The sequence below is a fragment of the Alexandromys fortis genome, unplaced genomic scaffold (genome assembly GCF_014885135.2).
Source record: "Alexandromys fortis isolate MF-2015 unplaced genomic scaffold, M_Fortis_MF-2015_v1.1 scaffold_29, whole genome shotgun sequence".
NCBI classification, from domain to species: Eukaryota; Metazoa; Chordata; class Mammalia; order Rodentia; family Cricetidae; genus Alexandromys; species Alexandromys fortis.
Window position 1 is genome coordinate 12,142,242 of NW_026067891.1, and position 72,089 is coordinate 12,214,330.

Here is a 72,089-nt window from a genome sequence, read left to right on the forward strand (position 1 = left end):
GACATACTCCCTCTTCTGCTCCATGTATCTGTGTGTATGTGTACACATGCACATATTTATTCCCATCACCTCAGAGCACAATCTGTCATCTTCAGAGAGGAAAAAAAGACGTGACTGAGAAGGAGGCAAGTTCAGGTGCCCTGGTTCCTAACCACTCCCTTAATTTGAGCAGAGCTTTGACTCCACCAGCATCCTTCAACATTCCTTCAGGAAGGCATGGTAAGGCAGCGGACTCCAGGGTCCCAGCCCCAAGGCTCCCATAATAACAAGCCTGGGATTTGGCCCAAGGATCTGCATCTTCTCCATGTCCAGACAGGGTGTCCCCAGAACTTGTTTTCAGCTGGCAAATCTGGAGTTCTTCTGAGCACAAAGATGGGGCGGGAGGAACCTGCCCAGGAAAGGCACTGCTGGAGTCGCTGCCTTGCCGGCTGCCTTGCCCGCTGTCTGGCCCGCTGCCTCCCAGTATCTGTGTCACAAACAAGAGGACAGGCTGACTGGCATGTGGAGGCAGAGGGATCAACTTACTGTCAACTTACAATCAGGCATGATGCAGCTGCAGCCAGGCCTCTCTGAGGTGTGGAGGCCACTGTGAGTTGTCTACAGGTCTGGAGGCAGCTGCAGATCCTGATGGAAAGTCTTCTGTATGCAGTCCTCTCTTTTATCCCAGAGGCAGGGCCCTGGTGCCAGCATCTGTCCACACACCCACTCCAGAACTCCCCTGTTCTACTCATCTGTTGATGGTGGACAACTGCTGCCTCCAGGAAGCCTGTTAGATGCAATCCTCTGACCATGGTCTCCCATGAACAACACGGCATCAATACCAATAGATATGTGTGTAAAGAAACGTGGTCCAAGGCAGTACGACAGCTCAGCAGTTAGCGCTCTTACAAAGGACCTGAACTCAGTTTCCAGAACGCACATCAGGCAGCTCACAATCCTATAACTCCAGGCCCAAGAGATCCAACACCTTCTTCTGTGCTCCGCAGGGACTAACACACATGTAAAAACAGACACGAGGCAGAGACAGGCAGATCTCTGTGAGTTCGAGGCCAGCCTGGTCTACAGAACAAGTTCCAGGACAGCCAAGGTTACACAGAGAAAACCTGTTTCAGAAAACCCAAACACACACACACACACACACACACACACACGTGCAAGCACCCATACACACACACTAAATTAAATTAAAAATTTAAAAAAAAACGAGATCTTTGATTACTGTTTCCTGGTTTATAACAAACCTCATTGCAGAAGGCCATCCAGGACAATGGTACCCAGCTCCTCAAAGGGGACGTTTAGCAATGTCTGAAGACGGTCTTGTGACACAGGGGCATGGGAGAGTGTTCTGTGGTCATCCTGGAAGCCAAAGCTGCTGGGAGAAGTATGACGGTGCCTAGCACAGCCCACACTGGAGAATTCTCCACCTCAATATCATGCTGAGGCCAAGAACTCTGCCCACAGGGACAGTGTGAAGCACCTGCTAGGAAAACTCACCAAAGAAAAATGCACAAAACTCTTTACAGCGTGCCCACTCCAAAAGACCTCAAAGATGTTTGCACCAAAAACAGAGCCTTCTCTTGAACATGTCTGATAAGGCCCAACAAGCCAATCACGCAGACCCAAATGTCCAGATGCATAGCCTACCCTGCTGGGACCCAGAAGCCAGGGGACTGAAGGACAGAGGTCAGACTCAAAGAGCCAAATGCATGGATGCTCACATCCCTTGAAGAAAACTGTTGTATGTGTGTGTGTATGAAACCAAGCACACTTGCATCCAGAGCACTTTTTATTTTTTTTAATACATATGGTATGGGAGGTCCTTCTGTCTATGTGTTGTTTTTATTGGTTAATGAATAAAGAAACTGCCTTGGCCTGTTGATAAGACAGAGCTTAGGTAGACGGGGAAAAACTGGACTGAATGCTGGGAGAAGGAAGGCAGAATCAGAGAGATGCCATGGATCCTCAGCTGGAGGTAGACGTGCTGGAACTTTGCTGGTAGGCCACAACCTTGTGGTGAGATACAGATTACCAGAAATGGGTTAAATTAAGATGTAAGAGTTAGCCAATTAGAAGCTAGAGCTAATGGGCCAAGCAGTGATTTAATTAATACAGTTTCTGTGTGATTATTTTGGTTCTGGGTGGCCAGGACGAACAAGTGGTTCCTTGCAACATTTTTTTTTTGGTCTGTATGTATGTCTGAGCACCCACTGTGTACCTCATGCACATGGACACCAGGAGAGGGCACTGTGTCCCCTGGGACTGGAGCTGCTTTGAGTTACCATGTAGATTCTGGGAACTGAACTGGGGTTCTCTATATGAGCAGTATACATTTTTTAAAAAAAGATTATTATTTTTGGTTGTGAGCCCAGCCTTTAATGGTTGAACCATCCCTCCAGGCCTATTTTTTTATGTAAACAGTTTCCTGCCTGCATGCCTGAAGAGGGAACTCAATTTCATTATAGATGGCTGTGAGCCACCTTGTGATTGCTGGGACTTCTGGAAGAGCAGCCACCTCTCCAGCCCCAAGGTATGTGTGCATTCTTTTTTTTTCCTTTTGTATGTGTGCATTCTTAATGAACTTTAAAACAAATTAATAAAAAATAAAGGAAAGGAGAATAATCCAGGAAAGACACTGCCATCCACCTGTGGTCATACATGTAAACACACATGTGTGCAGGTGTAACCACCTACATACAGCACACACACATGTGCAGGTGCACCTGCTTACATAAAGCACACACACATACATGTGCAGGTGCACCTGCCTACATACAACACACACACACGTGTGCAGGTGTACCCACCTACACACGTGTGCAGGTGTACCCACCTACACTGATAAGTACATACAGCACACAAACACATACCCCAAAATATTATTTTATTGGAGAGTGACTTAATCCAGGACACACGGATGTGGAGCGTACAGAAAGTAGGGCCACTGTTGGTAGTTTTAAGTTGGTATTTAATCACCAACTATAAACCTATCTCAATGCAGCAGAACTCTGTAAGGGGAGGAAAAGAAACCAAACCCCATGGCTAATAATGACTACATTGAGATGAAGAGAAATCAGCTCAGGTTGTGTTCTGTTGGTAGCAGACTTACCTGAGGAGGAACTCCCACAACTTCATCAGCAGATTTTCCCGATGGGGGTGGGGGTGCGGGTGGGGGTGGGGTGCGGGTGTAGGTGGATGTGGGTGTGGGTGCAGGTGTGGGTGGGATGCGGGTGGGGTGGGGATGCAGGTGTGGGTTGGGGTGTGGGTGTAGGTGGATGTGGGTGCAGGTTTGAGTGGGGATGGGGATGCAGGTGTGGGTTTGGGTGGGGGTTGGGGTAGGGGTACAGATATGGGTAGGGAGTGGGGGTGTAGGGGTGGGGTGGGAGTGTAGGGGTGGGGATGGAGGTTTGGGTGGGGATTGGGGTCTAGGGGTGGGTAAGGGTGGAAAGAGGTGGGATGGGGGTTTGGGTGTGGGATTGGTTTGGATGGGATGGTCTTTGCTGTTGTTGCTATCCAGCACCACTAGGGAGGGTGGTGGGTACTGCTGGCTCTTCCGCCAAAATGTATTAGATTTTGTGTTCAGATTGTCTTTCTCCTTTCTCAACAAAACAAAACAAAAACAAATACATCCCTCAACTTGAGCTGTTGCTACATCTCAGTAGACCAAGCACTTGCTTGCCTTGCTAACACAAGGATTTAAGTTTGATTCCCAGAACCCATTTCTTTTCTGGAAGAAAGGAAGGACATATGGGGCTCTTTGCTCCAAGAGCACTAAGATTTTTGTTTTTGAGAAAGGATCTCATGTGATCTTTAAGAGTTTTCAGAGTGTCCTGTCATCTGCATCAACCACCAGAGACTGCTCCATCATCCAATCTACCACCAGAGAGTGCTCCGTCATCCACATCCACCACTAGAGAGTGCTCCGTCATCCACATCCACCACCAGAGAGTGCTCCATCATCCACATCCACCCAACCACCAACATCTGTGTGAGCAGCCACTATGCCAACCCCATGATGGAAATGGATGGAGTTTATCCTGTGATGAGCCATCAGTCACTGATTGCTTGCCATGAAATCTATACACTACTCCCCATCACCCAGTACTAAGGCCTGAACCAGTGCCCTGTATGCTAGGCACGACCTTGCCTCCGAGCTACAGCCCTTTACTGACTTTTGCTTTTACAGAGTCTCACCGAGTTTCCCGGGAGGTCCTGAACTTGACACGACTTTCTGAGTGCTGGGGTGCAGGCTTGAATAACCAGGCAGGGTTATACAACATCACTGTGTTGATGGGACCTCCCATGGCTCCCCGCCACTCCAGAATTTGACCTAGGCTCTACCTTCATAGACAAGGTAGCTTTAGAGAATTTGGTTGTACAGTTCTTCATGTACAGTTATGGGTTACAACAAACAGAGTAAGACCACCCTGAAGTATCTTACTGCCTGAAATCACACCTGTCCCCAAACAGGATTCAACATTAAGCTCTCAGCTTCCAAGGAACTTCCCTGCTTTTGATAGACAAAATTCTGCCTTGCTGTGTGGTAAGCGACAAGCCCCGCTTGGGTGGGCTTGCTGAGAGAGCTCCTGAGGGAGGAAGGGTAGCTGTGTGTAGTGAGTCTACATTTGGGCAGAATGGGTCCACATCCAGCTTCAGCTCACAGGGAACATTCTAGAATGTCAGCCTGTTTGCCTGGGTACACACAGGCCCACAGCCCTTGGCAGAGGGTAGAAGGGAGCACGAGGCATCTTCTTCTGCATCCAGGACCATGAACACACAACACACAAACATTATCTGAATTCTTTAAACAGAGACCCAAAATAATTTTAATGCAAATGACAAACATGGGTTAGTCTGTCTCTGTCACATGCCCCACCCATGAATTACAGTACTTTATAAAAATGTTGTAAGATGCGCAAACTAAAGTTCCTTTAAATACAGTGATGGGTTTGGTCCTAATCCATGCTTCTTGGATATCCCGGCTGACTTTGTCATTGTTCTTTGGTAACTAGTGATGAGCACCAATTTAGAGCTGATCCCACATAGGAGAAGGGTGGATCTGTTCTCCCTCGCGCCCTTTTCTCTCATGCCACAGGGGATGGCACCGAATGCTGGCCACAGTGGCAAGCAGACAACCCCCATCCCATTCCCATCGTATCGGATGGTTTGCTTCTGCAGCCCTGGGCTCTCTGAGGTGGAAATTCATGTTTCATGCCTGTGGTTTGGTCCGTTTGTTTCCATCGTGACTACCAGGACATTATTACAGAAAAGTCCCCAAGGAATGTGTAGAGGACACTTTAGACAGGCCTCAGTGAGCCTGGGGAAGTTCTCCATCAAGGGTGGTCACCTGCCCTATCTCTGCCCCGTGCCACCTTGGCACTCTCCCCAAGGGAAGGACGGAAAGGAGGATAGGAGAGCCGGAGGGAGGGAAGCCAGTCTTGTACTGAGGAGGTGTCCATGGTGGCTCTGAAGCCACTCAGCCCCAACAACCCCAGCTCCACTGGAACTGCGGTACTGATAAACGACCCCTCACAGAAGCTCACATGTAAATGTGTTTAAACAACGCAAATCTACACACCCTGTCCCAGAGTCACCTCTCCGACTTGATGCTAACAATGGTGAAGGGTACCAAAGGGAGAAGGTTGCCATCTTAGAGTCCTTGGATCTCTGGTATGATCATCTCATGCCACATTTATCAGGACATTCTTACTGACTGGAGGGCAGCTGGGTTCTCCTCCTTGGGTGCCCATCTTGAGAGCCATGGCTCTGGGAATCCTTTCCTGCTGTCTCAGTGTGGGACATGTGGGATCCTCTACTAAAGTACCCTCTGGGGGAAACCTGTTGAAGCTGAGTGGAACTCTGTCTAGAGCAGTGTAGATGCCACAGGGCACTTCAAGGCAGGCACACGGAGAGTGGGCTTCCTCTCGCCCCGGGAGGTTTTGACTGGTGGCGTCGCTGCTGCTCCGTCACAGGTGGCAGTGTTTCTGAGTGGTTCTGGCATGTTCTTCACTAGCCCGAGTTTCACGAGGAATGGTTTGAAAGGTAACCTTTGCACCTGACATGTGGCAAGACCCATTCATGTTGAATGATAGGTAGATGAATGGATGGAAGACAGATCTTCTGAGTCTCCAGAAACAGGGGCCAATGGAAGCACCCACGTTAGAAAGAAGGGCAGGAAGGACAGGGCAGGGAGGAGGCTGCCCAGTCCTCCTCACGGATGGAGGCTTATGGCCTGGGAATATGGCACAAGCAGCCCAGATATCAGAAGCTGTGAGAGCAAGAGCTAGTGGGGCCAAGATGTGGCTGGCAGTGGGGCCATCTTAGTGTGATGAGACTGTTAACATTTACAGGGTGACTCTACTCCCCTGTCTCTAGGACTCTTACCCCCAGTTTCAGTGCATCTAAGGATATTGCAGGGAGATCATCGGAAATTCAGACATACAGGTTCACCCCGTTGATGGATTCTGAGGGTCTTCGAAGTGGACCTGTGGCTCTGCATGTAACAGATGCCTTAAGGAATTACCTACGGAGACTCAACATGACAACTATCCTTAAGGCAGACAGGCGACTGTCAGGAAGTCTGCATGATGACCTAACTCACCACAGGGGGACTGGGGCTCTGGGTCCCGGACAGACCGAAACCAGGGCTAGCCTTTGCCCTCTGCTTACATGAACTAGGGGTTAATATCTGAGGATATGTACTCCTCACTCGGGCCCCTCATCATCCCACCTGTGGCTGCCAGAGTGGCATGGGCAGGGGGAAGGGGCCGGGGGAGAGGGGCAGGGTAGAAACCTACAGAGAGCTTGTGCCCGAAAACAGGCTTTTTCCACCTTTGGCCACACCCCACCCCAGGTCCACCGGGGAGAAGCATCCTGTGGATTCCACATTGCTGGATCTTGCTGGGCCTTGCTGAGACTCTCGGTGGGCTTGCATTCTGAATGCCAGCCTTCGTGGTCTGGTCTCAGACTCCAAGAAGGCAGAAACTCCTCTTTCTCTCTCTCTTCTTTTTTATAAAAGCTTTTAAAGGAAACAATATGTTTGCTAGAAAAACCACAAAAATGATTATATACAAAATGGTTATGTGAACGTGTATGCCATACTGTGGGGAGAGAGGCTGGGTTTCCGCAGCCTACTTGCGCTTCCTCAGGATCATGTACATGAGGCCACTGATGAAAGTGAAGGAGAAGGAGACCCAGGCTAGAATGAAAGAGTAGCCATAGCTGCCTTCCTGCACCAGGCTATAGATGTAGTTCTGCTGGTGAAGGTCTTGGCGCCGGTCTGTATAAATGGAAGCCCCGATCATGGCACATAAACCTGTCAGGAACCAAGCCAGGGGTCAGATATATTGCAGACCATGGTGTAACTTGGAACTAGTCTAACACTTGGTAACGTATTCCCACCAGCTTAAGAGTCAGACCTCAAGTCCCTTCCCCAGCCTCCGAGAGCCCGTCTGGTCTGAGCCTGCACATTCTAGCCCTGACATTTCCGGGCTCTTCATCCGAGGCTTCTACCCGGCACACTGCTCCTTCCGCTGTGTACCCAGACAACACACTGTAGATTGTGGTTGTCGTGCTCATAAAACCCACGCTCAGGCTTCATGCTTCGGGGACACCTTCCCTTCCCCCCAACTAAATCCAAACTTCTCCATAGTAAGTGTGTGGCTCGCTTCTCCCTTCTGGGTGTTCCCCGACTTCTCTCCTCCAGCCATTTTGATGGGGGCACAATGCAGGCACAGCATAAGTTAGAGAAGAAGAGCGCGCGCGCTCCTTTCTGCAGGACGGAATCTGCATGTCCCTGCTCCTAATGGTCTGCTTGTTCTGAGTTAACCTTAACTCTAGATGTCATCCAGATCGGCTACTGAGAAGAAATGCAAGGCTTGGCGGCCTCGGTGCCTGCAGGAGAGCTGATGAAGAGGGAAAGGGGAGGCTTGGAAACAGGAGCTACCCAGCAAGAAGGAGCCCGGGGAGAGGACCAGAAGGCCCGCTTTGCTCTGGCTCCCAAGACTGCCAGCTACTGGACTAACATATGGTTTAAAGATTCGGTTCTCAACTTTTGTTTCTGCGGCGGGCAGTAGAGACTGCTTCCAGTTTCACTTACAGGACATGAGCTGGATGATGGCGGTCAGGATGAACCTCTCTCCCTGCTTGAGGCGGAAGAGCTGGAGCAGAAAGATGAGGAAGGAGAGGCTGCAGAGGATGGTGGAGAGGATCATGGTGGCCTGCACGGCCTGCATGATGGAGTAATCTGTGGGCAGAAGGCGAAGGCATATCTGAGGACCGAGGCATCACAGAAGGGTCCCAGGACCGCCTACAGTCCGCCCAACCTTTGGACACGGCAACACAATACTGCCGTCTATAAACTACACTGAGATCCGCACAGTCTTAAGAAAATTTACAGCATTGATTGGGCCCCCTCAACCCTAGCTGTGGGCTGCAGGTCGCAGATTGGATACACCTGGCCAGCGGAACGCTCCCGCTGCTGTGGAATCTTGCGCCCAGCTCCCTCTAGTGTCTAGCCAGGCACTTGACCAAAATACCAATTTGGCCAGAAGATGGAGCCAGAACTCTGACTTCTGCCTGCTCTGGGTCGAACTTGACCTGTTTGGCTCAAGAACAGAAGAAGTAGAGCCCTGGAGCTCAAACTGCAGCTTCCTTGCTTGCCTGAGGCTGGCTGGAGGGAGCGCCGCTGGCAGAGGCCAGACGAGAAATTTACAGCAGTGGAATTTAATGCATCCCAGCTGCATGCACATCAGGGGCCAGCAGAGAACGCCTGGCTCTGCTTCCTTATTCTTTCTGGGGGACAAACATATTCTCCAGCACAAACGCATTGCCTGACTCCACTCCTTAGGGCCAAGATCAGGTGCAAGAAAGCTGTGAGAGCAGGGTGTGTGTGGCAGGGCTACCTGGGTAGGAACTGAGGAACGGGCAGACGGACCTTGTGGGGTGTTAAGAATGTTTCCTACTTAGTTTTCAATGGTGGCTTGCTAGGAAGGAGAATATAAAATTGTCAAAACTCATTGAGCCCAGGAGCCCTTAAGAAATGTATATTCCCATGTTTGCTAATGACAGCTCTGTTCTAAAATCTATTACCAAACTTCACTGAGACAAAAAGAACAGGAACACCGGACACTGAGAACACTCATCTGGGGGCTTCTAGAGTCTCCTGGGGAATTTCAAAGTGGGCCAAGGTTGTGACCCTGTGTCTCTGAACATCACTTATTAAATTTTCCACGGAGCCACCGAGAATGGCTTGTTTGAGCTGCTGTTACTCTGGGGTGGGTGCGTAGAATCTGTATTTTTAGCAAGTGTCCCAGGTGCTTCATGCCTGGTGATGAGGCAAATGTAGAAACTGGTTTTGTGAGGAAAATGACTCTATACTTTTAGCATAGGCTTTCTTGGCATTGGATTGCAAAGTGTGCCACTGGTGGCTAGCTGTCAGTGAGGGCGAGGCTCAGCAAGGCACAGAGAGCAGAAACTCTGTGTGTGTGTGTGTGTGTGTGTGTGTGTGTGTGTGTCACCTTGCTGTGGCTTCTGCATTCCTGGAGGCCTCAGAAACCAGCTCACTCACAGGGTTAGCATCTCTCAGCACCTGCTAAGAGCCCTCCATGTGCACAGCTTCTGCATTCCTGGACTCAACAACCGTTTTTGAGGTATGTGGATTGGGGGCGAGCCCAGAAAGTTCCAGAAAGCAATATTTGAATTTGCCATGTACCAGACCAGATCCACACAGATGAAATGACATACAGCGATTGTATCCGATGTCATAACTCATCTAGAAACCAAAGCATAGAGGAGGGCAGGTATAGGTTACATGTAAATTTATTTCATTTTACATCCTTTGGGATCCTGGGGGAGGGGCAGAGGGCATCTCAGAGCCAGTCCTGCAGATTCAGACGCACAGCTACAACTGCATGTAGGGTGCTTATGTTTTTGTTTTAACACAAAGAGAACGGAGGACGGACGGGCTGGAGAGAGGTCAGCGGGTTACAGCGTCCGCCACCTGGCTAGACAACCTGAGTTATGGAAGGCAGAGAGAACTGACTCCCACGGATTGTCCTTTGATGTCCACGTGTGTGCCATGCCCTTTGATGCAGCCAGTGTGGTCAGACTTCACCGAGGGTCTCTGGCTTTTAGTCTAGCATCTTCTCCCGCTTTCATTCGACACCAGTTTACCACTGATGGTAGGACCGGAATGAATTAACATATGGAAATAAATTTATGTGTGGAAAAAGTCTGAGCTGGCAGGATTTTTTTTTTATTCAGCAAAGACTCAGGCAATACATAAGCCAAGCTTCTGGTCACATTTCTTCTTCTTCTTCTTTTTTTTGGGGGGAGGGGGGATTTTGTTCCTTTCACAACTCTTAAGATGTCAGAACCATCCTTAGCTCCTGGGCCATACCAAACAGGCCTTGGGCTGAGTTTAGCTGGCAGGACACAGATCCCTGCAATAACATGGAAATAATCCCACACGGAGAGCAAGGAACATAAACAGCAGAGGCTGTCCTGACTGACCCTGGTTTCCACCACAGCGGACTCTTCCCAGGGCTCACGCCAGCATGACGTACAGGGACAGAAGGCAAACACAGCGCCCTAGTCTGCTGAGGTGGTCCTGCCTGGGTCTGCCTGGGGCTGCTAGGGGGGCACCAAAGCTCCGCTCACCTTTGAACCCATCGCTGCCACTCAGGTCGTTGATCTCTGTGCAGTTTGTATTGTTGATGCACACTCTCCAGATGTCTGCTGAGAAGTCTTCTCCAACCCACCAGGCCTGCAAAGGCAACAGGAGCTGCTGGTTAGGACGCAGACCCCGAGTGCTGCTGGCTTGAGGAGTAACTGTGGGCCCTGCGCAGAGGGCAGGGCACAGCGAGTCTCCTGGGGACTTCATTCAAATGCACACTCCTAGTCCAAGAGGCCTCAGGTCAGCTCTAGGTCTGTACTGAGTACCCTGGGATGCCAGGCTGTAAGTCCTCAGAAGGACCTGAGGTGGCCCATGTTCTCATGACGTGTGGGGGGAAACACTGAGTTAGCAGCCATCGGAGTACATGGAGACCAGTTCTACCAGAACGGCAGGGGCAATGTGTAAAAGAAAAAATGACGCCAAGGGACAGCCTGCTGCAGTAGCAAGGGAATGGAACCAGGCTGGACGTCTGGATGCTGAAAATGTGGCACATGTACAAAATGGAACTGAAATAAAGCCATGACATTTGCAGGAAATGGGTGAACACACCAGGCTCAAGGAGATACCACACTCATGGTTTCTCTTAGATGAAGAACTAGATTCACAACTGTATATGTGTGTGTATTTATGTGTGTGCTTATAGGCCATGGGACTAGGACTGGGGGCAGAGCCTGGGGAAGACTTTAAAAAGGAGGGAAATAGAAAGTAATGGAATTCACATGATCAGACAGCCGAAGGGGCTCACTGGGGAAGAAGGAACTAGCTGGAGGAGGGGAGCCAATGAGAACAAAGGATGACGTCACACCTGTATGAAGGTGCCACAAGCAAACCCATTACTCTGTATGTTAACCCTAAAAATCAATTCAGAAAAGTATCCAAGGCCTGGCAAGAAGGCTCAGGGATGAAGAAAGGCTCTTGCTTCTGAGCCCGGTGACCTGATTTATTCCCAGGATCCACATGGTGGAAGGAGAGAATCAGCTCCAGAAAGTTGTCCTCTGACCTCCACACATGTGCCCCCGCAAGCAAGGAATGAAAAATAGAAATGCTTAAATTTTTTTAACATTCAAACAATAAACAAATTAAAATGAAATGAAAAGGGGGCGTCCTGCGATGAGTGGAGGAGACTCCGCCTTGGCCCCGTGCCTTTTTTCCCCTTGCACTTCTGTTCCTGCCCTTACCCTTGACGGCCCGCCTCCTACTTTCTGTCCCATTGGGCCCACAAACACCCCGTGTTGCCACTTCACATCGAGCCTCAAGGGCAAGCACAATTTCAAGTACATACCAAACACAGGCTGACTCACTGGCTGGCACACCTGTCCATCATCCGAGTGCCATGCTAATATGAACACCTGGGTGCGGGAGCGCATTCCAGCGCTCCCCCATGCCCCTCCTCTGTGCCCATCTAACCCTTTCACTAAGCCTGGGAAATCTCTGGGATTCTAAAGGACTAGCTGCAGGAAACACGCACACACGTGCACACGCACACACACACTCTAGAAGAACCTTCAGTTTTTGTTTTTCACACTGTAGGCCCTTTCCTTGGAGGCTCCAAACACTTCAAACAAACACATCTATGTGACCGCAGCCTGGGCCACTCAGCAGCTCAGCAAGACCCTCGAGGAGGCTGTACTTACATCCTCCGGCAGAGCCTAACGAGGAGCCTCTGGGATGGTTCAAGTCCTCGCTCCACCTCTTACTACAGTGTACATTCTGGCAAGGGCCAGAACTGACTGAAGGTTCAGTCCCATCTGGGAGCCTTGGAGCTATCAGAGGCAAGCCCCTGCCTCCTGGATAGGCCAAGATGATGCACACAAGAAGGCTGAATATTGCCAAGGAGATCGCTGGAGTGACTTAATGATGCCACTGTTGTGATTAACCAGGAGGTAAATATGCATGCAGCACTGGGGGCCATGTGCACAGTGCACACCAGCTCTCGGGAGTCAGGAATGTGGCTGTCCACTTGGTTAGACTAGGGGATGACTAGAGGCTAATCACACCTCTGGGAGTCTGTGAGGGATTTCCCAAGAGAGCTGAGGTGGGAGAGAGTAATGGGAGAAAACAGACACCCCCGCATGGGGGCAGTGCTATCTAACCAACGAGCTGGGGGCCTGGCTGGGAGGACATTGGAGGAAGGGCAGTGCAGTTCATGTATGTGTCTGTCTGGTGTGGTGTGTGTGTGCGTGCGTGCAGGTGCTTTTCTCCATGAGTGATGCTGTCTGTCACTGCCTCCATCCTCCACTGCCATGGGAATGCAGTGTCCTCAGCCATCCATCACGGGCTGATGACCTGTTCTCCACTTCTCCACACTTCAGTGCCAGCCTGGGGCTGCTGAGGCCTCCGGCCTTGTGGACTTAGCCACTCTGGGGCTCTGGACCTCTCCAGTGTGAACGCTGCTGTTGGACAACTCCGCTCATGTCAGCCCATCTAAAGCTCACATACACAGCGCTCGCACAGCAGACACACAGCATGTGCGCACGCACACACACCAAATAGAGATATATTACACATACCAGACAGATACACACACACACACACACACCAGACAGAGATAAACCGTAGTAGACACACACCACACATACACACACCAGATAGATACACATATACCACACATAAACACACACATACATATCATATAGATATACTCAATACAAATACACACACAGACATATCAGACACACACCTCACACACACACTCTTATAGATTCCCAACTGGTTGGCCTTCTGAGCAGTTTTCTTCCCCTTAACAGTCTCTGTAGTTTGAAATGACCAGATGAAGCCAGGCATTGGGGACAAGACCAGGTCTCCATTAGAAATATCACCTCCTGCCTGAGGCAAGGAGCTATCAAATACTCCCTTGCTAATACAGCTGCCAGATGGACCCTGAAGGAACAAGTTACATGTCAGGGGCCTGTGGAGAGTTTATAAAGTTACACTCAGGAAATTTGATGGGGAGTCTGTAAGTGGGCAAGTAACTCAGGGCCTGGCTAGGAACACAGTGCTTGGTTAGTAACACAGGACCTGGCTAATCAGAAGATGCAGGGGACACAGAGGAGGTGGCTGGGTTGGTCATCCAGGCTGATTTTTGCTTCCTGCAGGACAGCTATGAACATCTGGAGAAAACATCCCTTCGACTATGAGTGGATCACAACCTAGTGATGAAGGCCAGGGATGTTGCTAGACCACTGCAAGGTGCAAGATGTCCTTCGGCATGAATGATCATGCCATTAGCCACCGTGAATAGAGCAGCAGAGGTCACGGGTGTGCAAGCAGCCCTGTGGTAGGATATAGGCCTTTGAGAACACACCTTCTGGGTGTGTAGTACGGTTAGGGGAGTGGCAGTGCTAATTTTAGTTAAATTTTACCTTATTAAAAAAAAAACAACCAGGACACACAGCATTAGGTGTGGCTCTGCCACTGTCAAAGTTAGTTTGTTCTCCCTGCTTCTCCTCCCCGTGTTTTCCTCCATCCTCCTGCTCCACCCTACGCCTACGCCCACATCCATAGCCTCCTTTCTCTTGCACCTCGCATGTCCTGCCATGCTCCCTCTTTACCTCCTTACTTTTGAGTGGGTTGCTGTTTGTTCTAAAAAAAAAAATACTTGACTATTTCATACATGTATACACTGTGTTTGGGGCCCTATCACCCCATCACCGTCTCCTCCTCCTCCACTCGCACAGAACCCACTTTCCTCCAGCAAGTGCCATCACGCTGCTGTGTCTTTCCCTCTGAGTTCTCTGGTGGTGTCTGTGTGAGCACGGGTCATAGTTATTTGCTGGCACACAGGCAACTTGCCAGCAGCTACACCACTGAAGAGAACGCTGTCATTTGTTTTCTTGATGATAGTCACTCTGATAGGGGTGAGATGGAATCTTATAGGAGCCTTTAATTTGCATTGCCCTGATGGCTAAGGATGTTGAACACTTTAAAAAATATTTACTGGCTGGCTACATGTATTTCTTTATCTTTGAGAACTATTTGTTCAGTTTGTTGGTCCATTTATCAACTGGTTGTGTGTGTGAGTGTGCTTGTGTGCATGCATGTGCGTGTGCACGTGACTGCTTGTGTGAGTATAAGTGTGTGTATACTTATACACTCACTCTGTAGACCAGGTTGGCCTCTAACTCACAGAGATCACCTGCCTTTGCCTCCCAAGGCTGGGATTAAAGGTATGTGCCACCACTACCCAGCAGGTTTTGTAGTTTTTTATGTATTTAAGATATTAACTCCTTGTCTAAAGGAAAAGAGGCAAAACCTTAGAAAACATATTTTGTATCCTAATTTTAAAAGCAAAATAGTAGTGGGGAGATGGTTCAGTGGTTAAGGACATTTGCTGCTCTTGCAGAGGAGCCAGGTTCAATTCCCGGCACCCACACGGTGTCTCACAACCATCTGTAACTCCAGTTCCAGGGGTCCAAAGTCCTTTTTCTGACCCCTTTAGGGCACCAGGCACTCAAAAGTGGTTCATAGACAGGCACGTAGGCAGAACATCCAAATACACAAAATAAAATAAATAAATTTAAAGAATAAAATAAAAACATTGAGTAGGAAAAAAGAATTAGGAGGCTGGAGAGATGGCTCAGAGGTTAAGAGCACTGGCTGTTCTTCCAGAGGTCCTGAGTTCAATTCCCAGCAACCACATGGTGGCTCACAGCCATCTGTAATGAGACCTGGTGCCTTCCTTGCCAGAAGTACATTGTATGCTTAATAAATAAATAAATAAATAAAAATAAATAATAAATGAATAAATCTTTAAAAAAAAAGAAAGAAAAAAAGAATTATCTAGCTCTGAATGGCAATGGTGCTGAGGCTGAGAACCACAGAGAGCAGGACAGCTGGAAGACACGCATCACACCAGCTAGCCCAGGCTAGCCTCAGCCAAAGCTGAGCAGAGGATGCTCCCAAAGTTCCATCCGTGCCCAGGATGAGAGCACCCAGGCCTGGGCTGGACACCCACAGGTCACAACCACACCCTCCCCGCTCTCCACCCTGCTCTGTGGTCTCTGCTGCCCCATGACTGCAGGAACTCACATTGTTAACGGTGGAGGTGAACAGCAGCGCCGCACAGATGATGTGGAAGACGATGACGCAGGCCAGAATCACCAACATGTTCACAGGGCAGTGACGGCCAGGGGGCAGCCAGAGGATGGCAGAGAAAAATCCACACCTGTCAATGACAAGACAAAACTCAGATCAACAACTTTTAACAGGATCTCAGAAAATTTAGGACAGCTCTTCCTGTTTTCCTGCCTTGAAGCCCAGAGGCTCTGCACTGCTGAATCCAAGTGGAACAGGAGGGTGAAGACCCATTAAAACCTCAAATTCAGAGCTGGGACAGTAGCTCAACTTGTAGAGTGCTTGTTTAGCATGCATGAGGCCTGGGTTCGATTCCCCACCACTGCATAAACATGGAGGTATATGCCTATAATCCCAGCACTTTGAAATGGAGGAAGCAGCACAGTGAGTTAGAGGCCAAAGGCCAGGCTGAGTTCCATGAGAAACTGTCTCAAGAGCAACGCGAGCCAGACACATGGATCTTCAAGTCCCTGCCGCATCAACAATGCTGGTCTGACGACCTGAGCTCAATCCCGGGAAGAACTACTCCACAGAGTTGTCCCCTGACCACCACATGTGTGCTGTGCCATGCATGCCTACACACAGCACACAACAGACATGTACACATGTACATTTTGTTTTAGGTTTTGGGTTTTTTTTTTTGTTTTGTTTTTTGTTTTTGAGACAGGGTATCACTTTGCAGACCAGACTAGCCTGGAACTCATGGAGATTCACCTGCCTCTGCATCCCAAGCGCTGGATTAAAGGTATATGCCACTGAGTTCATCTTACATATACATTTGAACAGTGTTGACTCCTGACAGGTGTGATTTCATTTTCATCGCTGATCCCACGGGCAGACCTCCCAGAATCCCTTGCACTTAGGGTGGGCCAGTGGAGCTAGGTGATGTTGAAGCCTCACACCTTGGACTGAGATTATGATTGACAAGACTCTGGATGTTCCTGAGATTTCTGGGTAACTTTTAAAAACCGGAGTAGGACAATCTGAATAGTACAGAACACGAAGCACCTGCAGAGGAAATGAAAGCCGTGTGCCGCGCTCGGGAAAGACAGGCCTGCTCAAGGGAAAGCAAGACACTCGGCATGTGAGAACCTGTCGAAGTCAGGCTGCTTCATGCAAAAGAGGGAGAGTGGATACAGGTGACGTGTGAGGTGGAAAGAAAAAAAGCATTCAAAGGAATGATTTGAATATTCCAGAGTTAAAGGTCACATGTGGGAAAGACCATGAAACCTCTGAAGAGTTTTACAAACGTGACCATTGTGTTGGTCGACAAAAGTCATGTGAACATGTCACATTAATGGGGTTGGAAAAGTTCACCCCCAAATCAATACATGGCTCCTTTCATGTCAGTAATTTGCAACCTGATTCTATTATTAAAATCTGTAGCCGCGATGGTGGCTCATGCCTTTAATCCCAGCACTTGGGAGGCAGAGGCAGGCAGATCTCTGTGAGTTCGAGACCAGCCTGGTCTACAGAGCTAGTTCCAGGACAGGCTCCAAAGCCACAGAGAAACCCTGTCTTAAAAAACAAACAAAAAAACAAACAAATAAACAAAAAAACAAAAAACAAAAAAACCTGTAAAATTGACTTTTAATCTCTCTTTTTAATTCAATGCAGACTAGGCCTTGTTTATGCTGTGATTAAATCTTAGTTTTTAGTGAACTAATATACATGTAAGTGTGTAAAAAGTGTGTGTGCGTGCACACCTGCACACACAGATTTCTGAAATACTTGAAAGTTGCTTAAACTCAACTTTCTTTTTATCTAAGTGCTTTACAGTATATTTCTGAAAAATGAAGATATTTCCTTACATAGCCAAAGTGTAATAATTATAATTAAGAATTTAATACAAGGGCTGAAGAGCTAGTTCTGTGTAAATGTGCTTTCCAGGCAAGGGTGAGGACCTGAGTTCAGCTCTCCAGATCCTAGTCAGAAGCTGGACCAAGTAACACAAGCATCCATGCTCTTCCTGGGAGACGTGAGGCAGAGACAAGAGAAGTCCTGGGGAAGCTCAGGGACCAGCTCCTGGCTCACACAGCGGAAAAGCAACAAAGAGGCCCCAATGGCAAACAGGGTGGAAAGCGAGCACTGACCGCTGAGGTCCTCTGACCTCAGCATGCATGCTATGGCACATGCGGGTTCACTTTCACATACACAAATGCATGCACGTGCATGCACTCACCACCAAATCTACCATGACACAATGCCAGCATCTCATTTATCACCCACATAACACACCTCCAGATAGTCCACGCACATCTCTGTGATTTTTCTACTCCAAGATGATAGTCTCCATCTGTCCCTCACTCTCTTCACTCCAGAGTGGCCCCTCACTCATTTTCATGACAGTGACGGGATTTAAGAGCGAGCATTGGCCTTCTTCATGAGATGTCTGACATGCTGGTTGCTGTGGTCTGAGTATGAAGTGCTTGGCTGCCAGCTGGAAGGCATTTGGGAAGTGACTGGGTTTTAAGGGCTCTGACCAAAGGAGTGGATTCATCCCTGAGTGGATTCATAATATGTTAGTTAGCATTGGGATGTGGAATCTTTAGGAGGCGGGGCCTAGCTGGAGGAAGTAGATCTCAGAGGGTGTGCAGAGTCCTTAGTCCTCTCTTCTCTGTTTCCTGTCTCTGGGAGATCCTCTCCTTCCATAGATCCTTACTGCCACAATGTCCTGTCTCACCATAGGCCTAGAATCAACAAAGTCAGACAGAGCCCAAATGAAGCCGTTCTCCTTCAAGCTGTCATCTTGGTAATAGAAACAGAAAGCCTGACCAACATTCTCAGTGCTTCTCCATTTCTTCCCTTTCTTCTTGCTGTGCTAAGATAACAAAAGCAGTTGATGATGGCTCACAGTTCAGGGTTGTAAGCCATCACACAGGGAAGCCAGAGGCAGGAGCATCTGAGGGATGGGTGGCTGAGGGAAGCCACAGTGGTAGCAGTATCTGCGGTGAAGACGCAGAAAGGGATGGATGCTGTGCTCAGCTCACTTGATTCTTTTTGTGCAGTGGAGGATACATTCCAGGGAATGGTGCCACCCAGAGTGGATGCCTCTACCCACATCATCAGCTTAGTCATGATAACACCACAGGAGTGGCCAAAGTCTGTCTCCCCAGGGACTCTAGATCTCAGCAAGTTGCCAGCCAAGACTGTTATCACACCCACGATCCAATGCAGGCTGTTTTCTTAGCAAGAATGCTACACAATGGATGTGACTTTGGTACACCCCACCAGCAGCCCCAGAGTGTCAATCTGTCCCATGGGTGATGGGACCAGCTGGTAAGCTGATCATGGGTGCCACATTCACTTTCCTCTCCTTTGTAGTGGCAAAGCCATCTGGGGCTGGAGGTCCAGCTCCATGGTAGAGTACTGACCAAGATGTGCCAGATCCTGGAGTTTGAGCCCTAGCACTGTGTGTGTGTGTGGAGAGAGAGAGAGAGAGAGAGAGAGAGAGAGAGAGAGAGAGAGAGAGAGAGAGAGAGAGGCAGACAGAGACAGAGACTGACAGAAACCGAGACAGAGGAGAGATAGAAAAAGACAGGTATAGAAAGACAGAGAAAACAAGAATAAGGAAAGGGAAAGGAGAGAGAAGAAAAATGCAAGACTCCAACAGTTGTCTGTAGGCCAGGGAGCCTCGCAAACTGAGGATTTGAGTCCAGATCCACATAAAAGGTTGGGCGTGGTGAAGCACACCTGCTAACTGCCCCTCACACCCCATCCGATGGGGAGGGGATGGCCAGATCCTGAGGGCTTCTGGGCCAGCCAGACTAGCCAGAATGGTGGACTCCAAGTTGGTGAGAAACCCTGTGCTGGAAAAATAAGGCGGAAGAAGACAGCTGATATTGACCTCTGGCCAATAAATGTGTGCACATACACCACCGGTTAGTGGGTTCACATACATACATGCACAACACACACAATTATTTTCAGGGAAACATGCTTTATTGTGGTAAAGTATGAATAAAATGTAATTGGTCCCTTTGTCTAAACACTGTATCTCCATCACCGCCACCCAGTTCTGGCACAGCCTGTGACTCTATCATGAAACTGTACCTGTTACGCAGTCATCCCTCCCAACTCAGCCCTAAATCTCTGGATACTCTCCTGGACAGTGACAGTCGAAGGGACAGCTGCTGAGCTTCTGTGCCTGGCTTCCTCCACTCAGCTTTGTATTTTCCACATTATAACATGGTCACGGGGGTTTCCTGAGATGAAGGAAGGGCCCAGCTGTCATGAAGCTTTCGCCTCAATAGTCGGAGTGCCCGCAGGTATTTGTGAAATGGAATTGTTCAAGACTGCACTTTTCTGACTCCAGCTGTCCTGCCACCTCCCTCTGGCGGACACGCCTTACACAAACCCTTCACCCTTCTCTGCCAGCTCTCCTCGCTGGTATCTTATGACTCCCCCATTATTCCCGCGGGGACTGACCGAGGCTCATGGGCTCACACGGGCGGGCTTATCTCTGAGACCAGGACTGAGCACATGAGCCAGGAGCTGTGCAGCCACAGAACACATTCAGCTATTCCTGCAGCAGCTGGCTCACCAACTCAGATTCCTCCAATTCTTTACTAGGGGACAAACTCCCCTTTGTTGAGGCCTGCGTCATGCCCAGTGTCACCACACACTGCCTCCAAATAACTGTACTTCTGACCTTCCAATAAAAGTGCACCCGCCAGGCTGAATGCCACAGCACTGCCATATGCTCAAAGGCCCGTTCACCAGGACAAAGCTCAAGGACTGGACTGGTGTTCTTCAGCGTTCTGCTCACACAACATGGACATACACACAAAGCTGAAACTCCTAAAACCGAACAAGAGCTGTAGCCTGAATCCTTTCAAATAAACCCGTTCAGGTTCTAAAGCAACTAACTGAAGAAAGTGACAATGTTAAACTTTTTGTTCAGATGAAGGTAGGAGGACCAGGAGTTCAAAAGCAGTTTTGGCTGCATAGATAGTGAGTTCAAGGCCAGACTGGACTACAAGAAAGCCTGTCTCAAAAACAGAAAAAGAGGAGGAGGAGGGGGGGAGGAAAGAGAAGGGAGAAGTGAGGGAGGGAAGGGAGGGAAACTGCTGAACACTGGGATTGCAACTCCTAACCGGTTTCCCTGCTGACTCTGAAGCGCTGAGTTCAGTTCCTCACACTCACAAGTCAGGCCCTTTATCTACCAAGCCATGTCCTCAGCCCCATTATTAACTTCCTTTGAAAAATGCTTGTTATCTTTATTTATTTATTTATTTTATGGCAACTGTGGGCATGTTCATGCCACAGTGTGCTTCTGGAGATCAGAGGGTAACTTTGGTAGCTAGTTCTCTTCCCACCATGTGGGGCCTGGGGCTCGAACTCCGGTAGTTAGGACTGGAGGCAATCACCTTTACCCACAGAGCCATTTGACAGCCTGTTAACTTCTTTGTGTTGATGTTGTTTGTCTATTTACTTATTTATTTATCAGTTGGATGCACATATGCTGGTCAGGGACAGCCTTCAGGAGTGAGGTAAGTCTGCCTCCTTTCTGCTGCACAAGGCTCCTCCCTCTACACACATACCCGTATTAACTTCCTGCTTAGAGAAGTGTTCCCTTGTGATCAATTGCCTCTCCCTTTCTCCTGTCACCTAAGTGTCTCTATGTAGGTGACAATCATCATTGTCTGGTCATCATGCAAACATCCTGCTCTCTTTCCTCCCAAGAATGCTACCCCTATCTCTCCCTCTCTGTTCCTCCATCTTTCTGTCTGTTCCCCCCTCCCCCTCCTCTCTCTTTTTTCCCTCTCTCTCTCTCTCTCTCTCTCTCTCTCTCTCTCTCACCCACTCTCCCCCCCCCCCCCCCCCCCCCCCGCCATGTTTCTTCCTATGTTCTTTCTACATTTAAGTCACCCCAGGGCCTGGTTGCAGAGCCCAGACAGGAGTCCACCCCTCGCAGAGCGCATTCCCGTCCTCTCTGTTCCTCTCCTGGCTCCATCCTCCTGGGCTCCCTGCCATAGGCAGCCTCAGCAGCTGCTGCTGCCTGGGGCTGAACCATCCACACACAGCGTTTTTCAGGGAAGACCAGCAAATCCCACTGTAGGCGGCTAGAACTCTAAGATCTGTAGGAGCTGGAGCAGATTCCAGGAGATGGGTGCCCAGAGGGGCCACCCCACATGAAAAAACAGACGCACTGGGATGAAGGGTGGAGCTGTGTTTACACAGCATGTCTTGGTGTCAAGCCTTGTGAAGCTAGCTGAGCAAGGGCTCATTATCCCCATTTCACAGATGACAAACTGAGGCTTCAGAAGAGGGCCCAACCCTTGGTTTTACCGTCCTGAATCCAGGGCACTCTTCCGTCCTCTCTCCTGCTCTTTCACATATTCAAGGACGAACACAAGCATAGAAGGGCTGCTGACTCAGTGGCCCTCCCTGCCCAGGCACCACGCTCATCTTGCCAAGAATTGTGGGACACTGCTAGCAGGGTTCTGACGAAGGCAGCCTGGGTCCCCTCCTGTTCTTCCTTCACATAACCCAGGCCACGGGCCCAGGACTTTGGCTTTCGCCAAGAGGAAGTGGCTTTGGCACAGGCCGCATCCCTGCAGAGGAACCAAAAGTCCAGGGAGGGCCTGCTGATTGGATGACAGCTCTGTCCATCCAGCTCCATCCCACCTCACCTGACCCCGAGGACGGGGCTAGGACCATCCCCAGAAGGACAGGCCCAAGGGCAAGGCGGAAATGTGGGGCCTTGTGAGGAGACCTGAGCTACTTGATGAGGTCTGGGCAGTCCTCCAGTCAGAATCCTCCACCCACAGTCCTGCTTCCTGGGCACTGGCCTATCTGGGGAGACGCTGGGCCACACTGATCGAGGAAATCTGGTACCCACCCTGGAACTGGTGCCTCCACCCACGTCTGGGACCCAGGCCTCTCCTGCTCCTTCAGTATCCAGCCGAAAGTAACTTCTGCCTCTGTTTTCTGGAAGAGAGACCAATTCTGCTTCCTGGCTTGGAGTTTGGAAACTTGCCAGAAGGGAATATTGAGGCTTCCGGGATGCACTGGGGACGGTGGAAGCCCATGGATCCCGGGCAGCCCGGCTTTACACTCTGGCTTCACTCTGGGGCTCTGGGCTAAAGGCCAGCACTTGGCTCTGTGAGGAAACGGCCACAGGCGGGACACTGGGATTTGGCAGATGCCCAGTGTGGAAGCCATAGAGAAAGAATGGTTTGTCTGCACCCCTGTAGGTCTTTCAACCCAGGGCATACTAACCATGTCATCAACGGGAAAGGCAGCCACTGTGTGTTGCCTACAGTGTGCCAGCCTCCCCGAGAGGGGTCGTTATACACGCGATGAGTGCTGGTGGAGCACCTGTTGTGCTTCGTGCCACTGAGACACAGACACCTGAATCCAGGGGCTCTGTGCATCCTAGGAGCATGTGGTCCAGGAAGTTCAAGGGTGTTTAAATATACAGACATGGCTTGGCAGGCATGTGTAGTGGTATGGCAGGCCTAGGTGAAAGAAAAACAGTCCAGTGTGGTCTTTGAGGTGAGCAGTACCAGACAGACCATATTGCCAAGATGTACCCATGCAAGGGGAGCATGTACCCCACAGGAAGTGAGCCTGCTGTTGGCAAAGCTTAATAGGAATGAGGAGTCATGAGGCAGCCACAGGGAGAAAACTCTGACCCCAGACAGCCTCACTGGTGAATTTGGCCAAACATTAAAGGGGAATAACCCCAAATCCAGGAGGCTAAATAGGGGTCCAAAAACCCTCCCTACCTTCACAGTCAGTCTGTGAAGCCAACACAGATCACCGACCAGACTAAAACATACATACAAGTAAAATAGTATGGGATGAACAGGTTATATTTAAGAATATATATGCATATACATATATGAATACAATAACATTGGAGAAAAAAAGGCTGTGAATTTGAAGGAGGGCAGTGAGGGATATATGGAAGTGTTTAGAGGGGGAAATGAACGAGACAAATGTTATAATTAAATTATAATCTCAAAAAGGTGGCAGACCAGAATCCCTCATGTGCATGAAGGGAAAAGGTGAACATTTCTGTTCTGCGATATTTTGATTTCATTCTGATGCTCCTGAGACTGACACTAAGGCTTGTTTTGACTCAGAGGGCAGAGCTAGCCATTGGATGACCAAAATTAACCATAGAGGTTTTAGAGGACTGAGAACAGATAGAGAGATTGGCAGTAGCAGGGCAGGATTTAGAGAGGGCCAGGGCCCTTTTGGATAGAGGAACCAGGGGAGGAAGGAAGGAGGTCATGGGTCACTTCTCCACTGCTTCTCTGATCATGCAGGTCCTTATCCCATTACCTAACTCCTGAGTTTTTATTGATAAGGAATAATTATACAAACACATTATCTGGTGTTCAACTTGGGTCACAAAATCACAAAGAAGATGCTCACTCCTGGCTTTGCAGCCACCTGAGCTCCCGCTGTGGCTGGCTTTTCCTCCCTCATCCCAAGTCCTCTGAGCAAGCCTGGGATTTTCCCGTTGCAGCCACTCTACAACAGCCTCCAGCTGCTGCCAGTTCCTGGCCCCAATGTCCACAGGCGCCTGGGCTCCAAATCCTGCTGGAGTTAGGCTCTGACTGCCACCCCAGGCTCATGCCCTCACTTCCTAACGCACATGCATCTTGCACACGTTCCAGTGTCCGCATTTCAGGCAGCTGACTCCCTCTCACCATGGGCTGCGAGCTTTCCCGGACCCTCTCTTCATCCTCTACCACACCAGATCAGTTGCCTCAACAGCTACCTGGGCTTCTGTTGTTGCTGCGACTGCTACACACTCTTGCCCCCTTGCTACATGTGAGCTGCTGCAGCTGCCCCTCAGCCAGGCTGTGCACCACCTGTGTTCTCTGACAGCCAGACTCACATTTCAGTGTTGTCAGCAGATCTTGTAAGACGCCTGAGAATTCTTAAAGCCGGGGGGGGGGGGCACATTTGTTTAAAAAAAAGAAAAAAGTTTTCCGTCATTTAAAAATGGGGAACAATATTACGATGCAGGGAGGTAGACCTCTCTATAGTTATACAGTGAATGGTTTGAAAACGAAACACTTAAATGAAGGGATAATCAACTTAGCTGGGATTGATGTCAATTATAATCGTTATCAGATTGATAATTCAGGTTTTGTTCCCTAAACGTGGCTTGATATTGGTGCCAAATACGAAAAATTTACTGATAAGATAATACTCAGAAAGATATACTAATGAAACTAGGAAAAATATTCACACAAAGACAAAGATGTTTAGAGCAGAAGCTACTGCACCATTGCATTATGAAACTGAAGAGGAGAGGCCCAAGGTCATCAGAAAAACCAACCTAGTTTATCCAATTACCATTCAAAATCACCCAAGGCTATGCAGAAGTTAACTGGGATTCTGTGCAAATGTTACTTGAAAGATTTAAGGAAGCAATAATTTCATATGGTATGCATTCAACTTTTGTAAAGCAGATGTTAAATTCCTGGGCCACTCACAACAGAATTATTTCAGAAGACCAGAAAGGTTTAGTTACAGCAGTATTGGAAGCTGGTCCTCAGTTACAATGGAATACATGGTAGAAAGAGGAAGCCAGGGTCATAGAGCAGCATGGTAGGGCTAGAGCTACGGAAATTTTCCAAGAAGGGCTTCTTGGTGAGGCCCAGTTTAGATCTGATGATCATACCTTGGTCCTATGCCATACAGGAGCTTTGAATGCTTGAGACAGGATTGGAGAATCTGGAAAGAGGACTGAGTTGTTTACTAAAGTTATACAAGGCCCAAAGAAGCCTTCATTGATTTTTTTTTTTACAAAAACTTACTTCAGCTGTAAATAGAATGATATCAGATCCAGAAGTCAGATAAATATTAATTGAATCCTTGGCTTTTGAAAATGCTAATTCAGAAGTAAAGGTGCGATTAGGGCTTTAAAGGCAAGATCAGCACCAATAGAAAAATGGATTAGAAATACAGCTGATATTGGATGTCATGATTATGATAATACTTGGATAGGAGAACTGATTTCTAAAAATTTTAAGAAAAATCAAAGAGTTAGATGTTTTGATTGTGATAATTCAGAAAAACCAGGTTGTCTGAAAAGTGATTGTAGGCAAGGCATGACTAGGAACAACTTTTTTTTTCTAGAGATAGTCCAAACAAAAGCCAGAAGGTGTGGCTAAGGTCAACACTGGACTAATGAATGCAGATCAACATGAGACAGGCAAGGTCACCCTTTGCTATTGGGAAACACCTTAGGGTTCCTCTTGCAGGTCCCTGTGTCAAATTTGATTCAATCTTTTTCTGCCAGCATTGGGGAAACTCCTCCAAAGAGCAATTAAAAGACATATTGCCTATTGTAAAAAACCATACTTCTCTGGATGACAGAACAACTTCATTTGATAAAATTTTCAGGAGAGACAATAAAACAAGTATTTGACAAACTTCTATAAATGATCAAAGACTAAAATTAAAAACACAAATCAATGGCAAGGAAACTGAGAGCTTAGTAGACATGGGGAAGATAACAATAATTGCAACAAAATCTTGGGATCCAAATTGGCCTCTTCAGGAGGTAAATTTCAGCTTCTAGGGATTGGAACTTTATCTCAGGTAAAACAATGTGCAAGATGTGTTGAGTGAACAGGGCTAGAAAGACAGAGAGGAAAATTAAAACCTTATGTGGCTAATATAGTAATCAATTTATGGGGCCATTTATTGTTAAAGATGCAATGCCCAGATTAGCATTCCTCCAATCTCAGAAACAAACCACAAATAAAATTACTATGAAATAAACTAATGTGTGTTTCTGAGAAAAATATTAAAATGTATTATCAAGAACAGTCACCAACCATTCAGGTTGTACACAAACAGGACACAACAGCCCCTGATTTATCAAAGGTATCCACAACCAGACCTTTAAAATGGTTAATTGAAAAACCTGTCTAGGTGAAACAATGACCTTTTAAATCAGAAAAATTACAGACATTAGGACAATTTGCACAGGAGCAGCTAAATGCTCAACATATTGAAGAATCAACCAGTCCTTGGAATTCTCCTGTATTTGTCGGTAAAAAGAAACCTGGAAAATGGAGAGTGGCAACAAATCTAAGAGCTGTTAATAAGATGATTCAGCCAATGGGCTCTCTACAGTCTGGAATACCCTTGCCTTCTCTATCACATAGAGAACGGTCTAGTACAGTGATTGATTTAAAAGACTTCTTTTTTTTTTTTTACTATTCCTTTACAAGAACAGAATAGAGAAAAATTTGTCTTCACAGCTCCTACTTATAATAATTCCCAACCTGTTAAAAGAGATCAGTGGAAAATTCTCCTACAAGAGATGTTAAACAGCCCTATCTCATGTCGATATTTTATACAACAACCATTGGAAATAATTTTCAATCAGTTTCCTTAATCTATAATTTACCATCATATGAATAATATCTTATGGGCTGATTCAGATTGGGATACCTTAGAGAAAAATTTTGAAGTAAAGACAATTATTGCCATGTTAGGGATTACAAATTACTCCTCAATCAACACAAAAAGGAGATTCTTTTAATTACATAGGCTATGAGATAGGGTTACAAAAATTTCAACCATAGAAAGCACAAATCCAAAGAGCTCAATTATGAACTCTTAACAATTTTAAAAAATCCTGGGAGATATTAACTGGCTACATCCCGCAACTGAATTGGCAACTCAAGAACTAAGCAATTTATTTCAAACCTTACAAGCTGATGAGGACTTAAATAGTCCAAGAAAATTATCAGCTGAGGTTGAGAGAGACTTGGCTCTGGTAGAAAAGAAATTACAGAATATACATGTGGATCATCTGGATCCAGAAACTGGACTGTATTCTGGTTATTTCACCTTCTACACAATCTCCTACTGAAATTCTAATGCAGAGAGAAGATAATATTTTAGAATGAATAATTTTACCACATAAACAAAGTAAAAAAATTAAGGCTTATGTAGAAAATGTTTCTGAATTGATCCTGAAAGGAAAATTAAGACTTTGTCAATTAGCAGGAATAGACTCAGCAGAAATTATAGTATCTTTTACTAATGCCAAATTTCCTCATTATAGAGAGAAAACGAACATTGGCAAAGACCTTGCAGTAATTTTGGGGGGGAGAGATTGGCAACGAATATCCCCAAAACAAGTGACTGCAGTTTATAAAGAGAACTAAGTGGATCCTTCCTCACATTGTTCACAGAATGCCAATGGAGCCCTGACATTCTATATTGATGCAAACAAATCAGGAAAGGAAGGTTATAAGTCAGGAAACTTAAATAAAGTGGCTCAAAGCCGTTATTATTCAGTTCAAAAGTCAGATTTATATGCTGTTCTCATTGTGTTATTGGATTTTGCAGAACCTCTCACTATAGTTACTGACTCTCAATATGCAGAAAGAGATGTTTTATATATTGAAACTCCTGAATTTATTCCAAATGATTCAGAATTAAATTTGTTATTTATTCAATTACAAGGAATAACCAGAAATAGAAATCATCCATGTATATAGCACATATCAGATACCATATGGGTCTGCCAGGCCCTCTAGCACAAGGTAATGATAAAATTGATCAGCTATTTGTAGGAAATATGCTGTAAGCCTCAGAATTTCAAAAGAAATAGGAAGAGTTTGAAGAAATATTTTTTCATCACCTGGCAACAAGCCAAGGAAATGTCCTACTTATTTTTTGTATAACCAAGCTCTACCACCTGCAGGAAGCAACCCAAAGGGTACTCAAAGAAATGAAATTTGGCAAATGGGTGTACTTCATTTTGCAGAGTTTGGAAAATTATATTATATCCACCACACTATAGATACATATTTAGGATTTCAATGGGCAACTGCTTTGCATTCTGACAAGGCTGATTCTGTAATTACACATTTATTAGAAGTTACAGCCATCATGGGAATATCTGTACAAATTAAGACTGACAATGCTCCAGCATATAAAGCACATAACAGATATACAACACAATCCTACAGAGCAAGCAGTTATAGAAAGATTTAATTGCACTTTAAAAGATATGCTTAATAAAAAATAAACAATAAAAGGGGTAATAAAGACCCCCAGAGATAGATTGCATAATGCTCTATTAACTTTAAATTTTTAGATGTTAATGAAAAAGAATAGCAGCTTTGGAGAGACATTGGATAATAAAAAAAAAACCTGCTGAGTTCAATCAGCCTGTATACTTCAAAGATGTGTTGACCTCAGAATGGAACCCAGGATATGTGTTATGTTGGGGAAGAGGTTTTGATTTTGTTTCCAGAGGAGAAGAAAAGCTATGGATATCATCAAAATGGATAAAGATTAGATTTGAACAGAAGAGACCTCTTAATTAGAAAAGGTGATAGTTCATCAAACAGCATGGCTATTAAATCTAAACTAACTTAAAAGACTAACAAATATCTTTCATTTAATCAGATATAACCTGCCAAAAAGGAAACTCTTTAGCGTTAGGGTTAGGGCAGCATTTTGTTTTTGTCTTTCCAGGATAATGAAGGCAGTCAGCTAAAGAATCTGAAGATGACTGGACAAATGAGACACTTGAAGAAAAAGGATGAACCATTCAGAGAAAATGTCTCGAGAAAAGCGTAAATTGGCCCAATGGTGTAGCACATTTCCAATAGGATAAAATTTCATAAATCTTCCCAAATGTTTGTTTCTGATGTTCTTTACAAATATATGTAGACATATAGAAGGCAAATGGTCTTTTTGTAGTCCCAGTTCAATTAAAAATAAAAGTTAGCTTTGGAGTTGGAGTGTGGTTCTCTCCTCTAAACCTAATCATGCTTTTTAAAGGAAAATCAAAAATCCCTGCCTCATGTCAGAAGAGTTATCTGGTATGGTACAGAAGAAAACCAAAATTAATGGACTCTATATATCATGATCTCATATCTTTGGTTTTATTTTGACTCATTAAAACTTTTCTTAAGGTATAAATATTATCTCAAAATTTACAATAATAATATGCATATATATTTAAACTTTCTGTTGTGGTATTACGGGTCACATGAGTACTAATCCTAGAAAAAGTTTAATCTAGCTTCCTGTACATGATTTCAGGCTTGAGTAACAGGTAACTAGGAATTAAGTTTGTGTACTTCAGATGTACTTAGCAAATTGTGGTCCTTCAACTTCTCTGAGATCTGCTCCATATGACATTTAAAATGTTTTAATTTTCTACAGTGAACCTTGACCATTCACAGCAACCTTTGAAGTCTCCAAAAGGATGATGGGCCCCCACAACAATTCCACCTGGATTGTGGTAAAGTCACTAAGATGACAAATACCACCCAAAGATCAGCTTTGGGCTACAGACTGCTCAGGATAATCTCAAGGTGGCTAGCTGAGATGGTCCAGCCTCACAGACTACTCCAGCCAGGACTTCAGGTAAGTCCTATCCTTTCCCATTCCACAGAGACTGGCAACAAATGATACAGCTAGCTCTTCCAGGACTTGACCATTATCTCAATTTTCTCAGGATTCCCTAGAAATGCCATCACCTCCTTAGACAACAGGAAGCAAACTAGAAAGCACATGGCCACATTTCCAAGAGGTGGAATGGGTGGTTTTTGGTTATTCAGTGGGCTATGGAAATATGTCATCATTTAGGGGGTTGGCTACAAGTTTGTTATTGGTAATGGTCAGTAAAAAAAGATGAACAAAGGAATCTTGTTCTAAAAAGAAAAATTGGGATATAAAAATGACAGGATAAAAGGGTAGATTATTGAATCAACTTTTAAACCAAAAAAGCAACTACTAGTCTTAAATATTTTAAATATTGGTATGGATTTTTGTATATCGATACAAATTTAAGGTTATTCTTGTTAGAACATATTGTTCATATGTTTCTACTCTTGTTTAAGGTATTGTACCTCTGCAGCTCATTTAACAAGGTAATATAAATTTCTAGTCCTTGAAAGTTATTATTACAAACTATTTAGGATAATAAAGAAATGCATGTTAGTAGTTAGTCACCTTTTACAATCAAATTTGTAGTCATGTTAGGTTTGCTTTAAGGTCAAATAGAGATATATTTTAGATAGACAGATGGTTTTTAAACACTTCAGAGATCTACAAAAGGTGGCATTTAAGATTTTTTAATTACATAAAGCTTTTCATTACAATGAGACACATCTGCTCTTGGCAGCATCAATCTACTTCAGATAAGATAATGGGTATTGAAGAAACGTCATATGGAGTTTTCTTTCTTTATGGCAAAAGTTAGTCACTGGGCAAAAAACTGCCCTTGCCTCAACTGCTGACAGTATGCTGTCCAAACTGGACAAGCAGGGCACAAAAGAAAATGACTTGTTTTGCCAAGATAAGGTAGGACAGTCCTTCAAAATCCCTGCTTCACAGAGAAGCTTGACAGACATCCTAGGCCTGCAGGTTGAAGAGGAATGTTCCAGAGCAACCTTGGGTGATTGCCCAGCAGCCAGCTGTTTCTGTCGTTTTTATAGTCCTGGAAGCTGTTTGCTCTGCACTTCCTGCTACTTAAGTAATATTTTATTCTTCTTGGGTCTCTGACGGAGATTGAAGACTAGATAATTATAGTTTTCCTTGTTACCAATTTCAAGAAACTCACAAAAGAGGTATAATGTGCATAAAGTTGTAATAATTGTTTATCTAAGAAAATGTTTGAAGTCTAAAAGAATAGTTCTGGGTTGGCAATACAAGTTAGGATTGAAAGTAAATTAGGCACAAAACTTTGGACTCACCAAGAGAGGATAGATAATAGAGTATTTTCTCTGAATTTGCCAAATACAAATGGACTGGACATTGTGAATCTAATTCTTACCTGATAATTGTTCTTTTTGTATATAGTTTTTCTATGTTAGAGTTAACACTTTCTGTTTTAATTTAGACAAAAAGGGAGAAATGTTGTGTGATATTTTTACTGCATCCTGATGCTCCCAAGACTGACAATAATGTTTGTTTTGAATCAGAGGGCAAAGTTAGCTACTAGTTAACCAAATTTAATCATAGAGGTTTTGGAGGACTGAGGACAGATGAGAAACAGGAAGTAGTAGGGCAGAGCTTATAGAAATGAGAGAGTTTTTTAATTGATAAAGAATAATTAGATAAATGCATTGCATTTCAGAAAGCTGGAAGTGTGCTGGGGCTGCAGCCTGGCTGCTGGAATGCTTCTGAGCATGTACAGAGCCCTGGGTTTAACTCCAGCACTGCAACTGGGGGACACCTCTGCAACCTCCGCACTCCCAAAATGACAGTAGGATGATGAAATGACTCTGCCCCCATGAAAAAGTAGCACTACTGATTTAATTAAAATGGCTCTCACAAGCCCATGCTGTGAATGCTTGGTCCTGAGCTAGGGACATTGTTTGGGTGAACTGTGGGGTGTTCATTCGTTCATTTGTTTATTTGTTTAGGACAACTTTTGGAAGTCAGTTCCCTCTTTCCATTGTATGGGACCTGGGGATCGAATCAGGTCACCAGGCTTGGTGGTAAGCAGCTTCACCAACTGTGTCCTCCTACTGCCCCGAGCTGTGGGAGCGTTAGAAGGTGGGCCTGCCTAGAAGTAGGTAACAAAGGGTGGGCCTTCAAAGGTGAGAGCCTGGCCCCTGGTTCCTTTGATTAATACTGAGAAGCCCTGCTACACACTCCTACTGCTATGCCCTCCCCACTGCCACAGGTTGAAATCACTCTGACATCATGGGCCAGACCTTTCTCCCCTTAGGTTGTTGTAGCTCTTTCATTTCCCAGTTTCCCAGACCTGAATAATCACACAGAAACTACATTAATTACAACACTGCTTGGCTTATTAGCTCAGGCTTCTTATTAACTAACTCTTACATCTTTTTTAAAAAAATATTTATTTATTATGTGTACAGTATTCCTTCCATGTGTGCCTGCAAGCCAGAAGGGGGCGCCAGATCTCATTATAGATGGCTGTGAGCCACCATGTGGTTGCTGGGAATTGAACTCAGGACCTCTGGAAGAACAGTCAGTGCTCTTAACCACTCCAGCCCCCTAACTCTTACATCTTAAATTAACCCATTTCTATTAATCTGCGTATCAGCACAAGGCTGTGGCTTACTGGTAAGAGTTCGGTATCTGTCTCCTTTGGCAGCTACATGGTGTCTCCCTGACTCTGCCTATTCTCTCTATATATCTCTGTTCAGATTTCCCTCCTGGCTTTATTCTGCCCTGCCATAGGCCGAAGTTGCTTCTTTATTAACCAATTGTAATAAAACATATTCATAGAATGCAGAGAGAAATCCCACATCATATTGTTTCTGTTGGGAATGCAAAAGTAGTGAGACATGTGGGATCTTTCCCACCACTGAACCCTGCTGACTGTCACCTGCTTATAGCAACCAAGGGTGACAGAAAGCTGCCCCAGTTCTGACTGACAGCTTTGACAAGTGCATATGTCGCTAGCCCTTTCCTTCTGTCCTGAGATCACACGAACAAGACCAGACTGGCCAGTTCACAGACAGGCTATTCTAGAAAAGACTACCCAGTCTCTATTTGAATACATAGACGCAGAAACTGCCCCTCCCCAGAGCTGCCCAACTGAACACAACCCAAAGGGCCCACCTGGGGAATCATAAGCTGAAGCCATGTTCTGTTGAAGGTGTCACATCCCAGAAGGTTTGTATATAGCAAGAGTTGACTGATACACCCGAGACAACACTGCTTCATTATAGTCTGAGTTCCTCAAGGAAAAAAACACTTCTCATCTCCCTCCTCAGCAAATACTTGCTGAGCCTGCGTGGAGGTCCTAACAGGGAGCATGCTCTAGCACATTCTAGAAGGTTCTAGCAAGGAGCTACTCTAAACCCTTGAGTGAAGGCCAGCCTGGACGAGTGGCATGGGCTGTGAGGGAGGAAGGGGTCCAGCAATCCAGGATGACCGGTGTTGTAGCCAGATGACATCACACACAATACTTGTCGAATGCTGGCGAGTCTGCGCAGAACAGCTAATTACTGTTATTCCACCAGTGACTGCTTCCTGCCCAAGACAATGACAGAGCTCACTCCTGGCTGTGATCATCCAAGGGGCTCCCTGTAATTAACAGTGCTCAGTAAATTCACCAGGCAGCCCAAGAGAGGGTGCTTATATCACACAGTGTGCGGAGGGAGCTGACTAAGAATAGACTACGAGGGGTGAGGAAGGTGTCAAATCCAGGGAGCTGCCATTCTGTTTACCCATGAACAATAGTCATTTCTTTCTAGAGCATTTTGAATTAGTGACTTGGAAGAAATCCCGGGTGACATCCATTTAATGGCCACTTCCTCTTTCGTAACAAGACAAGAGCTGTGTCACTTGTGTAGAGGATTTTTCAAGCAACTCATCCAGGAAAACAAGGATCCATCTGATTAACTAGGAAGTTAATAGAGGACGGATCCAGAAAGCAGACTAGGAGTGGGAAGTAGCTCTGGCAAAAGGAGGTACGAACACGGGCTGGGTTGAGGATGTGGCTCAGGAGGCAGAATCCTTGCCTAACATGCACAAGCCCTGGGTTTGATCCTCAACAACACATACCACTGGGCACAGTGTTACATGCCTCTGAACCCCATACTTGGAAAGGGGAGGTAGGGAGGCAGGAGGATCAAGAATTCAAGTTCATCCTTGGCTATAAGCAAGTTCAATGCTAGCCTGGGTTACCGGAGACCTGTCTTAAAAAAAAAAAAAAAAAAAAAGCCAAAGGCTGCAACCAGGTACACTTGATTGATCTAGCTGCATAACTGCTGTGTCTTGCTTTCCCCATTCAAAATAGTAAGGATGACATGGGTATATTCACCTCGTGGGACTGGGAGTAACAAATAAAAGGGCCTTTACTAGAGCCTGGTACAGTGCAGAGACTATGGGCTTGTGATCATCACTAGTCAAGGAGTGGACCCTTGCGAGCAAAGGTGCCCAGAACGAGGCCATGCCTGGGGTAAAGTCCCACAAGGCCAAATTGCCTTGCTCTATTTCCGGTCCCCATTAACCACTGACTGCCACCCTCTGTGCTGGACCTCACATCCTGTGACCATCAGATGAATCCTTGTGAGACACACAAGCTTACAAAGCACTAGCACAGCTGCACAGCTAAGACGGCCTCCAGACAGCACCTGAAACCTCTAGCAGAGATGAGCCGCTATCACCCTAACTAGTGCATCTGACAAATGCCTTGGTTTGAAAAATGACCTTTTCTTCTGTGACTAGAGAAAGCTCAGTAACCACTTCCATAGGAGAGAATTTCCTCCAGGGCAACCTAAGTCTGTGTTCCCTGGGTCGTGGCTCCCGTTCCCCTTGACCTAGAGCTGTGTTTTGCATAACCTCCTCAGAATCCCCCTTTTGCACTCCACTCCCAACGTTCTCCCCACCTGGCCACCACCATTCTTGCAGGGCAGGTACCAGTAGACGTAAACCTCTGAGCTGTCTCTAGGAGGAAGGAAATGGGAAGCTGCTGGATATAAAGGGTGTTTAGGAATTACCCCAGCTGGGATCCCTGTTGTCCCAGTGCTGCCAAATGAGCAGTCATTGGCTCACGATTAAACCTGCAGCCTTAGAAGTGTCAGCTCACTGGAGAGTCAGCCTCTGCCCCAAAAGTCACATGGAAGCCACCTTATGGGCATCTGATCCCATGCCCTTACTGGTTAATGGCTCCAGGTGCAAGGCCAGCGGTTCTCTATCTTAGCTCAAAGCCAAGATTCTGTCTTGAAAGGGTCAAAGGGGAATTGGAAAAAAAAATTGCTTTATTTAATGCTAAGTATATGGTGCCATTGAAGTGGTGTTGGGGAGGGGGCGACAAATGGCTCAGTGGGTAAAGACACTTGCCTCATGCCTGACCATTCTACTTCAATCCTCAGAACCCACACAGGGAAGGAAGAAAACTGACTCTTCCAAGCTGTTCTCTGACCTTCACACATGTACCTTGGTCGACATGCACCCATCCACACACATAAAAACAAGTAAATGTAATCAAAACAAATTAAGTAGTCCGTGGGATTCAGTTTCTGATGGTATTTTGCAGTACTGAGGACTGACGAGCTAATGCAGGCCAGGCAAGCACTCTGCCACTGAGCTACACCCTCAACCCCCTCTCCCCATCACCCCGCCCTTTAAAACAATTCTCAGATAGGGTCTTGTGAAGCTACTCAAGCTAGTCTGGAGCCAAACCAGTGCTTCTCTTGCTTCAGACTCCATAGTGCAGAATTCCAGACCTGAGCTACCAGGTCTGCTGAGAACACGTTACAGGTCAGTCAGGCTGCTGTCCCTGGGACAGTCCCTGGGACGACACCCATCACATTGGAATCCACGGGCTCTGGAGCAAACAGATGGCCTTTCCTGATATGTGCGGGTCTTATCCAATCAGCTGAAGGCCTGAGTAGCCCAAAAGGCTGACCTTCTCCAAGAAAGCAGGAAATTAGCCAGAAAGAGCCCTCGAAATCAGCCAGCAAAGAACTCGCGAAATAGGCCAGCAGATGTGCAGACTCCTTCCTGGGTTTCCCGTCTGCTGCCTCACCCTGCAGACTTAAGCATCAAGAGCCAGCCTTAAATAAAATCTCCACCTCTCTCTTTCCATATGTACATACAGTATACATACAGTAAAGCCTCCCTTACCCATAATCCCACTTCTACTTGCAACAACTCCATCTAGAAACCATAGCCTGAAAATATTAAGTGGGAAATTCGAGATATAATTCATGTTTTTTTAAACTCAGGCTTCCCTCTGAGAGGCTTGTTGAAATCTCAAGCCCTGTGTCCAATCGCCAGTCATGCCTAGCATTTGGAGAGTTACTACAGCAGAACTTCTGTGAGTTCAAGGCTAGTCGAAGCTATGGAGTAAGACCTTGTGCCCATACCCTCACCTTAATATCCCTAAACAGTAAACATCCATTGCTACTGTCTTATTCACCATGATTTGCTTCTTCTGGTCCTGCCTCTCGGGCCCAGGAGCTCCCTAAGGGTGATACTCACTCACTCATGTCTGTCTGGTCATTGATGAGTCATCCCCAGGGCTTCACACACAGCACATCGTCAGAAGCACTCTTCTTTCCACTCATGCCTCCCATAAGGTGCTCCCACAAGGTGCTCCCATGAGGGAGCCTCATGGTAAAGGAAGATACTGCCCTAAGAAGCCCACATGCTGAGACCTGCCATGGGGTGTATTCAAACACCCTTAACCAGTGCTTGCAGATGGCAGCCCAGGAGCACAGTAGAGGTAGGGGGAACACGTGGGGCCCCAGACAGATGTGGCGCACATCAAGGCCAGTCCACAAACGAGCTGTGAGGTTAGAGCAGCAGTGAAGATTCCGGGCCTCTGCTAGGATGGGGCCTTAGGGGTCTGAGTTCCTGTGAGGATAAAGATGAGGCATAGAAAGGGGGCTGGGCTCCCACTGGAGCACCACAGGCTGGACCCACAGCAAGCAAGGACCTTTGTTCATCATCATTTTATTTTATTTCAAGACAGAATATTATTTTATTTTATTTCATTTTAAGGCAGCTGGCCTTAAACGCACAATCCTGCCTCAGCCTCCCAAATGATGAGATTATAGGCTCTCATCACCACAGTTGCTTCATAGGCCTTTTCTTTCTTTCTCTTTTTCTTGAGACAGTCTTATTATATAGCCTAGGCAGGTTTCAGCTCTCACATTTGTGGTAACCCTTCTGTTTCAGCCTCCCAGGTATCCTTACAGGTTACAGGTCTCAGCCATCATGCCTGGCTCGGGATTATTATTATTATTACTTATTATTATTATTATTAGTCCACCCTGATGCCTGCCAGGACTGTATGTGGGCTTCTCCTGTGTGTGGCATGAAAATCCAGAAAAAACAAAAGGCAAACAAAGAATGAAAACCCCAAAGATACTGTTGAAATTGGAATCTCCTGGGAGTCCAAAGATAAGAAATCACGTACGGTTCATAGATAAGAAAATGGAGAGGTGTTGGTGATGGAAACCCGAGATCAGGCTCGGAAGATCTGCAGTTACACAGTTATACCTTGAACCCTCACCTGTCCAACAGAAGCCATAGGAAAAGAAAAAGACTCAGAAGACAGCAAGGCCTGGACCCAACCAACATGTGATTAAGTAAGAGTTATAGAAAAGCCAGGCCCGTGCCAGAGAGATGGCAGAGCAGGTAGGGGCCCTGCCACCAAGCCTGAAGAACTGAGTTTGATCCTCAGGAGCTGCATGCTGAAGGAGAAAAATGACTCCCACAGGTCGTCCTCTGACCATACTCAAAAATTTTTATGTCATTAATTATCGTATATGTGTGCACACCACAGCACATGTGTGGAGGTCAGAGGACAACTCTGTGGAACCAGTTCTCCCCTTCCACTTTTATGTAGGATCCAGGGCTTGAACTCAGGTCACCAGTCTTGCTCAGCAAGCCTTCTTACCTGCTGGGCCATCTCACTGGCCCTTATGGGGTAATATTTCTAAGGCCCAGTTGCTCACATTGTGAACTGAGGTTGAGCTTGAATGTGCATACAAAAATAAACAGACTCCATTTCCACACACTCTATATAGAAAGAAATCTCACTTTCCAGGCAGTCTTGAGACTCAAGGAAGGAATGCTGCCTTCCGGGAGAGGAAATAGGTTTCTTTGTGCAATGCTGAGGGTGGAATTCCGGGCCTTGCCTTGCTAAGCAGGTCCTTGCCTGCATCCACCGCTCTCTTCTGTTGCTTTACTACAGCCCAGGCTGACCAGGAATTTTTTCTGTAGCCCAGACTGGCCTTCAACTTGCAATCCTCCTGGCCTCAGCCTCCTAAACAGCTGGAATTAGAGGTCGGTACCACCGGGCTCCACTTGGTTTATGCTTCTTGTACCAAGACCTACGGATAGGACGGTGCACACCATACCATTAATACTGTCAGGGAAGGCAAGCTCTTTATCCGGGCTTTCTTCACCTCCTTTTCCTTCCAGCCAGCTCTCCTCTGAGCAACCTGTGCAGATTGCATCTGCATGTCCGTGTGGCAGCCCCTGAGGGCAGCAGAGGCTGAGTGCCACAGGGCAGCCTGTGAGATTTTTTTTTTTTTTTTTTTTTTGGTGGTGGTGACTGACTCTTCAGTGAGAAGTGACAAGAACTGAGGAGGTATGGTGCACTTCCTGAAGACCCACCTTTGCCAACCCTGCAGGGGGCTCCAGAAGGTGAGAAGCACCTACTGTCTGTCTTCCCTGAGACCCAGGGCCTGGGCCTCGCTCCCATGTCTCCCAGCAAGTTGTGGAGGGTAGACCCGGGACAGGGTATGACCGCACAATTTCCCGGAGGCGGATGGCAGGGAAGTGGTGAGCCACAAGCAGTCCGTGCTTTCAGTAGCCGACCCTGCCTGTCACCTCTTAGTCTCTTAGATCTTCCAAGCTGTCCCCTGCCCCTCACGCTTCTCCCAGCTCAGACAGGAGTCTCTTTCGAGACTCCTCCCCAGGGGCCTGACCTGTGATAGCTACTGGGGATGCAACAGTGAACTCAGCAGGCAGGCACAAGGTCCCTTAGCCACTAGCCACTCCTAAACAATGCCACCGAAAGTGAGGGCCAAAGAACAGATCTGCCTTTACCCGGGGAGGAAGCATGCCATAAGGATGATGCCTCTGAAAGGAGAACACATCGTCAGAGAGAGGAAGGGGAGGAAAGCAAGCAACAGTAGAAGAATGGTTGAGGAGATCAAGATTTGCAGAAGGGGCCGACTGGACAAACACCGCAGCTCCCAGAGCCACTAGGGCAAATGAAGAGGGTGTTCAAGAGGTGGGAAAGAAGGAAGACTGAGGTGTTTTTGTTTGTTTTTAATTCATTGGGGGCAGGGTTCTTTTGGGAGGGGATGCTGCAGGGGTGAGGAGTGGATATGGAGAGACTAGAAGGTGAGTGGGATTGGGGTGCATGGTGTGAAATCCCCAAATAATCAACAAAAAAATATGTTATTTTAAAAAACAAACAAACAAGAAAAGAGTTGGAGCTTGGTGGTGGTGGCACATGCCTTTATTCCCAGCACTCGGAAGGCAGGATACAGGTGGAGCTCAGAGGTGGAGGCCAGCCTGCTCTACAGAGCGAGTCCCAGGACAGTCAGGGCTGTTTCACAGAGAAACCCTTTCTCAAAAACCAAAAACCCAAAACAAACAAAAAGAGTTGAAGAGCCTGCGGAGGCCTATAGGGTCTGGGGATGTGGCTCAGTGGTTGAGTGCTTGCCTCATTAGCATATCCCAGGTATGGCGGTACAGACCTAAGTCTAGCACTCCACAGGTGACAACCGGAAGATGACAAGTTCAAGGCCATCTTCAGCTACCTTAGAGTTTGAGGTCAGCCTGATGTACAGTTGAATTATTGCCATCACAGGCTAAGGGACACCTTAACGGTTGGAGTTTATGTATAATCTCAGCTCAGGAGGCTGAGGCAGGGGACTGACAGTTCAAAACCAGCCTGGGGACCTTAGGTCCAGTATCAACTGTTTAAAAAAGTAGAAAGAAGGCTGGGCATGAAGCTCAGTGACACAGTGCTTGTCTACCATTGAGGAGTGTTGGGTTCAATCCCAGCATCACCAAAAAGAGTCAGAGGAAGTAGGTAGGCCAGGTGGCCCGAGCAAAAGAGGGTCTGGGGCGGAATGATAACAGTTGATGAGTTCGGGGAGGGAAGCAGTCCTGTGCCCAGCCACACTTGGGGGACCTGAAAAACTACCTGTGAGTGACCCCACCCTCCTGAGAGGCTGATGTCATTCTCTCCAGGTGGGGACTGGGAACTGCATTTTATCATGACGCCTTGGGCGGTTCTGATGGGCAGCCAGCCAAGGATCTTGGCGCCAGATCAGGCAAAGCCTAAGATGCTTTTTTTTCTCTCTTTACTTTAGGAGCAATTGAAACCACTGAAGAGTCTTTGCATAGGGTGGGTGAGAACCACCTAGCTAGCTTGGCCTCTGATCCTTCTGCATGAACGTGAAAGATGGACTTGAGGGCCAGAGTGAGCGGCTGTGGGGACAATAGTCAAAGCGTTTGGATGGTTATCAGTGAGGAAGGCCATGGTGGTCTGGGCCAAGAGGGTGCCTACGGTGAAAAAAGGAGGGATGGTTTCAGAAATAGGGCCTGCAGGAAAAAGTGGAAGGCATGTCCTGGTGAGCTGAGATTGTTAGCAGGCTCATGGAGGGCTTGGACCTTGTTCTCAGCCGCCTCCCCTAGGTGCTTGGGATCCATGTCCATCTGGCTGGAGTCTGGGACACATTCTACAGTAATAAGAGGTTTTCCTATCAAAAGGGAATATCATCTAATAACATTAAATATATTCACAGACATACATGAAGGAGAGGCCGGGGGATGGCTCCATTGGTAAAGGGGTTGCCTTGCACAGGAGGACTTGAGCTCAATCCCCAGAATTCATGATTTTTTTCTTGCTTGTTTGTTTTAAAAAGCTTCGAATACTGGTGCATGCTTGTAATTCCAGTGTTGGGGAGGCAGAAACAGGTGGGTCCCTGGGGTTCTCTGGCCATTCAGCCCAGCCTACTTAGGAGGTCCCAATCCATTTAGAGACCCTGCCTCAAAACCAAGGTAGAAAAAAGAGAAGCAGCAATAGCGGAAGCTGTCTTCTGGCCTCGTGTGCACACGTGAACCCACACACATTCACATACAGAGCACGCTAAGGAGCAGGGGAAGAGAGAGCTCGAGTCATCGTGTCATAGAGGAGGGCCTTGGAGGATTCTGACCACCTATTCTAGAGGACTTCTGGACCAAAAGAACATTCTGGACCCAGACGACCAGGATTATTTAAAGGAGAAAGCATATGTTGAGTTTTGGCAAGAACAGAAGGGGGTCGGTGTGTCTAATGGCGCCCAGGAGCTCCGAAAGCGAATCCTAACTTGCAAGCTGTGAGACTGGAGCACGTTCCTTAACAGACTCACTCATCTCTGAGAGCAGAGATAATAACAGTTTCTACTTTTAAATGAGTGCAGGGAGGAACTGCACGTGGCCAGCAAACTGCTCTGAAGGCAGCGATGGTGATTACTGTCATTACTACTGATAACACTCTAAGTAGGGGCCATTTTCTCCCGCCCTAAGTAATGTCAAGCTAATGCATGGTGTGAGACTCAGGTCTTCACCTATTTGCTTGAGTTCTTCGCCAAGCCCTGGATACCCAGGCCTGATGCTATCACCTGCTTGGATGACCGCCCATGACCACACTAGTTGGTCTTTCTTCTCCAAACCAGCGCTAGCATTCACCCACAGCACCCAGATCAGAATTTATTTCACTCATTGACATCCACAAAGATGCCCGCGGGGCTGGATGACACCTCAGCTCACCATCTTGTTCTTGGATGACTGTGACTATCTGTGGTCCTTCTGATGCCTCATAGCCATGAACACCCTGGGAAGCTCCCATCCTCACACCTGCAAAACCCCACTGCTCCCCCAGTGCAGGGAAGACCCACTCATTGTTGCTGCAGTTCAGACACAGAGGCAAGTCATGCGTTCGCTCCCTGTTAGAGATGCGACAGGCTACACCTGTTCCTTGTCCTCCCCTTTCATCAGTGGAAATCATATTCATCTATCTGGTGCGTCCCTCTGGCCATTGTTCCTGAAATGAATACAATTCATATAGGGACAGAGCATGTAATGAGACTTTTTGTTTATTTTTATATAAATAATACATGCTTTGATATATAGCTTTTGTTATTGTTCTTCATGTGTATTTGTGTGTGTGGTGAAGTGGGCATATGCACACCACAGCATCCATGGGTAGGTCAAAAGTCAACTCAGGTTGGTCCTCTCCTCCCACCGTGAATTCTGAGGACACAGTTCAGGACGGTAGGCTTTCATAGCAAGCGCTCCTACCCAATCAGCCATTTTACTGTCCTCACTTACACTTCTTGATAATCTGCGTGTGTGCTCACATGTGCACAAGTGCAAATGGCTCGTGTATGTCTGAAGGGCAGAAGACCTCAAGTGCATTTTACTCCTTGCTTCCTCCCTCCCTCCCTCCCTTCTTCCCTCCCTCCCTTCTTCCCTCTCTTTGTGCTTCCCTCCCTCCTTCCCAACTAGCCTGGACTCATCAGGACTACCAGCAAGCCCCAAGGGTCCAGTATTCTGTCTGCCCAGTACTAGGATTGCAAGAACACTCAGTTTTGTTTTATTTTTGTTTGTTTGTTTTTTAACGTGAGTCTTGAGGGTCAAATTCAAGTCTGTTTTTGTTTTATATTTTTTTCTGACCAAGCTATCACTACATCCCAATAACTAAAAGAAGATTCAATGATACAGGCCAGAGGCAGCTCACCTTTCCCCATTCCATCTTGACAGCGTGAACCTGTTCTTCTTAATGCTATATAAAGCCTCCTGCAGAATGACCGAAAGACAGTCACCTTCCCCAGAAGCGTGGCTACTGGAGAACACTAAAGGGTCTTCTAAGCCCACGTCCAGCCTCCTTGCCCACCATACTCCAAGTTTCTCTGAAATGGAATCCAGCAGCCCTGCAGGATGTACACTTGGACTCAGCACCCCTGACGAGAGGGAACCCCCTCCAGGCTGCTCCTAGCAGACAGTTGCTTAACAATATTGGCTAAGACTGAAGCACGCAAGCCCATCTCCCTCAGCCTCAAGTCACATCAAGCAAACCCCAAACACTTTAAGCTCCTTCCTTGGACATCTACCATCACTTCCTCTGACCCTCAGGACAACCAGTGAAGGTCATGGGATCCTCACTGGAGATGAGGAGAGGGTCGGGCACCAAGTCGGTGGTTCCTATCTGACGCCGGGTGTGGGACTCTGCTGAAGGGGAGAGTGTGTGGTAGCTCGTGGGTGTGTGGGGGTTGGTTCTCTCATCAAAAGTGTCTCCAAAAATATAAATAAGCAGCATAAAAATTTGTGAAAAAAAAAGTGTGAAATGGGGCTGGTGAGCTGGCTCCCTATGGGGCAGAAACACTTGTGGTACAAGTCTGCTTTACCTGAATGCGATCCCCAGGGCCTATGGTTGAGAGACCCAACTCCCAAAAGATTTCCTCTATCACAGGTACATGATGACATGTATATGCCTTCACATACACACACACACACATATACACACACACGTAATAATAATAATAAATTAGTTGTTTAAAGTATGAAATGATCAAAATACATTGCAAGCATGTACTAAATTCTCAGAAAATTAATACAAATGTTATATTAAATATGTGTGAAATGCGTCCACTTCAGTCCCCACTAGAAAACACCGTCCTAAAAGGCAGTCACCCTGCCGCTGAAATTTTTGCCAAGTTTGAGATCACCTGTGCTTATTGATTACTCTAACTAAAAAAAAAGTATTTCAGGGTTTAAAAAACATTAGCTATAAAAATTTGACCCCACACAGCAGCATCGGTGAAATTATAGGTTCATATGATGTTTGCAAGTTTTTCCAAATGCCAATCAAGGAAAATAGATAATTAATCTTTCTTCTATTTACGTCATGCCATAGACTTTTAATTTTAGAATCAGCTTGGGCTAACATAAATGCATAACACTTGGAGGAAAATTCATTAACTCAGATTAATGGGATCATATCACACTGTATTTTTTTAACTCAGTGAAATGTTTAAAAATCCTTTTATTTTCAAGAAAGACAAGGTCAGACGATTTGTGAAAGCTTATCAGAAAGGAAAATTGAGGACCAGCAAGGTGGCTCAGTGAGTAAAGGCACTCACGAGCAAGCCACACTTGACGACCTGAGTCCAATCCCCAGGAGCCACAGGTAGAAGAGAACCTCTGACCTTCACATATGTACGCCATTGTATGTGTACACGCCAACACATACAAAATAAACACAGTAACATTTTTTAAAGGGAAGAAAAATGTTACCTGGGGGACTCCGCTATGGGGGAAACCATCTCAGACTATGAACAGTTTGCCGTGTGCCTGCATCCTGCGCCGTAACAGGCGTCCAGCATCCCTGATTTCCGAGGGCAGTATTCACACCAAACATCACACTGGTGGCTCCTCACTCAGCTCTGAACCCTAAATCCTAGGAGCCTTCTAAAAACTGCTGCAGTCAAGACTGGCAAGAATGGAGCAGCCAAGGTGGGTGGTGGCGGCGCACGCCTTTAATCCCAGCACTCGGGAGGTAGAGGCAGGCGGATCTCCAAGCTTGAGGCCAGCTTGGTCTACAGAACAAGTTCCAGAACAGCTCGGGATACAGAGAAACCCTGTCTCAGAAAAATAAATAGAAAAGAATGGTGCCGTCTTCTCTTCCCTCTAGAGCCCTCAGCCCCCATGGAACAGAAGCCTGGTTGCCCAAGGAGGGTGACCGTCTGGGAGCTCCATTCAGTATCTGACAGGTACTTACTTATTAAGGAATGGAGCCAATAGTACCTCAGCTGGGAAGAGGAAGGACCATCTACTTGGTTTTTTTCCAGCCTCCCTCCTCCCTACATCCTGCTCCAAGATGAGCCAGCTTCTCTAGAGCCTGGCAGCTGCATCTGAAAGATCCCAGATGCTCTAAGGAAAGTGACCCACTCCTTGAGAGTGTTTGGCCTAACATTCTTCTGCCAGAGTACTAGACACACGACATATGTTACAAGACTCCCTCAACCATGCAGCTGGAGTCCCACTGACCACTTCCTGGGATCTAGGTCTGCCACCAACTGGCTGTGCAACTTTGGACAACTCATACCACCTCTCTCAGTTTGTGCTGAGCTCTTGAAAAAGGAGTTTGCTAGACTCTTTAGGTTCCGAAATTCTCCAGTTTTTACCCACGCCAGCGAAAGCAGAGAGACTCGCCCTTTGCCGCATCTGTCCCCAGGTTGGCTAGCCTGGAGGAGTTCAAGGGACAGAGTATTCAGAGGCCTGTGTTGTCATCACCATCTGTCACAGCCACCAGCCTCACTGGGGGTGTCGGGTTACAAGCGATCACTGGCTGGGTGGCAGCCCTGACTCTGATATTTTTAGAGTCCTCCTGGGCCTGGCCCTAACAAGAGTCAGATGTGTTCAATCCCTGACTGCCAAAGGCCCGTCTACATCCTACCTAACTCATGCTCCTGGGGCAGCACCTGCAGGGAGCAAGGCAGCACCTCATCAGTGATGGAGTGAGGAGGGGGTACCTCTTCTTCCCACCCTCTCACAGGTACCCCGCCCCTTTCCAGACACAGACTCCTGTTCTTTCTAGTACACAGGAGCAAACATTCCTGCACAGCCTCTCTCTGCCGACCTTTGAGAGGTTTGCTCCCCAGTCCCAGAACGGGGACCCAAACCCACCTTTGGGTCTCGATGCCCAGGTCCATTTGAGTCACCCCTGGCTTAAGCACCTGCCCCACTTCAGCCTTTGAAACTTGCGTCAGAGACCCCACCTGATGACAGACATGGCACCAGCCACATATTTCAACAAGTACATATCAATTAGCTGTCCCCCAGGAGGTGGCTGCACTCCACGCTCCGGTCAGCCTCAATTTCAAGCCTGCAAAGGTTTTTATATAGTTCTGTCTTGACAGACTTTCTTCCCTGTATGTAGTGTCCCTTGGAGTTAGCTCATGGTGACAAAGAACTGCCTTCCGTTGCTCCTCAGGGATGAGCAGGGAGGCTCCGGGAAGAGGAGAGGGAACCAGGGGCAGCAGAGTGTCAGTTTGTTCCTGCGCATAAGCAAAACACTGGCAAACGGGCCCTCCCTGCACTTAAGATAAGACAAAGGGAGAGAAAGAAATCTAGATGCCATTACCTGTAAGGAGGGTGTGTGCGCGTGCGCACATGTGTGTCTGGGGGCTGCTAAATAGATATGCTGTGTATTTACAATTAAATCCTCCCTTGGGGCAGTGTCGGCTTGAGAGGGGGCCTCCCCTGTAGGTGGGGCAGCACCACCCAAGCTAACGTCTTCTTAGAACTGTTTTGCCCAGCCTTGCCCTCCTCTCTCCCTCCCTCCTGGCTCCTTCTCCAGCTTCCCACACAGACACCCTTGCCCAGATTGCAGGCCAGCCTCAGCTTCTGCATTTGAGGGACAGAGAAGGCTCTGGGCTGTGTGTGACGGGCTCTTTCTGCCTCCCAGCCTGCCTCCTCAGTTCCTGTGGGGGTGGTGGTGGTAAGGATCCAAAATCCCTTGGAGGAAAAACAGGTTCGGCACCTTCTGGCCACCCCCTGTGCCTCCCTAGGCTGTGGGCTGGGCATCTATCTGCCCACGTACTTTGGAGGGGACCCACACCTCTTAAAGGTTCTCTCCCCATTTTCTGCAGCCCACTGAGGTATCTCCTGGTGGGAATGGAGGAGGACACAGAGAGACAAGAAGAAGTTCTGGCCCCACAATCTTGAATTCCTAACTCTACCAGGTCTCTGGGCCAGGTTTCTCCACCTTCAACAGGAGGGTACTCTGTGCTGGGGACAGGAAAAGGCTCTCTGGGAGGAGGAGGCACGTGGAGCCCATGGCACACCCCCGTGGTTTTTCCACATCCTCTTCCCTTGGATCTCCCCTGTAACCTGCACCTCTACCCTTATTTGAAAGAGACATTTCAGGGAGAGGTGGGCAGGTTTTGGGGACTTCTGTCTTTGATTCAGAAGGACCAAGCAGAGGTGGCTAGAGGTGTCTCTCATACCTTTTATTGTGATAAAATACACCTAGTTTTTATGATTTAAACCATTTGTAATTGTACAAGCCGATGGCCCGAAATGAACCAGCAATGTTGAGCAACCTATCTACACTCGAAACAGCCCATCGTTGTCAACCAAAACTGTACCTGTTAAATATTACCAAGTCCCACCCATTCCTATCCCCTGGCAACTACTGCTTCCCACCACTTTGTCTTTGAAGTTGCGGATTCAAGATGCCTCCTAAGAGTGTGGTTGTCCTAAATTGAGGCTAGAAGCTTCAGTCCTTCTCCAAGCCCGACATGTACATTCTGTGGGGAATAAGTGGGGGGGGGGGGGCATGCCTCCTTCCCTTTAAAGCACTCAGATCTGCCACAGTAGGTAAGAGTAAGCTGGGGCCTCGTCCTTGGCATTTCCCCCCACGCTGGGACACCGTTAAGAACCCAAGGAAGCTGCCCCTCGCCGCCGTGGGGCGCCACGGAACCCAGGTCCGGAGGAGCAAGCGGCCCACGGGGACCCATGGACCTCGCCTGGTCGCCGCAGATCCTGCCTGATTAGCCCTGCTTGGGGCTCAGATGCTGAGTACCACAGGCGAGAAGTGAGCTGGCTAATCTGGACTTTCAGAGCATTGGGCCAGAGGTGGCGGCCGGGGGCGGGGGGCTCCCTGACTCTTCCCCAAACTTTTCCCGCCCGTTTGGGCGCAAAAGGCGACGGATGCCACCCAGGGGTGGCACGGTGGCCTTGGGGACCAGAAAAGGGAGGCCTGCGCTCCAGGGGTCTGGAGAAAGAGCAGCGGGGCTGCCGCACAGACCGCACCCCGGCCCCTCCCTGTCACCCACGAGTCCCCGGGCCTGTCCCGGTGCCTGAAGAGGACGGACCGCGCCACTGTCATCCCGGAACCCCGACATCACTGCTGTCCCCTGGCGCGCCCCCAACTCACCGGACACGGGCGTCTGGACGCAGGGGCAGGCTGTGCGCGGGGTGAGGCGCCGGCTGTTTTGAAGCTCGGGCTGGGATGGCTCGGCCTCCTCCGCCCTCCGGGCCGACGAGCCTCCTCCCCGCCGCCCTCCCCGGAGCCCGCCTCCTGCCGTGATGTCAGGAGCCGCAGATCCAGGGGGCGGGACCCGGGCAGGCCGCCGGGGACCCCCCAGCTCCTGCCCGCTGGCCGCCCTGCGACACTTGCAAAGTTCAAGGGAGCTGAAGTCTCCCGCTGGAGACATCGCTCCCCTCCTCGTCTGTTTCCCGCCTTCTCCTGACTTAACAGGGACCCCAGATTCCCGCTTTCTTCCCAGCACCCTTCTCTTTCTCTTACTAACTAAGTGAGCTAGTTGTTAACATCTCCTGCCTCAGTTTCGTCTGATGAAAACGGAAGACATGGTGGGATCTTGTTCTGAGGCCTAAAAGCAATACTTACAGTGTCTGCCTCCTGGAGAGGCTGGGTAGCTGTAACTGAAAAATTAAGAGTTCCTCTCCTGAGGTAAGACCACCATCAGGACCAGTCTTAAGATTCTGCCAAGTTAGGCTGGAGAGATGGCTCAGGGAGATTAAGAGCACTGGCTGCTCTTCCAGAGGACCTAGGTTCAATTCCCAGTCACAAATGTCCCAGAGGTTCTGGCACCTTCACACAGACACACATGCAGACGAACCAATGCACACAAAATAAATAAATCATTAAAAAATATTACTCACGCCTATAAATCCCAGCTACTGAGAAGTCTGATGGAGAGGGTCCAAATTAAAGGCCCAGAATGAATTAAAGGCAACCCTTGATACTTAGTAAGACCCTGACTCAAAAATGAAAAATGTCAGATTCCATGGTTTCCCGCTTGCCTGACGTGTGGATTCCACCCCAATAGCCCCTCCTCCAATTCCTCCCTGCAATCTCCCCAAACTGATACACATACACACCCTCACACAAATCACTCCCAAAGTCCTTCCAACTCCTGGGGAAATGACCTCAAGACACCAAGCCCACCCTTTCCTTTGCCTCGCTTTTCTCATCTGAAAACAGCAGCGGGACAGACAGTCCAGAAGAAGGCTCTTAGGGGGCCCTGGAGGAGGCCAGGGCCTGAGAGCCGTCCTATGTGTTGAAGGGAATGTTTTAAAATTGAACACACTAAGACCCAGGGCCCAGCATATCACAGCATCGTTTTAGACTTCTAATTCCACAGGTCTGTGTTTCTTGTACAAACCAAAAATAAAAGGCACCTGCTTGTACCTCTAACTACCAACAGGAACTTACGCACAGTTGTGTGGTCTCAATTGGACACTGTATTCTTTCTCTCTTTTTCTTTTTCAGCACATTTTAAAGCTCTCTCTCTCTCTCTCTCTCTCTCTCTCTCTCTCTCTCTCTCTCTGTGTGTGTGTGTGTGTGTGTGTGTGTGTGTGTGTGTGTGTGTGTGTTTATACATGTGGAGTAAGAGAACGAACGACCTTGTAGGGTTGATTTTCTCCTTCTCCTTTATGTAGCTCCTAGGGCTCTTCAGGCTCGGTGGCAAGTGCCTGCCTCTACCTGCTGAGCCGTTTTCCTTGTTCACTTGTTTCTCCCTGTTTACAACATTTTTATTCTCTTTACTTATTTATTTATTCACTTGTGTGTGTGGATAGCACACATGGAAATTGGAAAGAACCGCACAGGTCCTGGGTGTGGAATTCGGGTCCTCACACTTAGTGGCAAGCGTCCTTAGCCTGTCGCTGTGATAGACACCAGGACCAAAGACAACTTAGAGAAGAAAGGGTTGACTTCAGCCGACACTTCAGGGACACAGAAGTTCAGCGAGGGAACCTGGGGGCAGGAACTGAGCAGAGACCATGGAGAAACCCTGCTTACTGGATTGCTCAACTGTTTTCTGTAGCCCAGGCCCAGCTGCCCAGGGATGGCCCCGCCCACAGTGGTGGTCAAGAAAATACAGCCCCAGCATGCCTGGAGACAATTCAGTTCTGTCTCTAGGCTCTCTTTCCACATGTCTCTGGATTTGGGTCAAACTGACAGCTGAATTAACTATGACTACCATCTTGCCAGCCCCGAGTTTATTTTATTTGTTTATTTATTAGTTTTTGAGATAGGTCTTGCTACATAGCCCAGGACATCCTTAAACTCTTAACCCTCCTGCCCCTCCACCTTCCAAGTGCTAGGGTTACACAAGGCAAACGCCACCCCCTCTACCACTGTAAGCCATGTCGCTATATTTCAGTGATCATGGGCCTCATTTTAAAATCTGGTTGCAGAGTTCTGTAGACGGAAGCTCTCACTGGGTCTCAGCTAGAAATTCCTTATGAGACATGAGGCCTCATATTCTGAGACCGCTCAGGCCTCCAGCTGCTGTAGTTGGTCTAGGATCTTACTTGCATGGGCACAGGAGGCGCTATTTTGAGCTGAGGCCTGTCTGTCCCACGGTCATCTAGAAAACAGAAAACCCAAAGATTTTTCCAGAAGGGAGAGTTCCTGTGCCTACTACCATTTAATAAGCATTAGCCATGTGTCAAATACCTTACCAACATGAGCCTATTATTGTTGCTATTGAGACAAGATTTCCTGTAGTTGGCTGACCACCAACTTGTCACTGTGTAGCCAAGGATGACCTTGAAGTTCCGATACCCCCCCACCTTTACCCAAGAATGATAGACAAGCACCCCAGAGTCAGTTTATGTGGTGCTGGGGGTGGAACCCGGGGCTTCAGGATTTGGGCAAACCTTCTACTAGCTGCTATGTCCTGGACCTGACAAGCATCAGCTGGAATGCAACGCAACAGACCTTCAAAAGACACCCTCATTTCATCCCTGAAGCTGAGAGCCAGGGCAAGCTATGAGAGGACCCTTCAAAGACCCTATAGGAGTGACATTGTGGATTTGAATCCAGGCCAACTGCATCAACCCCCTTTTTACCCTTTCTTTGCCAAATAACATAAACTGTTTATTTGAATATATTTATTCGAAAGGAAACTCCGTGTTGCCAAACAGGAAGCCAGTGGCATCATCCAAAAATAGAAGACAAACTTAAAATATAAACACCACCAAAATAAAAGTGTTAGCAAACTGAGTCCAGATGGTGTTGACTGAAGGGACAAGCCTGGGACAGTGGGAACAGTGGCAGCAGGCTGGCCTAGAGGATGCTGCCAGCTGAACTCAGGCAGAATGGAGGAAAACGGACCAAGACCTCACCCCGAGAGAAAGTTGGGTGTTGCCTCCTCCCTGTATCTTCTCCCAGGCCTCCTGCTGATGGGTGTGTCCCAAATTGGGAAGGAAAGAATGGGCGGACTGAGTCTCTAGCTTTTCCAGATCCTCTGTGGAGCTCCACCCATCTGGTCCCTTCACCTGCGGCTGGTTGGTCTTTATTTTCTCTGAACCTACATGGCTCTCTTCTGGGGTGAGGCAGAAGCTTGCCTTATCTATGCTGTACTTTTGCTCCAGATATTTCAATAATAAAATACCATGGTGTGGGGGGGGGTGGTGAAGGTGTGTTCCAGAGAGTTCTCACTCTCAACACTTTGATGACATAGGACACATGCCCACTCTTGCTGCCTTAGGTGGGCAGGGCACATTCTCCCACACCTGACTTAAGCTGGAGCCCCAGCTGGACCACGTGATTTACTTCAGCCAATGAGCAAATAACAACGCACTTGGGAAAGCTGGCAAGCCTTTGCGCAGTAGTTTCTTCCTGTCGCAATTTTGCCATTTCCATGAGTAAAATAGCATTCTGGTACCCGGCTGGCTCCAGAAAAATTAAAGCAGCTTGGAGCATAGCTACCCTGGGTAAGCTGCAGGGTTCTCCACTGAGGCCCAGAGCTGCAGGGAGGTGGGTGAGATACACACAACCATTTCTGTGCGCCACGGTAGCCTCTTGGTTATTTGTCGAGAGGCAGTTAATAATAGGATCATCTAGCTTGGAGACAGGGTATCTGAAGATGTGCAGAGCCATGGAGAATGATGCGGGAGCCCACAGAAGTAGATCTGTTCCACCTTGATCAAAGGTCAGAAAATAAAAGCCCATTCCCGCTCCTTCAAGGATACAACAGGTTTGAGCCAGAGAGTGGCTGCCTACAGGATGCTTGGTCTAAGATGTGGTCATTGCATGTCCTGACTAAACAATAGACTATTTAACTCAGGATACGGTTGCTTGATTCTTCACGTATTGAAGCAGGCAATCTCCCCAACCCCCACTTTGAATTGGGGTATATAAACATATGGAAAATAAACACGGGGGAGTTCAGTATTCACTGGATTCCCCGCCCCCCGGTTCTATTCTGCATCTCCATCTTTTTTTTTTCATATCTCTGTTCTTCTGCCTGATATTTCTTATCCTCACACCCCTACCCTGGAATATGCGAACCCATTGAGACTGGACTCCGACAGATGGCACCCGACGTCGGGCCACGACAGAATGGCAATATGAGGGGTTTGCTTAGGGTTGGGGAAAAAGATAAAGAGGCTATAGATATGATTAAAAAGTTAAAATCACTTAATCCACAACTAAGGGGACTGGAGTTTAGGTCCCAGCACCCATGTAACAAGCTGGGTATTCCTAGAAAAGCTTATAGCTACAGCTCAGAGGGTCAGAGACAGGAGGATTGCTGGGGGCTGTTGGCTTTTCTAACTCAGTAGAAGCTCCAGAGGACTAAGGGGAAAATAGTAGAGGACATCTGACACGCTCTTCTGGTCTCTATCTGTGTACCTGTACACACACACACACACACACACACACACACACACACATCGGTGTGGGAAATCCTTCTGTATATGTGTTGCTTTTATTGGTTAATGAATAAAGCTGCTTTGCCCAATGTCTTATCAGAGTAAAGCCAGGTGGGAAATACAAACAGAGATGGAGAGAGAGAGTAGGCAGAGTCATGGAAGCCACATAGCTGCCACAGGAGACAGATGTCTCTGCAGGGGCCTGGAACTTTGCCACTAGGCCACAACCTTGTGGTGATGAACAGGTTAATGGATTAGTTAGTTAGGATATAAGAGCTAGCTAGAAATATGCTTAGGCTATTGACCAAAAAGTATTGCAAATAATATAGCTTCTGTGTGATTATTTCGCTTCGGGAATGAACAAGCAACCACTGAACACACCACATCACACATATTTTCTTCTTAAAGAAAGAGACCAGTTGAGCTTGGTGGTTCATGGCTTACATCCCAGTCCTCAAAAGGCAGAAGTAGACAGATCTCCATGACTTTGAGGCCGGTCTGATCTATGTAACATGTTCCAGGCCAGACTGGGCTACACAGTGAGACCCTATCAAAAGAGAGAAAGAGAGAGAGCTAAGGAATGCAACGGTCTCTCACTAGCTGTGTTCCAGCTGCCACATTGAAGAGTCCTGTCAGCTTCTTGTCAATGTTTCTGTGGCTCCTCTTTGCTCTCAAGAGGAGTGCAGAGAGTTAGCCAAGCCTGGGGCAGACTGATCATGGCCTGAAACAGCCTGCGTTAGTTACTCGTCTTATTACGGTGACGGTACGTGAAAAACAACTTAAGGGGAGTCTATTTGGTTCCCAGTGTGAGGGCACGGTCCGTCATGATGGAGAGTCATGGCAACAGGAGTGGGGGGCAGCTGCTCACACTGAGGTCAGGAAGCAGCAAGAGATGCACACTGGTGCTCAGCCCCTTTTCTCCTCTGTATTTGGTCTGGGACCTCAGCCCATCAAGAGGTGTTCCCTACAGTCAGTGTGGGTTTCCCACCTCAGTTAACACAATCTAGAAAGACCCTGACAGGCATACCCAGAGGTTTGTGTTTTCGATGACTCTAGGTTCCATCAAGTTGGTGATGAATAGGAGCTGTCATATAGACTAGCAGGATAGGTCTTGAGGAAGACAGCCTAAGTTCTTGCCAAAAAGGAGGAAGATTTTAAAGTAATTGTGATTTAGGTTCATAACATCACTAGAAAATAATCAACTATGAGTGTGGTTCAAGCATCATGGTTGGGAAGCTGAGTCCTCACAGATGCGTACTGCTTTCCGTCCAGGGACCATTTCTTTGGAGAACAGTGTGGTGTCTAGGCTGCTTGCTGACCTCTAATGCCCGAGGTGCCTTGTATTCGTGCCTGTGTACATCCGTCTTCCCCAACAGCAGACTGGATATGAGGACCTACTTCTAGCAAGCATACTAATAGTGGGTGTCACGTGGCTAAGCTGCAAAGCATTGTGCCTGCTGTCTCTCCAGCCAACTCTGCTGCCTTCTAGGTTTGTATGCTTCTGAGCTAGCTTGTTAGTGATCCCTTTTGGTAGAGACTGACAGATGATTCAGCCAATACCCAACCAAGAATGGAAACCTTCCGCCCACTGCCCCCCCCCCCTTTTTTTGAGACAGGGTTTCTCTGTATGGCACTAGCTGTCCTGAAACTCACTCTTAGAACAGGCTGGCCTTGAACTCACAGAGATCCACCTGCCTCTGCCTCCCAAGTTCTGGGATTAAAGGTGTGTACCACCACCACCCAGTCAGCCCATCCCCCTTAAAGGAGCACAATACCCAACATCATGTGAGCTTTGGAATGAATCCTTTCCCAAGTGAAGTTTCAGATAATACCCCAGTTGTGGCCAACATCTTGATGGAACCCTTGTGAGAGGGCCCAGCCAAGTTCTGCTCACATTCCAGACCCACTCAAACTGTAAGATAATGCACCGATGTTGCTTGGGAAGTACTAGATTGTGGGGAAATTTGTTATACAGCAGTAGGCAACTGACACATAAAGAACAGAATAAACCCTGGTGACTCAGATCTGGAGGCTGAGCTCTAGCTGCTGCCCTTGCAAGGTTGTCCATCCCAATCCCAATGACATCTTGCATATGTCACGTGTCCATCAAGGATTGAATGAGACGCATGGTCCCTGTCGTTTTCACTTGGGAACAAAGGCTGCTTTGTCCATTGCTTTCTCTTTGCTGTAATGAAGTATCTGACAAAGCAGCTTAAGGAAGGGAGGGTTTATTTGGCTCACAGATTTGAGGTACGGTCCACGATGGCTGGAACATAAACTGTCTGCGAGTCACGCTGCATCCACAGTCGGGAGTGGGAGAGATAAATGTTGCACCTGGCTCCTTTCCCTTTGTAATCAACCCATGGGACAGTGCCACCTACTTTAAGGTGACTCTTCCCACTTCAATGAACTCAGTCTAGAAAATCTCTCATGGACATGTGCAGAGGTTTGCCTCCTGGGTGATTCTTGATCCTGTCAAGGTGACAACTGATATAATTTATCACACAACAGGGTCACCTCTCTTTGGAAGCTGCCCAATCTCAGGGAAGAGGAAGGCTGAACTGAGGGGCCACCCTCTACAGATTCACATTTCCTCATCCATGCTGCATGGATTTCCCACTAGCTCTGGCTTTTTTGTTGTTGTTGTTGTTGCTGCTGCTTTTTTGAGTAGAGACTCACAGAGTCCAGGCTGGCTTCTAACTCCATCTGTATCCAGGGATGACATCGAGCTTCTGCTCCTCTTGCCTCTCCCACTGAGTGCTGGGATTGCAGGCAGGCATCAGTACATCAAGTTCCTGTGGTGCTGGGTATGGAACCAGGGTCCTGTGCATGCTAGGACAGCTCTCTATCATCTGAGCGACATCCTCTGTCCTCAGCCACCGGCATCATTAAGAACCATGCTGGGAGGGATTTGAAAGCTGGCAGTTTCGGGGACACTTCGTGGGAATGAGGTGATGTGGGAGCTTGGTTCTGATTGGCTGTCTTGTGATTCTCCCCTCCCCCATAAAGTTCAGAAATTCAACCAGAAAGACTAATGGTATGATATTGTCTGCTTGACTTATGACAAAGAGGTTTGGTAATTTTTAAAGACAGTGATCACAGAGTTTCCCAGCCCCTGGAGATGTAGCCTCAGAGCATGCTGCCTTGAGCTGACTTGTGTCTTCTAACGCTATGGCAGTAACAGATGCAGGACACACATCTACTGTGAAATACAGGGTGTGACCAGGGCTTTCCTGCTGTCATCGCCGGGGAAATGTGCCCCAATGCCTGCTGCTCTGACTCTGGCTCCCACATTTATCAGGATCGCTGGCCCCAAAAGGCCAGAGCTTAGACTTCTCCCTGACTTCAAGTTCTCTGAAGCAGAGAGAACAGCAGGAAGCAAGAAGTGGCCTGAGGTGTCCTGTCCACCATCGACCTCACTATGGCCCACACACCTGGAGACCAGGATGGCTGAGGGGAGGGAGCCCCAATGTGCTCCTCAGCTGAGTGAGGAGGCTGTGTCTTTGAGAAAGAGAAGAGTACAGTGTGATATTGAGAAGTCCCGAAAAAGAGAGAAAAAGAAAAAAAAAAGCTTAGGCTGGGGATGTGGCTCACTAGCAGAGTACTTTGTCTAGCTTGCACGAAATGCTGAGTTTGAGCCCGACAGCCCGTGACCTGTGTGTGATGTGCACGATTGTAATGGCTTCCCATAGGCTGTGTGTGATGGTGCATGCCTGTATGCCTGTAATGGCTTCCCGTAGGCTGTGTGTGATGGTGCGTGCCTGTAATCTTAGGACTTGGAGGTGGAGGCAGTAGAATCAGAAACACATGAACATTTTCTGCTTCATAGTGAGTTTGAGTTCAGCCTGGGATCTGGGATACATGAAACGCTGACCAAAAAAAAAAAAAAAAAAGGTCTTGTCACTAACGTTCCAGGAGTGGGCATCGCCATCTAGACATCTTTGGTACCGTCATGAATGTACTTCCTTCAGCCTGTGAGCAACCTTTATGATCTCTAAATATTTCTAATTTTTCAAAACAAAATCCTTCCCTCTGTCAAACAATGTCTCAAGGAAACCATCTATTTTCCCCACAGTCATTCACTAAAGCTAGTGTAGCTCCTCTGTGTACCAGACACTGAGGCCTTGAGACTGCCATAGTGAATAATGCTTCCCCGAAACAACGTAACCAGTCCCAGAAAGTTCTACTTTTACCTTGCTGGTTGCTGCAGGTTTACTTTCCATGATCACTGGGGAGCTTGGTGTAAGTATGTGTTATCTCTTAGGCGATAAGGCCATGGAAATCCCCCTCAAACATAAACCTCAGGTCCCCTGGGCAAATCTAACTGTAAGATCTGAACTGGACTCATGAATCCTAATGAAGTTTGGGGTATGGGCAGTTTACTGGTGAGTTTTAATTGTCAACTTGACACAATGTAGAGTCACCGGGGATGTGGGATCCGGAACCACAACTGAAGGATTGCCGCTATCAGATTGGCCAGTGGCCTTGTCTGTGAGAGACTGTCTTACCAATGAATGATGTGGGAGAGTCCAGTTCACGTAGTTGCCCTAGGAAGGAGGGTCTGGGATGTATAAGAAAGCCAGATGAGCATGCTCCATAGAGCTCAGTAAGCAGCCTGTGCATCTACCTTAGTTCTTGCTCCGACTTCCCACGATGATGACCTGTGACCTGGAAGTGTAAGCTGAAACAACACTTCTCCTCATCAGCTGCTTTTATCACAGCGTTTATACTCAAATCAAACTAGGTCAGGCGTGTGTCCCTGCTTTTCAACAGGAGTCACCCTTCCACCCCATTTGAGAGCTCATAGGTCACACACAGCCTTACAGGGCTAGATGAGGCCTATACATCTTCAGCCCAGCCATTCTCACGCTTCTACGCAGAGAGCTGCTGAAGCCCTGACGGCTAACTAAACCTTTGATCCGCAAAACATGTCCGTGCTTCATTCCTAGATGGGATCCAAAAGCTTCTGTTTGCTGCCTGCTTTCTTTCCTTCCTTCCTCAAATGCTTCCCCCAGGCAACCCAGACGTTAGGGATCCAGAATCAGGTAGCCTTGGCCTCCAGACCCTGACTTCTCTCTCGAGCAGCTAGTACACATAGAGTGCTCCTTCAAAGGACTTTTCTTCTGGAACACTTGCGTTCCTCCATTTTCCACAACTGTAACAAAATTCCTGAGGTTGGGTAACATAATGAAAAGGTGGTTTATTTAGCTCACGGTTATGGAAGCTCAGGGGCACGTACAGGTGTCAGCTGGGCCCTTGAAGTCTTCTGGGCTGATGCTACTACAGTGGAGGCAGCCTGAGCCAGAGGGTGAGAAGTCTGATGAGAGGAAGCCAGCAAGAGGGGAGGAGACAGCTGTGCTCTTTTGCTTCATCTCTCGCATAAGAACCATGAGAGCTCCCAGGAGAAAAAAAAATCTAATCTCTGCCTAGGGCCCCAAACACCTTCTCCAGGCCCTGCCTCATACAGGTCCCACCAACTTCTCATATTGCCACACTGGGGTTAGAACATCTGACGCTTCATCCCTCGGGGGTACAGACCACATCTGAACCATGACCATACTGTTCACCTGTTTACAGTCTGTAATTATCTATATGATGTTTTACACACACACACACACACACACACACACACACTTTTTTATGCACCTTCACACCCCAGCAGAAAATGCACTTCCTGAAAGCAGAGGCCTTGTTTATCTCACTCACATCTGATGCATGGTGGGCATCAAGGTCTCATTCATCTTTGGCTAGAAGGATGATGCATGGATTGATCCATGATGGATGATGGCCTAATGGTGAATGGATGATGAGTAGATGATAGATGGATGGGTGGATGGATGGATGGATGGAAGGATGGGTGGATGGATGGATGGAAGGATGGATGGAAGGATGGGTGGTGGATGGATAGATGAATGGGTGGATGCGGGGAGGTGGATGGGTGGTTGTGTGGATGGGTGGGGGGATGGATGGATAGATGGGTGGATGGGTGGATGGATGGGTGGATGTGTGGGTAGGTGGATGGGTGGGTGGATGAGTGGATGGACAGACAGATGCCTGGTAAATGGGTGAATTTCAAGTCCTTGGGAATATGTGAGTGTTTTAAAACATGTCTTCATATTCTCTGACACTCAAACTATTGAGAGGTATGCCATCAGTTGGCTTCTGGTCAACCATGTGGCTCTCCAAGACTGAGTAATAGGAGATGAAGCAGGCTGATCTGGTTCTTTGGAGGACTGCTTACTGGGCACTTGCCTTCTGGCACAAAGCCAAGCCTGAAACTCAACAAGGGTCCCTCTCCCGCCTTCGTAGCTGAACCTGTCATTGAACTGCAGGTGTATGTGAAAGTGTCCAGGGAAGCTGAAATGTGTTGTCACCTCAGAGGTAATGAATGGTGGTTCCTTAGCTAAACATGAGCATACACAACAGCGTGTCATAATGAAAGGAGTCAGTTTATGGGCTGGCATTAAGGGAGTTTCACTCCCTGTCTTCACTACTTGTCTCACAGCTGTGATCAAATACCTAACAAAAGCAATAAAAGGAGGAAAAGATTGGCTTGGGCTCACAGTGGGAAGGGAGTGTCCGTCCTGACAGGGAATCCACGGCAGCAGAAGCAGAGGCGACCGCTCACAGCGCATCTATGGTCAGGAAGAAGACAGAAGAACGCTGGCGCTCCTCTGCTTTTCTCTTTGTATTCAGTCCAGCACCCCAGCCCGTGGAATGGTGGCACCCAGACTTAGGGTAGGTCTTCCCACCCTGATTAACCCAGTCTGCACAGCCCCCCAGGCACACTCAAAAGTCTGCCTTCTAGGTGAGTCTAGATCCTGTCGAACTGACAATCAACATTAGTGTCAACCGCTACCCTCATCCCCATGGGATATGAGGGCTTCTTCGCGGCAGCAGTGCTGGAGGTTAGGTCTGGAGGTGGGAGTTGGTTCAGCAAACAAGACACTGTGGGTGCAAAGGCCCCGTGTGAAAGAGTATGGAAGACAGACCACAAAGGGCAGAGCAGAGATGGGGCTGCAGACATGATCGAGAGAAGGGAAGGTGGGCAGCTTGTGTGATGGATCTTCACTGAATTTCTATGTAGAGAAGGCTTGGGGGGGGTGTGAGCCCAGACTCGATTGAAAAATCTGGATGTGTGAAACAACCCAGAATTCAAGATCCATTCACACTTTATCTAGTTTGCTTTAGGTTTGGTTTTTTATTTTGTTTTGTTTCAAGGCAGAGTCTCAGATATTCCAGGCTGATCTTCCTACACTCTGTGTAGATGACAATGACCTTGAACTTCTGATCCTGCTGTCTCCATCTCCAAAGTTCTGGGATTATAGACATACATCGCCACACCCGGTTTATGTGGTGCTAAGACATGAACCCAGGGCCTCATGCATACGAGGCAAACACTGTACCAGCAGAGCTATATCCTTAGTCCCCACTCACACTTTGGAGCGATTCTAGGTCTGGGAGAAGAAAAACCCAAAGATATTCAAAGTTCCCAGTGACAGAGATGTCTAGAGAAAGGCATATTATTTGCTGGGGGTCAGATGCAATGGACACTTCTCTGGGGCCAAATGTTAAAGCATGGCTCTCATTTGGGCATGTCTGGTGGTATAGGATGCTTCTTGGATGCAGGTCTCAAGACCCACTGGCTTAGCTGAGGCACTAAGGATGGATTGTCTGAACACCTGTGTACTGAGATGTGTTTTGCTGACAGGAATATGCAGGGTGCAGGGTGTCTCCCTGCAATGCCTGATCACGTGAGAAGCTCATGTATTCACTCCTCCTATCTAGATTCCAAAGGGAAGCTTAAGGTAGATAGACACAATAGAGTGGACACAAAGGGAACACAACCTGAATAGAAGAAAGAGGAAGAAAAAAATACAAGCTCTATACACCTACAAATGCACCTGTAGGTCATCAGCCATGCAAATTTCTCGGGCCTGTTTCCAAGGATGCAGCTGATCTTTCCAAGAGTCTGGGGCGGAGCTCAGGAACCTGAGTATCTGACCGTCCCTTCTCTGCAAAGAGTGCCTGCACTTGTGTGTGGGGGGGATTGGGGGGAAGGGTGCGTGTGTGAACAAGTGTGCATGTGGAGGCCAATGAGATCTGTGTCTCCCTCAGTCATTCTCCGCCTTATTTCAGCAGGCATCTCTCAGTTAAGCTAAGCTCACTCGTTCAGCCAGACTGGCTGGAAATCAAACCCTAGGGATCCTCCCAGCTCTCCTCACCCCCACAACACTGGGGCACATGGCGCACCCCTGGCTTCTTGTGGGGCGCTGGGGATCCAAACTCTGATCCCCATGCTCGCATCTTCCCTGCCCCTGGGAGCCACATTGGAGGAAACAGGAGTGAGCACAGCAATTGAGCATCAAATGTGACGTGGGTGGATTAACACTGAAGCTAAAATTCCATGGATAAAGGGTTTTTTGGAGAAAGAGAGGTCACCAAACATTCCCACAGTGGTGGTGATGGGGAAGGGGCCACGTCCTCAGACGTCCAGCTAGCTACCTTTAACTTCAGCTGTATGTCATTGCTGCTGGAGAGAACTGCCTGAGTCTGGTTGGGGTGGGGATGGGAGGTAGGCTGTGTATAGCAGGTGCTGGGCTGTGCACAGTGACCTGGCACAGGATGAAGACCACCTGTAGAGTGAGGGGAAGCTTTATGGTCCGGCCCTGGGAACAGCTCCTCTTCCTCCATGCTGGAACAGGACAGCTCAGTTTTCAGGGTCTCTGTGCTTTGTTACTTGGTTAACTCCATTTGGGTTTCAGTTCTGGAAATCCTAAGTCCTCTGGGCAGTGAGAAGGGAGAGAGGAGGTGATGAGATGGCTGGCCAATTAGGACAGAGTTCACCCAGGTGGTTACTACCAAAGGTGAGACCTACAGGTGAGAACAGCGTCACTCCCAGGCCCAGTTATACTGAATCAGAATTTGCATTTTAATAAAAATTTCAGATGACTAGTGTGCATGCAAAGTTTAAGAGATGCTGCAAGTAAGTATTTCTTTACCCAGCATCTAATTAGAGCTTTTTACGGTCTGTGTGGGTGTGTATAGGTGCCTCCAGAAGCCGAAAGAGTGGCCGACATCCTGGAGTGGGAGTTCCAGGCTGTTGTAGACTAACCGATGTGGGTGCTGGGAACCGAACCCGGGTCCTCTGGAGGAGCAGAAAGAGCTCTTAACAGCAGAGTCAATTCTCCAGCCCCCGCTACCATTTTTGTATTGAGACAGGATCTCTCTTACCCCAGGCTGGCTAGAAACACACAATGTAGCTGAGGATAACCCTGGTTTTCTGATTCTCCTGCTTCTGTCTCTCAAGGACTGAGGTTATGGGTGTGAGTCACCACACACAGTATTGTGGCCCTGGCTTCTGCCCCCTGAGGACTCTACCAACATAGTCACATCCCTAACTGGTTAGTTTTGAGGCAAGGTCTCAGACTCTCACGCTGGCTTGGAGCTCCCGCTGTAGCCCACACTGGCATCAATTTCCTGATCCTGGGATCACAACATACGCTACCTAATGGCAGCTGCTTCGGAGGCCTCCAAGACTCGGCTTTGATTTGTGCTCCGAGTACCATGATGAAAGAAAACAGCTCATCTCTGGCCCAGTGGAGGGTGAGGGCAAGAGGGCAGGCAAGAGAACTTGGGCAAAATAAGTAAAGAAAGACGCATACATACGACTGCAAGAATGACTTGTGATAAAGGTTACACGGTAACATTGATGGTAAACAGGAGGTGGGGGAGATGTTTCTAGTAGACCTAATAGCTGCAAGGTTAAAGGGCAGGAAAAGATTCATGATACTTAGGGAAGGCCACTGGAAGGCAAGTCTCTTAGGCTTGGAAGGTGGATTGCCCGTGAAGGAGTGGTCAGAGGATTCTAGAATGGACACCTTAGTCTCATCCGTGTTGAACTGGAACCTGAAAGGACAGGCTCAGGGCTCAGGTAGAGATAGCTGGAGAAGGAGACAACATGGGGCTGTTCAGCAGTGGTGGCCCATGACTCTCCCCATTTGGTACAATCCTGTGTCGTACCCGCTGCCCCCTGTCATCAGAGTGTTGATGACATCTGCACAGGCTCCCCTGGCCTCCCACTCCTAGCGCAAGGATTTCCAAGGACCAGACATGAGGAAGCAATGATCCCAGAAAACTGGCAAGCAAGCTTTTAGTTAAAGGTAAAAGAAACAATATTGTTTTATTTCCTGAATTGCCTTCTGAACACTCTAGTTCCTAAGGGTCCTGGTAGCTTCTCCAAGCACCTGCTCCAAGGGTAGAAGGTGTGTCTTCCTGTGTGTTCAGATGCATATGTCTGTGCTGGTACAGTCACACATGTGTGGAAGTCAGATGACAACTTGGAGTCATTTGTTCCTTCTCACCGTATGGGTCTCTACCCAGGACTAACTCAGGGCATCCGCGTGGCAGCAAGTGTCTTTATTTGCTGAGCGTCCTTTCAAGTTGTTGTGGCTTTGTTGTTGTTGTTGTTTGACTTCCTGTTTTGGTTTTGAATGTCTCTGACACGGAGCAGGCCAGCACGGCTGGATGACAGACCTCATGCAGCTCAGAGCTGGGAGCTGGCGCACACTGCCACAGCCATCCCTCTCCATGTATGCTTTGTAGGTGGGGTCATCTTCTCAGCCCTGGACCAACTGCCTTTTCATCCTGGTGCCCCAACCCGGGCATAAACAGCCCAAGGGAGCAAAGATTCATTTGGGCTCATAGTTAGAGAGGAATTTCAGTCTGTCATGGCTAGAGAGGACATGGTTGAGTTCACGGCAGAGGGACTGTGTGATGGGTCCTCATCAGCAGAGAAGCCGAGGCTGGCTGGAACTCAGCAATTCTAACCCTCAGAGAAGGCCCACCCTAGTGATCTACTCCCAGAAGGCCCCAATTCTTAGAGGCCCCACAGCCTGGAAACCAAGTATTGGAGACATGAGCCTATGGGGGACACTTCATACTCAAAGAATAATAAAGGGCATGACAGGGACCAGGGCACCTGCCATATCTTCTCTGTACCCAGATGGAATCAGTTCCCTCTCCGCTTACTTCAAGTCCCCTGCCCAGAATGGCAAGGCAGTGAGGTTGAAGGGGTGACAGGCAAGATTCTAGAGGCCACAGTGAAGGGTGACCATCTGGATAAGGCTGAGAGGCAGAAGTGGCTTCCAACTCACCCCCCACATCCCAGGATTGCCAAAGGCAGGCACCAACAGTTACCATTTTTACAACTAGTACACAAAGTCCCAGGTGACCCTGTGACCAGGTTAGCTGGATAAATATTAACATGGAGGGAACAAGCCCAGAGACAGGGCTTCACTCACTCAAGATTGCAGGGCAGGACCGGGTTGAGAGCCCAGGGCTGCTGTGCTCCTGATACGCCCCGGCAGCTTTTCTCTGAAGGAAGGACCCACCAGCCTCAGCTCAGAAGCCGGCTGGCCCGTGGCCTGCAGATCGAATCGAAGCTCATTGTTCTGCTCTGGTCGTATTTACTTTTCTGGTTTCCTCCAATTCAGGCTGGATTTCTACGTGGAACCATGATGAAAAGCTTCAGAGTTGGCGATGCAGCTCAGGGCAGAGCATGGCAAAGTCCTGGGTTCCATCTTCAGCACCTTGTGTAAAGAACAGAAAAAGGTCCATTTTAAGGTAAGCTAGGGCTGGACAGATGACTCTGTAGTTAGAGCCCTTGCTGCTCTTATGGTTGTGTTCCTAGCCCCCACTTAGGTGGCTCACAACCACCTGTAACTCCAGCTCCAGGGACTGATGCCCCTCTGGTCTCTGTGGGCACATGCACACACACATGAACACATACCTACAAGCAAAATAAAATATTTCAAATATCATATTAATTGATGGTAGAGGGCTATTTTGCTTTGGTTTCTCTTGGTTCAGGATGGTTTCTTGAGGCAGCATCTCAGGTAGCCCAGGCTGGCCTTGAAGCTGGTGTGTATCTCGGGATGTCCTTGAATTCCTGACTATCCTGCCTCTACCTCCCAAGTGCTGGGATGGAGTTACGTTTTCCACTCAACTACCTTGTGTTGTTTTTGTTTTGTTTTGAGACAAAGTCTTGCTTTGTAGCCCAGGCTGGCTTTTAATTCTTATCCTCCTGAGTATGGGGATTACAGAGGAAGCATCGAGAAACAACAACTTTGTTTCTTCAATGAAGTAGAACTAAGCATCAACTCATTTTTTTCTCTGTCAAGGGCCAGAGAGAAAAACCACAGACAAGCTCTAAGGAGTGGGGCGGTTGCAGGCTAATAAAACTATTTATACAGCCCGAGGATGCAGTTCATTTGGTAGAGTGCTTGCTGAGCATGCAGGGAGTCATGGTTTCAACCCCAGCACTGCATAAGACTGTGGTGGGACACGCCCACAGCTCCACATCTTCATTATTTCCTAGGGCTGTGACACCATCACAAGGCAGCGTAGGAAAGAAAGCATTTGGTCGGGCTTATGGTCCCAGGGGGTGAGGAGTCCATGATGCTGGAGCAAAATCACGGCAGCAGAAGCAACTGAGAGATCTCACCGGGAATGGCTCAAGTCTTTGGAAACCTCAAAGCCTGCCTGCCTCCCGTGACACACCTCCTTCAACAAGGCCACACCTCCTAATCTTCTCCAAACAGTTCCAGCAACTGAGGAACCTAAGAGGGCCGTTCTCATTCAAACTACCACGTCCTGACACTAGGGAAGCCGAAATAGGAGAATCCGCAGTTAAGGTTATTCCTGGCTACGTAGTGAGTGAAGTTAGGTAGCCTGGGCTACATGACCATGTCTCAAAAATAAATAGGTAAAAAGTTAAAAATCCAAAGATTTCTTTATAAAAGCAGACATGGGATCAGATGCGGCTTGCAGGTCAATTTTGCAACCTCTGACGTTATCACAGAAGCAGACGGTTCTTGGATGACACTTCCTGCAGCGTCTGTTTCTAGTCACTTCAGATAGTGACAGTATTGTCAGACCAAAGAAATCATTCCATCCAAGTCAAGCATGGGCAACTAATGAACTTCCTGGGGTGATTTATGGGAACATGGTGGGTTTTAGCATCTGTACCACCAGACCACGCTCTACAGCGTGGGTAGCAGTGTAGAGCCTGCATGCAGCTGATGGGTAAGTGTGCAGAGCCTGCATGCAGCTGCATGGGTAGCAGTGCAGAGCCTGCATACAGCTGCATGGGTAGCAGTGCAGAGCCTGCATACATACAGCTGCATGGGTAGCAGTGCAGAGCCTGCATACAGCTGCATGGGTAACAGTGGAGAGCCTGCATACAGCTGCATGGGTAAGAGTGCAGAGCCTGCATGCAGCTGCATGGATAACAGTGGAGAGCCTGCATACAGCTGCATGGGTAAGAGTGCAGAGCCTGCATGTAGCTGCATGGGTAACAGTGGAAAGCCTGCCTGCAGCTGCACTACCCAAGAGTCTCCTCTCCTGCAGTTGTTCCCTACTCTTGCATCCTCAGGGATGGGCTGGTGAGTTTGGTGAGTTTCGTGAGCGGGGGGGGGGGTGTTTCAGACTCAAGAAAACAGCTACACAACAAAAACACAAATACAGGGGCCTGGGAAATAGTTCAAGTGGAGACCAAAGTCTGGATTCTCAGTACCCATGCATGGTGGCCTTGCCAGTCATCCTGACACTCCAGAGACCAAAATAGGAGATCCCAGAGCAGCTGATTAGTGGAGCCAGATCGAGAGATCTGGTTTCGACTGAGACCCTCTGTCAATAGACGGGTGGAAAGTGATCAGGAAGATAGCTGACGTGAACCTCTGGCTTCCACATGTGTGCATGTACACTTGCCCATGCACCTACATATACACACGTGGGCTCACACCAATGCTCTACAGTCCTCCACAACAGTGTGGACAGTGACCAGGAAGGTGGTACTGAGATGAGGATATTCAAGGGTCCCCTTCTAGATACACTGTAAGAATCAAAGCCAAAACCACAGAGGAACGAGGCAGGAACTTTGGGGTCTCTTCCTATGCAGAGCCCCTGGTGACCCCATCCTTCTGTGGAGGCTGAAGAGGGAGTCATATGATCACCAAGGAGATGTGAGGCTTTAATCCCCATCCGCACTCTTTCAGGGTGTCCAACAGTGATCCATCTAATATAGCCAAGGCTGGGGAAGGGCCATCGGGAGCAGGGGGCGGCTCAGAAAACCCCCTTTAGCTCAAACTTCCTCCTCATACTATACCTCCCTCCACTTTTAGGCTCTACAAAGAATGTTCCTTTGGCTTCTCAAGCTAATTCACTGTTCTGTTAGCTGCAAGACAGCCATGAATACCTTAGCTAGAAACATTCTTATAGCTTGACTTCACTTTTTTGAAACAGGATCTCACTGTGTAGACTCAGGTCTTCAGGCTTGGTGGTTTGTGTCTTTATCCACGCAAGCACCTTGCTGATCCACCATCTGTGCATCTTCTAGGAAAGTGAGACTTAGCAAGTCCACATGGAGCAATGTGGCCCTCATATAGCCGCTTAGCTCCTCCCTTCAGGTACTAAGCACTTTACAAGCCCAGGTGCTTACATCCTGACAGTCGCACTATGGAAGCAGATTCTGTGATCTGAGGAGACCGGGATCCAGACAGGCTAATTAAATGGATAATAAAAGCCAGGACTCGAAGACTGTGGCCCCTCATTACCAATGACCACACCCAGCTCTCTCACCCCTCTTTGGGGATTGTCGAATTGGCCCCAGGTCCATTTCTCTTGCCCCAACTTCTGCCTGTCTAGCCCTGAGTACCTGGCCTCCCTCTCCCCGAAAAAGACAATGCTGTTGGGAAGCCCTTGGGAGTGACCTCACTCCTGGCACCTCCCTGGGACTTGGAAGGATGACAGGGCTCTGTGGGGGCTCTGGAGTGGGTCACCCCAGTCCTAGAATCAGTACTGACAAGAACTAGAGCCAGGGCAGATAGAAGACAGGTGTCTGCACTGCGGCCCTCGGTCTTCACAGTCACTGGTTTCTCCTCTCCCCAGGCCACACCCTGCACTCACCTGACCAGTCAGGCCACACCACCCACATGCCAGCCTGATCCGTTTGGACGGGCATGAAGCATGACCCGACTTGTCTGACACCTGGGCCAGCTGCCACTCCCTGCCCTTCTCCTCCCCAGCCTCCAGGTTCAGGTCTGAGAGGGCACACTTGTCCACTCTCGGGGGTGTTTGGGCACTGAAGAAAGACAGAAGCACAGGCTCCATTCTGAAAGCACTGTACAGGACAAAGTGTGGCTTACCAGGGGCCTCCCTGACCCCTGGGTTGCCATGGCTTACTGTGGGAAGTCACCCCAGAGCTAAGCATGCTTGCCGTGGGGGCCCTGAAGAACTGTCCACAAGGAAGGCAGGCCAGGAGGCTTGTTTCTCCACCGCAGAAGAGAACACTGAACTCCCTCACTATCACTCCGACAGACTCTGTAGAAAGATTCTCTAAGCACTCCGTTGTCTGTTCATTCGTTTATACAACCCACCCCGCATCAGCCAAATGCCAGGAACTCGGCCGGCCCAGGCAGGCAGCAGAACAGAAGGCAAAACTCTCAGAGGACTCTCAAGGGCTGGATGTCTGTGCTGATAATTTTATGTTAACTCGACACAAGCTAAAGCCATGAGAGGAGGGAACCTCACTTGAGAAAATGCCTTCATAAGATCAGGCTGTAGACAGCCTGGGAGGCATTTTCTCAATTAGTGATTGATAGGGGAAGGTCCAGCCCATGGCAGGTGGGGCCACCCCTGAGCTGGTGACCCTGGGGTCTATCAGAAAGCAGGCTGAGCAAGCCAGGGGAACAAGCCAGTAAGCAGCTCCTGCCTCCTGTCCTGACTTCCTTCAGTGATGAACAGTGATGTGGAAGTGTAAGCCAAATAAACCCTTTCCTCCCCAAGTTACTTTGGACATGGTGTTTCATCACAGCAATAGAAACCCTAACTAGGACAATGTCAAACAAGAGGGATCAGTCAACATAGCCAGTGAGATGGTTCAGTGGGTAAAGGTTCATGCTGTCAAGCCTGATGCCCTGAGTCTGATTCCCCAGAACCCACACAGTGAGAACTGGCTGCTGTCAATGGCCCTTTGACCTTCAAACACAGGCCACAGTGTTCACATCTACACACAAAAGTTTTTTTTTTTTTTTTTTTTTTTTTTTTTTTGAGACAGGTTCTCACTATGTAGACCAGACTGGCCTGGAACTCACAGAGATCCTCCTGTCTTTCTCTGTCTCCTGAGTGCTGGGATTGAAGGTGAGTTCCAGTACATGCAGCCAATAAGATTTTTGAATCCTTCAACAAAATGAGCTAAGCTGAGTTGAGTGAAACCCAGCCGAGGCTGCGGTGGCCCTGACCTACAATATGCAATGTCAGAAAGCCGCCACGGGATGGAACTTCTGGCTGTTCCAGCTGGCGAGGGGAACACGTGCAAATGTCCTGGGGTGAGAAATGTTCTGCCCAGTACAGAGAGAGGCAGAAAGGGAGGTAGTAATGGGGAGGGGGGAGGAAGCGAGGTCAGTGGAGGACGTCGAGAAGGCTGAAGGGACATCCCTCCACAGACAATCACAGCAAAGGGGGCTCTCAGCCCTGGCAGGCCTGGGAGGGGCCCAGATGCCAGGTTATGTCGCTCCCTCTCCTGCTGGTTCCCCGGGACTGCTGGAGAGTCCCTTTGCTGTGGAGAGTAGTGGGGTACAGCAGACCCCACTGGACAGACCGCATGGATGCAGGGCTGGGCAGAAAGACAGATCCACAGATGGACACGATGCACCACGGTCTCCTGGGCCCAGCCTCCATTCAGACTCCTGTCTCTGTGACAGCCATCGCCCTTCCTCCAGCCCGCAAACGTCTGGCCCATTTAACACTGCTTTTCTTCCCACTCAGCGAAGCAGTGAGCCTAAGAAGTTGTCTGTGCCCATATTGGATGGGCTGACTATGTGACCTTGAACAGGTGTTTAACCTCTCTGTGCCTTCACTTTCTTGCCTGTAAAATGGGAACATTCCTACTAGCTCACAATTAGGCCCCCATCTACGAGGCATTTAGAATGACCTTTGACACATATCATGTTCAGAATAGTCAGGCATAATCTCTGAACCCCTTCAGGGCTGTGGATTTTCCATTGTTAAAGTGCCCTGTCCACTTATTTTGTTCATTCATTCATTTAACAAACACTAACTGTGCTCAGCCAGGACCAGATGAGGAAATACCCAGGTGGCATATGGACAAGACACCTCGATATCCTCGGTGGCAGGGCCCTGCTCACAGGCCGGCATCAGCTCCAGAGCTTCTCACAACCCGGCAGTTCTGGGAGGACAACTGCTGCCCAGGATGCCCCACCCACCTGGGACTCCAAGCCAAGACCATCCTGGCTCACCAGCAGTGCCAGAGCCCAGCCTCAACCCCAAGGGCTGGCCCCCTTCCCACCTCCGGGGAGGGCCCAGGACAGAAATCCGGCCCTGCCCACCTGGCTGTGACCCGATAACCCCTGGGAAGGGGAAGCTGGTTGTTTGGAAGGAAATGGTGCAGAATGAGGGCGGCGAGGATCAGACGGGCTGTGCTGGGGGCACAGTGAGGTCCTGGCCTGGAAGCTGCGGAGACTGGCTCCTGTCACATCGACACCAGGGCACAGGATGCTCCCCTCCCCAGTCCAGCCGAGACTTCAGGGTGGGTGTGGGCAAAAGCCCGCAGAGCACCAGACCAAACCAGACCATGGTTTTTCAAAATTCCTTATAAGAAAGAAAAAGGCCAGCATGGCCATGCCCACCTGTAACCCCACCGACAACAGGCCGGTCCCTCGATAGTCTAGCCGAATCGAATTGTTCAGATCTCAAATCAATAAGGTGGAGAGGTGATTGAAAAGACATCCTAATGTCAGCGCCTCTACTTGCACCCACACAGGTAAGGGTACCTGCATACACACACACACACACACACACACACACACACACACACACACACGTTCTCTCTCTCTCTCTCTCTCTCTCCCTCCCTCCCTCCCTCCCTCCCTCCTGTCCTCTCATCTTTCCATTCTTTCTTCTCCTCTTCCTTTTTCTTTTTTGCCACTATGTATGGTAGTTCACACTAGTTTGAAACTCACAGCAATCCTCCTGCTGCAGCCTCCCATGTACAAGCACGCATCACCATGCCTGACTTCTTCCTGGCATTTTCTTATCCCCAGTCCACAGGATTTGGGGACTTTAACTCCGTGGCTGTACACTGGTAGCACATGGGGGATGTTGAAAAGATAGAGCTGTCAGAGTGTCTATCAGGCCCTGGGGAGGGTCACTGGGTCAGAGCCTTAGAAATGATCTCCCTGATGCCGCTAATGGCACCCGTGTTCTAGCCTGGCCACTTTAGGGAGTCAGACACCTGGAAGGCTTTGTGGCACACGCCACATAGGACCCACCCTAGAGTAATGGAGCCTGGGCTGCTCTGGCTTCCAGGAGGGACCACGGTGGAGAAGCTCCCATAGTCCAGTCTCCCAGGTGTACCAGTGGGGGGGGGGGGGAGTGGTAATTTGTCTAGGGTCTTGTGGTCAGTTACTGGACATGCAGAGTTCAAAGCCAAGATCTGAGATTCCCAGGCTAGTGCAGCCCTGATGGGGTGGTGTCAGACAAGGACAGTGTGAATGAGGGGCACAGCAGCTAGTCGGGGAGGTGGAGCTGTGAGAAGACCCTCCCCGCCCTGCCCCTACTGACACTCTGGATAGTCCTTGGAGTGGGTGGAGCTTGTGGGTAGGGTGGAGGTTGGGGCTCTAGGGCACAATGTTTTAGTGGGAGGCAGAGAGTAGTGCCCAGAGGTTTTGGGTGGTCAGAGGGGAGGATGGTTGGGGAGCTGTCAATCACAGGGTACATGATAGACAGACAGGAAGAATACAGCCAAGAGATCTGTATACCAGAATGGGCCTCAATGGATAGAATGCTTGCCTAGCATACAGAAAGCCCTGGGTTCTGTCCTCAGCACTGCAGAGACGGGGCACGGGGCACACACTTGTGAACCCAACACTCTGGAGGTAGAAATAAGAGAATCGGGGGTTCAAGGCCATCCTTGGTTACTAGCAAGCTCAAGGGCAGCCTGAACTATGCCAGCCCCATCTTAAAAACAAACAAACAAATGAGGTTTGTGGTACAGAAGGGCATCTGGTTAATGAAAACATGTTGTTGGCTCTCTTCTCTCTCTCTCTCTCTCTCTCTCTCTCTCTCTCTCTCTCTCTCTCTCTCTCTCTCTCTGCTTTTTCTCTTCCTCACTGCAGAG

General features: G+C 48.2%; 1 protein-coding gene across 1 annotated transcript; it reads right to left on the bottom strand.

The window, feature by feature from the left end:
• Nucleotides 1–4,805: 4,805 nt before the first annotated feature.
• On the bottom strand, nucleotides 4,806–48,270 carry Emp2 (epithelial membrane protein 2). Its single transcript, XM_050135007.1, has 5 exons — nucleotides 48,141–48,270; nucleotides 15,701–15,836; nucleotides 10,657–10,762; nucleotides 8,096–8,242; nucleotides 4,806–7,312 (listed from the first exon to the last, which is right to left on the bottom strand). Exons 2-5 carry the CDS (start codon nucleotides 15,776–15,778, stop codon nucleotides 7,128–7,130), a joined length of 516 nt encoding a protein of 171 aa, XP_049990964.1. The 5' UTR covers nucleotides 15,779–15,836; nucleotides 48,141–48,270; the 3' UTR covers nucleotides 4,806–7,127.
• Nucleotides 48,271–72,089: the final 23,819 nt, after the last annotated feature.

Coding starts and splice junctions, on each gene's coding strand:
- Emp2 (XM_050135007.1), bottom strand. CDS start 15,778: ATGTTGGTGATTCTGGCCTGCGTCATCGTCTTCCACATCATCTGTGCG. Junction 8,243..10,656: donor TGGCAGCGATGGGTTCAAAG/GTGAGCGGAGCT, acceptor TTCTGCCCACAG/ATTACTCCATCATGCAGGCC. Junction 7,313..8,095: donor CATCATCCAGCTCATGTCCT/GTAAGTGAAACT, acceptor GGTTCCTGACAG/GTTTATGTGCCATGATCGGG.